This window comes from Raphanus sativus, unplaced genomic scaffold (assembly GCF_000801105.2).
Source record: "Raphanus sativus cultivar WK10039 unplaced genomic scaffold, ASM80110v3 Scaffold0031, whole genome shotgun sequence".
In the NCBI taxonomy this organism is placed as follows: Eukaryota; Viridiplantae; Streptophyta; class Magnoliopsida; order Brassicales; family Brassicaceae; genus Raphanus; species Raphanus sativus.
Window position 1 is genome coordinate 1 of NW_026615355.1, and position 70,469 is coordinate 70,469.

General features: G+C 34.9%; 9 protein-coding genes across 11 annotated transcripts; 5 read left to right on the top strand and 4 right to left on the bottom strand.

Moving 5' to 3' along the window:
- Window positions 1-2,178: 2,178 nt before the first annotated feature.
- On the top strand, window positions 2,179-3,128 carry LOC130500776 (uncharacterized). Its single transcript, XM_056995732.1, has 3 exons — window positions 2,179-2,423; window positions 2,624-2,753; window positions 2,851-3,128. Exons 1-3 carry the CDS (start codon window positions 2,304-2,306, stop codon window positions 2,889-2,891), a joined length of 291 nt encoding a protein of 96 aa, XP_056851712.1. The 5' UTR covers window positions 2,179-2,303; the 3' UTR covers window positions 2,892-3,128.
- Window positions 3,129-3,733: 605 nt separating this feature from the next.
- On the top strand, window positions 3,734-7,376 carry LOC108849779 (cyclic nucleotide-gated ion channel 17). Of its 2 annotated transcripts, none has more exons than XM_018623382.2 (6): window positions 3,734-4,009; window positions 4,161-4,908; window positions 5,074-5,372; window positions 5,443-5,554; window positions 5,638-5,874; window positions 6,447-7,376. In XM_018623382.2, exons 1-6 carry the CDS (start codon window positions 3,981-3,983, stop codon window positions 7,155-7,157), a joined length of 2,136 nt encoding a protein of 711 aa, XP_018478884.1. In that variant the 5' UTR covers window positions 3,734-3,980; the 3' UTR covers window positions 7,158-7,376. The 2 variants fall into 2 exon arrangements, with proteins under 2 accessions (XP_018478884.1, XP_018478885.1); XM_018623383.2 differs by having other exon boundaries at window positions 3,734-3,883.
- Window positions 7,377-21,751: 14,375 nt separating this feature from the next.
- Window positions 21,752-24,887, bottom strand: LOC130494440 (protein SMAX1-LIKE 2-like). Of its 2 annotated transcripts, none has more exons than XM_056995730.1 (3): window positions 23,381-24,887; window positions 23,101-23,299; window positions 21,752-22,990 (listed from the first exon to the last, which is right to left on the bottom strand). In XM_056995730.1, the coding sequence occupies exons 1-3, from the start codon at window positions 24,490-24,492 to the stop codon at window positions 21,863-21,865; spliced, it is 2,439 nt and encodes an 812-aa protein (XP_056851710.1). In that variant the 5' UTR covers window positions 24,493-24,887; the 3' UTR covers window positions 21,752-21,862. The 2 variants fall into 2 exon arrangements, with proteins under 2 accessions (XP_056851710.1, XP_056851709.1); XM_056995729.1 differs by having other exon boundaries at window positions 23,083-23,299; window positions 23,381-24,886.
- Window positions 24,888-35,269: 10,382 nt separating this feature from the next.
- On the bottom strand, window positions 35,270-36,006 carry LOC108853150 (pathogenesis-related protein PR-1). The gene has a single exon (XM_018626601.2). The coding sequence runs from the start codon at window positions 35,982-35,984 to the stop codon at window positions 35,481-35,483; it is 504 nt and encodes a 167-aa protein (XP_018482103.1). The 5' UTR covers window positions 35,985-36,006; the 3' UTR covers window positions 35,270-35,480.
- A 444-nt stretch (window positions 36,007-36,450) lies between these two features.
- Window positions 36,451-39,510, bottom strand: LOC108854922 (uncharacterized). Its single transcript, XM_056995724.1, has 13 exons — window positions 39,354-39,510; window positions 39,072-39,151; window positions 38,695-38,991; window positions 38,534-38,616; window positions 38,278-38,465; window positions 38,133-38,194; window positions 37,936-38,044; window positions 37,738-37,857; window positions 37,544-37,663; window positions 37,172-37,452; window positions 37,009-37,081; window positions 36,811-36,938; window positions 36,451-36,720 (listed from the first exon to the last, which is right to left on the bottom strand). Exons 1-13 carry the CDS (start codon window positions 39,436-39,438, stop codon window positions 36,598-36,600), a joined length of 1,749 nt encoding a protein of 582 aa, XP_056851704.1. The 5' UTR covers window positions 39,439-39,510; the 3' UTR covers window positions 36,451-36,597.
- A 5,807-nt stretch (window positions 39,511-45,317) lies between these two features.
- On the top strand, window positions 45,318-46,831 carry LOC108854923 (probable xyloglucan endotransglucosylase/hydrolase protein 18). Its single transcript, XM_018628601.2, has 3 exons — window positions 45,318-45,736; window positions 45,829-46,022; window positions 46,276-46,831. Exons 1-3 carry the CDS (start codon window positions 45,455-45,457, stop codon window positions 46,649-46,651), a joined length of 852 nt encoding a protein of 283 aa, XP_018484103.1. The 5' UTR covers window positions 45,318-45,454; the 3' UTR covers window positions 46,652-46,831.
- Window positions 46,832-48,802: 1,971 nt separating this feature from the next.
- LOC108848732 (probable xyloglucan endotransglucosylase/hydrolase protein 18) lies at window positions 48,803-50,175 on the top strand. The gene is made up of 3 exons (XM_018622163.2): window positions 48,803-49,142; window positions 49,245-49,438; window positions 49,645-50,175. Exons 1-3 carry the CDS (start codon window positions 48,861-48,863, stop codon window positions 50,015-50,017), a joined length of 849 nt encoding a protein of 282 aa, XP_018477665.1. The 5' UTR covers window positions 48,803-48,860; the 3' UTR covers window positions 50,018-50,175.
- Window positions 50,176-59,688: 9,513 nt separating this feature from the next.
- LOC130500774 (xyloglucan endotransglucosylase/hydrolase protein 24) lies at window positions 59,689-61,115 on the top strand. Its single transcript, XM_056995727.1, has 3 exons — window positions 59,689-60,028; window positions 60,203-60,396; window positions 60,516-61,115. The coding sequence occupies exons 1-3, from the start codon at window positions 59,765-59,767 to the stop codon at window positions 60,895-60,897; spliced, it is 840 nt and encodes a 279-aa protein (XP_056851707.1). The 5' UTR covers window positions 59,689-59,764; the 3' UTR covers window positions 60,898-61,115.
- Window positions 61,116-68,200: 7,085 nt separating this feature from the next.
- LOC130500773 (uncharacterized) lies at window positions 68,201-69,197 on the bottom strand. The gene has a single exon (XM_056995726.1). It carries the CDS (start codon window positions 69,140-69,142, stop codon window positions 68,333-68,335), a length of 810 nt encoding a protein of 269 aa, XP_056851706.1. The 5' UTR covers window positions 69,143-69,197; the 3' UTR covers window positions 68,201-68,332.
- Between the last annotated feature and the right edge of the window lie 1,272 nt (window positions 69,198-70,469).

Consider the following 70,469-nt stretch of genomic DNA (forward strand, 5'->3'; position numbering starts at 1 on the left):
CCTTATGAAATTTAAATAAATTATTTATTAAACAAAACTCTAAGTAGTAATATTTGTTTTTGCATTTTTATAAATATAGATGTTAGACACTAAAAGTTCTGGTTCTCAATGTTTCTGCGATAGTCTTAAAAGTTATAGTTAGGAAAGTCCACTCGCTTTTGACTTCTCATTACATATCCTTAACCTTCAAAACTCTACCTAATTATTTAAATATTTCAAAATCTTTTATAAAAGTAAGAAACTGATCAGGAGACCAATAATAATAATAAGTTGATGTAATAGTATAGAGTTAAAACTTTCTATTGTTTTATTGATGAAATATACATTTTGCTGCCTCTATATTTTGGTTTTATATGTTTTCTTTCGAGGTCACCTGCTCCTATTGATCAATAGAACAAGGTTACTGACATAACAACTACATGAAGTGTTAAAAATTATTTACATGACAAATTTAAATTTTAGCCAAACATGATACTTACCCATTCGGCTCTTCCTTGTGTTACACGTTCCTACTTTAAAAACTTATAATACATCATAACTAAAAATATATATATGTAAACTAAAACCAAATTTACATAGATTTATTTTGTAGAACCACAAAGAAGTAACTGTTTTGAAAACATTGATAAAAATCATGGTATTAGACAAACATACAAGTTATCGGAGTGGCCCTTTTTCTTAATAAGCTGGTTTGCACAATCCAACACGTTGACATTACTTACTTTTGTAAAAAAAAAAAATTCTTTCTATTAAATTAATTAATAATTATAATTCGATGAATGATGCAAATCCTCAATTGAAAAAGCAGCAGAGTATTATTTTTATTTTTGACCAAAGAGTATTGCTTTTTCTTTATTTTATTTCTCACGTTGTTTTATAAAAAAGCTGACTAGGTGGAACTTGAACCCGAAAGATGGACTGTAGTAACAGGATTGCTAACACCGTATTGCATATGCTAAAGATGTCAAAATCGTAATGTTAGCATGTGGAAGAAAGCTTGGACACTTTTAAACATGTATATTAATACTCTAGTAATACTCCAAAAGAAAGCGATTAAGCTCATCTACATGAAACAGGTTGAATAAATCTATATAAAAATAAAATATTTAATATATGAACAAGTTAAATCATATAATATATGTATAGAATTTGTGAGTAACGAGCAACGACGAGGTAATAACTAATAACTCATGAGCCACAACATAATAAAAGTGGTATAATACTGTCATACACAAGAGCATACAAAACACACATATCAGCTCATTGTTTTTAGTCTGAGTGATACTTTTAATGTGAAAATAATGACAAACATCTTAGGGTGGGATCAACGGGACAATGAACTTTTTGGGTTAGATCTCCGACACTCTTGTAACCACTAATTTGTCATTGCATGGTTTTAAATTCTTTAACAATTCCACCTAAATTTGAATTTAAGAGATGAGACAATTGTTGAAAATTTTCTGCATTGGACACCTTCCTCACGAAACAATATTAAAATGCCACTATACACATATACATAGGAGATGCAGTATATTTTAATGAGACATTGAACCTGATAAAGAGGAAAAGAATCCCCATGTGCTATACAGATAACATTTATTGTTTTGCTAATAAATTCCAGACCCTTACTTAACTGTCCATCTAAATAAAAACTATACAATCAAAAAGTTGTAAAATATTATAATGTCTTTTAAGCAAAACCATCCGAAAATGATTCCATTCAAATGAAGCCTTCATATTTTGTTAAGGACTTGAACACTTATTTAGGTCAAATCTCATAAAGAGTTGTTTCCAGTACTACAACTTTACTTAACCGGTTTTATACTTAACTTGTTACTGACCAATTTTCTAGCGTATAAAATATTTTTAAATTAACGCTTTAATCCTTCCATGGAGTTTACCAACAATTGATTGCATAGTCACCTCAGAAGTATACAAAATCTATAAACATACAAATATTCTCTCTACTTTTGTTTCAACTCTACAGTTTGCTGATTTAGATAAACTCATAATAGGCTTGAGATTGCAACTCATAAGCCTTTTAACAAAAGCAAGTGTTTGTTTTCTATTAATCTCGGCCCATCGTTAGCTAAAAGCCCGTTTGTATAGATACCCAAACGCTTTCTACAAACGCCGCGTCCCAGAGACGGTACCTTGCGTTTTATAGACAAACGCGGAAAAACAGAAGTAAACGATTCTGTAAGAGAAACAGACGAAACCTCATATCAAAAGAGTCGGAGACTTGCAGGTTTCGTGTGGAACAAACCCTTCCCTTCCCTCTCTCTCTGTCTCGACTTGATTGAATGAGAAACCCTCCTCCTCCGTCACTGCTCTCCCTCACCGTCAAGGCCGCCGTGTTAAACATCTCACGCATCAACGATCTATCGCACCTTCCTGATCACATCGTCCTTGATCTCTTCGAGGTATGAACAAAAAAAGAAAGACCCTTCATCTCAATTCTCCTTTTTGATCAGTTGTGTGTTCTGGTTTTTTCGAATTCAGTGTAAAGTTTAGAGCTTTGGCTCAGAATACTTTATTTGATGTGTAATTGATTGGTTAGTAATCATCAGGTTTAGCTATCAAACAGTTAGTAGATGGTGTGTTTCTGATTGATTGTTTTTAGGGGATATTGAAAGCTGGGAAATTGAATGAGAGAGTTTTGAGAGTCTTTATGGCATCTGGAAACGAAGATGTTCTTGCTTATATCGACGCACTTAAGATTAAAATCGACCTTACTCCCATTGTTCCTACTCGTAAGTCTCTTTAGTCCTTCCTTTACATGAATGAATGTTAAAAGCTTCGTCATACGTGTTTGTTGAAAGTTTGTTGGGTTTTTTTTAACACTTGTAGGATGTGATGAGGAATTTATAATGAACTGGACTAGACGCTAAGTTGATTTATGATGATGGCGATGACCGGTGTTTGGAAGCTCTTGATCCTATGTGTTAGAAAAGGTCGGTTTCCTAATTGTATATTTCGGATCAACAATCTTAGAGAAGTGAAGATAACATTTACAGATTGAAAGTCTGTTTCTTCTTCTTTTTTCTTATTGTGTGTAAATATTAACAGAAATGTTTTTTTTTTCCCGTTCCCATGAAGTCGTTATGGAATCTTGGAAGCTTATTATTTGCTGCAGGAGTTATGTCATATAAGTTTTTCTAAAAGCCCTCTTATCATGATCCATGTAGCTGTAACCTCTTTGCTCTTCATCCTCATGTCTCTCAGCTTCTCTGTTTGCTTCTTGGCTTATCTACTTTGTAGAGAATCCAATTAGCTCTCACTAGTAAGCAAAAATACCACTTGGCAAAGTTCTCCATCTTTCCTCTGATAAGATTCAGTTGGGGTAGCCACACGAGACTTCAATTGAAATAATGATAAAAGTTTACTTGAGTTGAGACTGTCGTTCCAGTATATCACTTCTGAACATGTTCATGCTTCAGTAGCCATACATGATGAGTTATGTCATCTTCCGAGCGATATCAAAATTGAAATCTAACAACAAGGCTATTAAAGACTTAGATCTAACAACATGGCTATTAATTAAAGTGTTTTATTACGAAAGTACACATCAAAATCATTTACACTACAAATGACTCTCTGATTAGCTAGTTAAATTCACCTGGTCAAACATGTTTGAGTTTCTCGTCTCCTTACATCGATGAGGCAAATATTCCGACAAAAAGAAAACAAATATACTCCCGATTCTCTTTTTTTTTTTTCTTAAAAGGTGAAACACAAAAGAAAACAAAAGAAGATACGCTCTCTGACTCGTCCTCTGACTCAGTTATTCCCTCCTTTCATTCCTCCCAGGACGAATCAACGAGCTTCCTCAGATTTAGAGAGAGAGAGAGAGAGTGAGAGAGAATGGCAAAGAAAGCGTTTTGTAAGAAGAAAATAAAACTTCTCTTTCTTTAACTTCATTTGAATCAAAAAAGCGTTTTGTTTCTCTCGATCTTCAGCTTCTTCTTCTTCTTCTTGTAATGGAGTTGAAGAAGGACAAGCTTCTTATGTAATTTTATTTTTCCCATATATTAAGCTTTCTCTTGTTTTTTTTGTTTTGATAATACATAAAAGTGGAGTTCTTTTTTTATTATACCTAATCACTATTTAGGGTTTAGTCTCCAGATCAAAAACATTTGTTTGATTAATTTTTTTTGCAGGTTCTACTCAGATGGTAAAGGAAGCAACTGGCCAGTGAATGATCAAATGTCCAAATCATACAAACTCTCTTTACCTCCTGATAACCTCTTGTCCGCCAATAGAATCACTAGATACACTGACAACAACAACAACAAGTCCAACAACTCCTCTAAACTCCCATGGTACAAGACCATTCTCGATCCAGGAAGCGAGATCGTCTTGAAATGGAACTGGGTCTTCATCCTCTCGTGCATGCTCGCTCTCTTCATCGACCCTCTATACTTCTTCGTCCCAGCCATCGGCGGAAACAGAGACTACCCTTGCGCAAGAACCGACACCAACCTCAGAATCATCGTCACGTTCTTCAGAACCATCGCCGACCTCTTCTACCTGCTCCACATTTTCGTCAAGTTCAGGACGGGTTTCGTCGCTCCCAACTCGAGCACCAGAGTGTTCGGCAGAGGCGAGCTCGTGATGGATACTAAAGCTATCGCTTGGAGGTATCTCAAGTCTGACTTCGTCGTTGATCTCGTTGCGACGCTGCCGCTTCCTCAGTTGGTTATCTGGTTTGTTATGCCGGCCACGAGGATCTACCGGTTTGATCATAGCAACAACAATCTCGCTCTGATTGTGCTTTTACAGTACATACCTAGATTCTATCTGATCATTCCTTTGAGCTCTCAGATCGTTAAAGCTACTGGTGTGGTTACAAAGACTGCTTGGGCTGGAGCTGCTTATAACCTCTTGCTATACATGCTAGCTAGTCATGTATGTATCCCTTTCCTTCGGCGGGCGCCTAGACCGATTTTTTTGAGCGCCTAAACCGATAATTTTTTAAAAATCGTTTTGTTCGGTCTTAGACCAATTTTTAGAACACTGGTGATTGATTATAATAGGTAAACATAGCTCTAAGCTGGTTTTGTTTTGGTGCAGGTGCTTGGTGCAGCTTGGTATATATTATCATTTGATAGATACACATCATGCTGGAAATCAAGATGCAACAAAGAATCTGATGGAGTCAATTGTTATCTATATTACCTAGATTGTGATTCACTCTATGACGCTAGGCAGCTACAATGGGCTAATGTTACAAACGTGTTTAAACTCTGCGATGCACGGAAGGGGGAGTTCAAGTATGGGATGTTCGAGAATGCAATCACTAAGAAGGTTTTGTCTTCGAACTTTAGCGAGAGGTATTTCTACTGTTTGTGGTGGGGACTGCAACAGCTTAGGTAAAATCATCAAAACTTTACATGTCAAAATTCTGTTACAAGTTTCTGATGTTTTATTATCGTATCTCAGTTCTTATGGACAGAACTTGTCCACGAGCACGTTCATCGGTGAAACCACGTTTGCTGTGCTTATTGCAATCTTTGGACTTGTCCTCTTTGCTCATCTCATTGGGAACATGCAGGTATGGATTCTTGACTTCCACTAGCATGGTTGGTTGAACAAGTCTCTAACTGTTAGTGTTATGTTTCTTGATTTGTTTGTTAGACATATTTGCAATCTTTGACTGTACGGCTTGAGGAATGGAGACTGAAGAAGAGAGACACTGAGGAGTGGATGAGACATCGACAGCTTCCTGAAGATTTGAGAAACCGTGTGAGGAGATATGAGCAGTATAAGTGGCTTGCGACAAAGGGAGTGGACGAAGAGATTCTCCTACAAAGTTTACCCACTGATCTTCGCCGTGACATTCAACGTCACCTATGCTTAGACCTTGTTAGAAGAGTAAGTTTTTTTTTTCATTACAATTGGTTTAACTTTACAGTCCAGAGTTTGGCCTGGTTTTATTTTTGGAAACTAGCTGCAATAGTTGCTCTTAGGCCTGCAGGTTCAGTTAGTTGGGGGTTTTCTCGGATGGTTAGTTCGGAATTCGATTAGTTTGGTTCAGCCAAAATCTCACTGAATTGAACCTAAAAAGTTTGGTTTTTCGATTAGTTCGGTTTCAAAAATCTATACCAAACTTAACCAAAGCTTTTGAATTCAGTTTAAATTGGTTCAAAATCGAAAAATTTCGGTTAAGTTCGGTTATTTCGGTTCAGATTTTGGTTAGTTCGGTTCAGAATTTTTGTTAAAATTGGTATAGTTTGCTTCATTTCTTATTTTTTAGAAAACCGAACTATCAGATTAGCTAACCAAAAACCACTTTTTCTTAAATTGCTGAATCGAAGCAAACCTCCTAACCAACATGAACCGAAAACCCAACATTCCGGTTTCGGTTCGGCAGGCCTAGGTTCTCTCATAAGTGTTATTACTACTTCTAATAACTCCAAAAATGTGTGCGTCTTTGAATCATGCAGGTTCCATTTTTCTCTCAAATGGATGATCAGCTGCTTGATGCAATATGCGAGCGTCTGGTTTCTTCTCTGTGTACAGAAGGGACATACCTTGTACGTGAAGGTGAGTTAATCACAGAGATGCTCTTCATCATCAGAGGAAGACTCGAGAGTTCCACAACCAATGGAGGCAGAACCGGTTTCTTCAACTCAATTATACTAAGACCTGGAGATTTCTGCGGCGAAGAGCTTCTTTCTTGGGCTTTACTTCCAAAATCAACCTTGAACTTACCTTCTTCTACTAGAACAGTTAAGGCCTCGGTTGAAGTAGAAGCATTCGCTCTTCGAGCTGAAGATTTGAAGTTTGTTGCTAATCAGTTTAGGAGGCTACACAGCAAGAAGCTTCAACATACTTTTAGATTCTACTCTCATCATTGGAGGAATTGGGCTGCTTGCTTCATACAAGCTGCTTGGCTCAGGTACAAGAGGAGAGCTATGGAGAGTCATCTCACTGCGGTTGAATCAAATCAAAGTGATGAAGAAAAGGAAGTAGAAGTAGGAGGAGAAGAAGAAGAAGAAGAGTGTGTTGGGTCGAGTCCGAAAACAAAAATGAACATTGGTGTTATGGTTTTGGCTTCACGTTTTGCAGCTAATACAAGACGTGGTATTGCAGCTCAGAGACCTCGGTTTAAGAAACCTGAAGATCCTGATTTCTCTGCTGAGCCTGATGATTGACTGATTTTAATAACCAGACAAGAAGCTGACTTAATTTGTTTTGTGTTAACATCTTTTTTAATCTACACTTGGACAACATAACAATATATAGCTTCACTTGCCTTTGACGGATATTGAATCATATAGCAAATATCTATACCTCTAAAATCATAACGCCAGTATTAGTTACTGTTGTGTCTAGAAACCGTTTGGCAAGAAAAACAGTTATTTTCTTGAGCATGTTTTGCATATTCAAAGCTGCCGGATGTGTTTTAATATATGATTGTTATATCTCTGACGTAGTTTTCAGAACTAACAGTTTCATTTCAAAGTTGACGTCTTAGAATTTCTACGCATAGAAGAGTTGCATATTCTATTTATTTTCCTACAAGAGGAGTAGCATATTGTTATGTCTTGGTTCATTCCGCGTTGAGAAACAAAATGCATGGTACGAAAACGGTTGTTTTCTTAACATGTTTTGCATATTGCTATTGGGGCAAAATTCTTATAAAAAGTATAAAGAAAGGTCTATTGATATTGACATAATCTATAGATATAACACAAATGAAACGTTTGGTCCATGGAAAAAAGTTAGGACGTCTAATTTCGTTTTTTATTGACTGAGATGTCGGATCAAATCACAATCTACACATTACAGGATTAAATTGCATACATATTGGATTTTCTTTACATATTGGCAACAGGACCGGCTCAAGGTAATGATGGATTCTGAGCAGACGATTTAAAAAGTCTTTTAAATATATTACTTGTTAAGCATCTTTCTAGAAATTTCGACTCCCAAATAATACAGTATAAATTAGTGATCTTGTGCACATGCAGTTAATTATATCAGTTATATGCATTAGCTTTAATGATATTGTCGACAGACGTAAAAATGGTTATATATATGGCCTTAAACATTCTTTTCTGAAATGGAGAAAATGCATTCTAGCTGAATAGTTATTCTATTCTTTTTAGTCAGCAATTAAATAGTTATTTTGCAAGTCAATATGATTGTTAATTGTTAAAGATGAGCTACACAATATATATACATCGCATGCATATTTCAAGAGATGCCATGGCAGTTGTACCTAAATGTATAGTTGCTGACTACAAAAGTTAATTTCATGTCCCCTTTCCAAAAAGCTCAAATTCGACATTAGGTTTCAATCATGTAAGGTGGAGATCTGGGATCCCTTTTTGTTATAATACTTAAATACATACTTATATTCGTAAATCATTATCTTCACGTCCTTTTCATAGGATATATTTAAAACAAATAAAGAAAAAGTTAAATATATAAAACATGAAATAGGTCTTTGAGTAAAGTTGCAGCATTTGCTCATTATTTTATTTTCCACTTGAAGATTTTTCAATTACACTATAACATTGCTGTTATTATGGATTTCTTTTTGTCACTTCAATATCAAGTATTGGCATGGTGCATGATGAATCTTTTGTGTGAGATAAACTGAATCTAGTTTAATATTTAAGAGTTTTCTATACTAGAGTGCCTCATGCCTTGTTCTTACTTTCAGCTGATGATATGTTTAACTATGATGTAAATCCACCGAAAAGGTAGAGAGACAATAAGGTCTATTTTATATATCTAAATAATCGGATGATATAAAGGCATGTTTTGGTTTGTCTTCTACTTGTTCTAGTGCTTCTCTTTGGCTAAACTCCTATTCTTTGAAATTAATAGTAAAGTATATCCGCTTAATTATTTGTTGTCAATAATTAGGTTACGAGCTGCTTTATTTCAAACAAATCCATATTTTTATAATATCGTAAAGGTATTGGATATGCTTTTAATCATGTATACACTAAGTACCACAATACTTCAGCCTTATCTCCACTCCTAAATAGTACTAATATATATATATCTAAAAGGCTAAGGAAAAAACACTTTTGAAAGCTTTGTCTTCAAGTGTCTACCAGGGAACCTGAGTTATTTTTGTAAATGCCAAAAACAATTCATGAACATTACAGCAAAATAAAGTTTTTGGAGTAACTCAGAAAATATCATCTTTTTGTGAACTTAGTAAGCGGTCTATCAGAGTTTTAAACCACTAAAGTATCATTACGATTTACGGATATATGCAATCTCGGCAGGAGATTCATTTTCACTAGATGTACTGTTACTACAATACATAAATTGAAAATGGTGTGAAAATTTAATGGAGAAATCCAATAAAATATAAATATAGGCATATTGACCATGTGAAATCACTTGCCCTGCACATTGTTGTTAAGCGGTAGATTTAGCTATAAAAAGTTTTGTACACAAGAATCAACTTATATGAAAGAGATTGTAACAACTGCTTTCATGATAGCTATAAGAAATTAGGTAGGCTTTTAAAAGTTCTTGATTACTTATAATAAGTTTGTGGATATGCCTGATGTAATTTTAAATTCAATATAGCAGTCTAAATTGAACATGGAAAGCCATAGCATCATGTAGTTTAGATCACTAGACCAAGTGTCTTAGTCGTTTAATTGTTATCGTACGTTGGTTAGGTTCAAATTTATGATCGGTGGTTGACCGGTTTGTAGGTTGAAGCTTTGAATAAATGGTCATAAATGATAAAATCAAATTATGACCTCAAGAGCACAAAAGGACCGATCACTACGCGTGGTCAGACCGACCGCTATACATTTTGAGTTTTTGAACACGTTTTCGTCAAAGCTGGTTTGGTAGTGTTCAACTTTGTTTTGAAGTCACAAGTCTCTAAATCGCGTATTGACCGCAAGTGGAACTCAGAGACGGGTTAAATTCCAATGAAATATAAACTCAAAGTCAAGATGTTACTCGAAATCTTAATTTAAACCCTAGGCAATATGAAACATGCAAAGTACTTTTAACATTTGCACCCAAAAAAACATGCAAATTACAAATCCTGTTGTCAATATAGCATTCACTAGTCTTACTAATGAAAGAACGATTGAGAGAATGTAGAGAGAGAAAAAGCTCTCTGGCCTCTTCCCGAGGTCCCCTCTCCGATCTGCTTTTTTAGATTCAAATTTGAATTTTACACTTCTACTTCGACGGCTCCGTCAAGACCTCCTCCGTGAAAGCCGCCCCCTCCATCATCACCCTCTCCATCGTCTCAATCTAGATCTGGAGAGGTTTTTTTTTCAAGCTTAAGTTCTTCCTGGAAAAGTTAAGTCCCAGCTCTTAACAAGGACGGTGCTCTTCACCGGATCTCCGCCGTACTGCTCTAGAATCAATTGGTTCTATTGTCAAAACAAGCAACGTTTATAAGTCGTGGGTGACTAAAACGTTTTGCTTTCTTCCATCTGAACAAGGATTATCAAACCTCTAAGATCTCTTTGTAGTTCCAAATTCTGGTTAATGAGTAACCATGGCGAATCTTTACTCCAAAGAAGAAGAATAATGCAAACAGCTTCACGGGCAAGAGGAAGAAGATGACTTGATTTTCTCAGATTTTGGATTCTTGAAAGCCGATTGGGAGATTTAAAAAATATTATCTCTTGGGTCAAGAATTATTGTTAAGTGCTGGAAAATCTCTATTATTTACCAGGAATCTCTGCTTATCCCTGCTGATTTATGCATAATTCTTGGTGGTGGTGACTGTTTTTCCGGTGGTGATCTCAAGTAAATTGGATTTTTTAAAGAGCTACGGAAAAAGCTACGGCTGAAGCAACGAAGCTTGCAAGTCTTTGCATTTCACTGATAAAGAACATACAAGATCATACGGGTGGTGTCTACTTCAAAAAGCAATTTGTTCTGGCTCATCACATTAGTTTTTTTACCGATGTTGATGTGTCCAGTATACATACAAACCTCTAAAAAAACAAAAGTTTTGTAAAATGAATATTGTAGCATGGAATTGCCGAGGAGTAGGAGCTGATCTAACAAAGGAACATCTTGATGAGTTATATCATTGTTTCCTACCTAAATTTTTATTTTTATCAGAAACAAAAAATAATCGTCATGTTCTCCAAAATTTGCAAGTATCTTATGGTTACGACCAAGTTTGTACCGTGGAGCCTCGTGGACGAAGCGGTGGTCTAGCACTTTTTTATATGGATGATCCTTTGGTTACTATTTTGTATGCGGATACGCACATGATTGATATTGAAACCAGATTTGAAGGACATGCAGTTTTTATGACTTTTGTGTATGGCGACCCTGTTGTTAGACATCGAGACCTAGTTTGGGAACGATTGTCACGCATGAGTACCAACCGCAGTGGGGCGTGGTTTATGATTGGAGATTTCAATGAGATCACTGGTAACCATGAAAAGAGGGGAGGAAGACGTCGTTTAGAGAGCTCTTTCCTCCCTTTCCGTATCATGTTAGAAAATTGTGGGATGCTTGACTTCCCATATAAAGGTAATTCCTTCTCGTGGGTGGGAAGAAGAAGTACCGGAAAAGTTAAATGCAAGCTTGATAGAGCAGTGGCTAATGAAGAATGGCATGCCTTATTTGGCCAGTCAGTTGTAGAATTCCTACGACTATGGGGTTCAGATCACCGGCCGGTCCTAGCACGCATTCAATCTATCTCCCGAAGGACAAGGAAAAATTTCAGATTTGACAAGAGATGGATAGGAAAACCAGGCTTTAAAGAAGCAGTAACCTCGGGGTGGGGACAATTTGATGCAATTCCAGTTCGGAATTTTCACCAAAAAGTTACCTCATGTCGAAATAAAATCAGTTCTTGGAGAAAGAATAATCCTACAAACTCGGCCGTCTCGATTGAAGAATTAAAAAATAAAATAGATCTTGCCGAAGATGATGAAAACTCTACAACAGAAGAATTGGAGGATCTAAGAAGACAACTTATTATGGCCTTTAGAGAAGAGAACTCTTTTTGGGAACAAAAAAGTAGGGACCAATGGCACAAATATGGGGATAGAAACACAAAATTCCACCATGGCATCACCAAGCAAAGGAGAGCCCAAAATCGGATCATCAGTATAAAAGACAAACATGGGAATCTAGTAGAGAGAGAGATCGAGGTGGAGAACGTGGCTGTTCAATACTTTCGAGATCTTTTCTCTACTTCCTCACCATCAGAGATAGATAATTCCTTGCGGTTCATTTCAGTGAAGGTGACCCAGGCTGACAATGGTTTACTCTTAGAGAAACCGTCAGAACAAGAAATTAGAAAAGCCCTTTTTGATATAAACCCGGATAAAGCTCCCGGACCGGATGGCATGACGAGTAGATTGTTCCAGAGATTCTGGCGGGAGATGCGTCAAGATATAGTTAAACTTGTACAAGACTTTTTCGAGACTGGCCTATTCGATCCTGCTTTGAATCAAACGAATATCTGCCTCATTCCAAAAAAGAAGAAACCTCGGGATATGTCTGAATTCCGACCCATTAGCCTCTGTAATGTTAGCTACAAGATTATATCTAAGCTAATTTGCAAGAGACTGAAGAGGGTTATTCCGCGTTTGATCTCAGAGACACAATCTGCCTTTGTAGCCAAACGCTTGATCACAGACAACATCTTAATAGCACAAGAAAATTTTCATGCCTTGAGGACAAACCAGAGATGTAGACAAGACTTTATGGCTATCAAAACAGACATGAGCAAAGCCTACGATAGAGTGGAATGGAATTTCATATCAGCTTTGATGGAGAAGATGGGCTTTGATAAAAGACTAGTTGACCTCATTATGTGTTGTGTCACGTCTGTCTCATATCAAGTCTTAGTCAACGGGCAACCGAGGGGAAAAATCCTACCAAAGAGAGGCTTGAGACAAGGAGATCCTCTCTCCCCTTTTTTGTTTATCTTGTGCACCGAATCACTGATCTCACTCCTAAATGGAGCAGAAATGGAGAAGAAGATTATTGGGCTTCGGGTTGCAAGAGCGAGCCCAAGGGTCTCCCATCTCCTTTTTGCAGATGATAGTCTTTTCTTTTGCAAGGCAGAATTAAGCCAATGCAAAGAGATCATGGACATTCTAGACATATATGGAAAAGCCTCAGGTCAAAGATTAAACACGTCAAAATCTTCCATGTTCTTTGGAAATCGAGTGGAGTCTTCTCGGAAAAAAGATATAAAAGAAGCGTTAGGGTTCTCTTCTGAAGGAGGCATGGGGATGTACCTTGGATTACCTGAACAAATTGGTGGTTCGAAGATGAAAGTGTTCTCTTTTGTACAAGATCGGCTCATTGGGCGAACAAATAATTGGTCATCGAGACTTCTCTCGAAAGGAGGAAAAGAAGTCCAAATTAAATCGGTGGCTCAAGCAGTCCCGACTTATGTTATGTCATGCTACTTGCTCCCACAAGGTATTACTGATAAGCTCAGGAGCACGACTTCGAACTTTTGGTGGAGCTCAAAACAAAACAGCAGAGGTTTACATTGGATAGCGTGGGACGAAGTCTGTACTCCCAAAGATTTGGGAGGACTAGGTTTTCGAGATTTCCACGATTTCAACATAGCGCTTCTTGCAAAACAACTGTGGAGATTAATTCATTACCCAAACTCTTTACTGGCACGAATTCTAAAAGGAAGGTATTATCATCACACCTCTCCTTTAGAAGATCGACGGACATACTCACCATCATATGGATGGCGTAGTATCATGGCAGCAAAACCTCTACTCCTCTCGGGTTTAAGGAAGACAATTGGATCGGGCAACGATACGAAAGTATGGAGTGAGCCTTGGGTTCCAGATTCAAGGGCGCGACCACCGAGACCTGCCGAACATATTGTCTACAGGCTCCCCCAGCTCCTTGTTCAGTCCTTTATTAAGGATGATACCAAGGAGTGGGATATACCACTTTTGAGAGAATTCTTTCATCCTGATGATATACCTTTGATACTTGGGCTAAAACCTTCTCGCTCCCTATTACCAGATGGTTATGCTTGGAACCATACTAAGTCAGGAGTATATTCAGTTAAGACCGGTTATGATCTACTCCAATCAATGAAACGGAGTCTTACACACGATGTGGTTAGTGAACCGAGCTTCACGTGTCTTCTAAGCCATGTTTGGAAGATAAAAGCTCCAAGCAAGATGAAGCATTTCCTGTGGCAAGCTCTCTCGGGCTGTGTGGCAACAGCAGAGAGGCTCACTTATAGACACCTGGGTACCGATAGGAGTTGTCCTAGATGTGCTGCCCCAGTGGAGTCGATTAATCATCTTCTTTTTGAGTGCCCCCCAGCCCTGCAGGTTTGGGCTTTATCGGACTATCCGTCCCTTCCGGGTTACTTCCCGAGTATATCTATATACCAAAACATGAACTTTCTGTTTTGGAAGACAAAAGAGGTGGCTCCCTTGAGACCACAACTCGATACCTTCCCATGGATCTGTTGGTACATCTGGAAGGCGAGGAACGACAAACTCTTCAATGGGAAAGTCGTATCCCCGATGGATACTCTTCAACATGCGACACTCGAGGTCGAATGTTGGAGGACGGCTAACGAAAAAGAGGACGAAGAGGGAGAACATGACGGTACCCATTCTTCAGAAGTGGAGACAGTGCCCCCTTGGATACCCCGAATCCCTACCTGCCGAATTGATGCTTCATGGATTGATAATGGCAGCGTTAGTGGCTTAGGGTGGAATTTCAAGGACCAAATGGGCTCTGTATCCTTTGGACAAAGGGCATGTAGCAGGAGCCTCTCAGCACTTCACGCTGAGATGGAAGGTTTACTCTGGGCAGCTTCATGTATGAGGAACATGAGGATCACCACGATAAGCTTCGAGACGGACTGCACGGATCTGGTGGACATGATTACGAATCCGGGGGAGTGGCCAGCATTTGCGACAGAGATCGGGATTTTCCAGGGCCTCCATGAATATTTTGAGGATGTGAGACTATCTCATATTCCTCGAAACATGAATGGACGGGCCGATGCTCTAGCTAAAGAAGCAAGAAAGAGAGGATACATTTTTTCCCATATAGATCAGACCCGGTCAGATGGAGAGACTCCACGGAGACTTGGCTCGTCGGACCACCACTTGATCTAGATAAGATGGGCAGCTGACAAAAAAAAAAAAAAAAAAAAAAAAATATAGCATTCACTAGAAAAACTTTTGTACATGTTATTTGAGTTTAGTATCAACTATCAAGTAAAAAACACTATCAATCTTCCTAGGATTAATATGATTGATCACTAAAACCGGTTCTTAAAAAATGTACTCTCATTTATCACTACTTTGTTTTAGCCCAAAAGCTTATTTCGAAAGATAAGTTTCCAATAAAATAGATATATACTCCCTCCGCTCCTGAAAGTAGGATTTTTTAGATTTTATTTTTGTTCCACAAAGATAGATTTTCTATATTTTAAGGTACTTTTGTATAGATCATTAATTGTGAATATTTGAACTGATTAAATTTTATTGGTAGATAGTTGTTGGAAATTGTATAAAAAGATAAATAATAAACTAAAATTACCAATATTTATTATAGTCTTAATAAACATGAAAACTCTAGAAAATCTTACTTTCAGAAATGGAGGGAGTAGTTATTATAAATGCATAAAAGAATATGAGTTGCGTTTTTAATAAATATTTGGTCCATGAGAGTGGTTGGATTTGCTGCTTTCATTCTAAAAAGGTGAAATAAAGACAAACCACATACTAGCCGAACCCACCTAATATTTAAAAAGTACAACTTTCTACTGAAATCAATGTCCTCTGTATTTACAAAATACTATAATACAGTATAATTCTTTTAAATTCGATATGCTAAGAGACTATAATATATTCCACTAAACTCCAAGAAGAAACATACGAAAGAAAAATCAAATTTACCCTTGAATGAATAAATTAAAATCCACTATATCCCCTATAAGATCTATATTTATTTAACTAATATCTTTATTTGATTGTTTTGTGTGGAAATGTCGATTTTTATATAAGGCTATAAAAGCCTCTCAATTATTATCAGCCGTTGATTCTAGATAATATAAACATTAACCTTTTTCATAACCTCTTTTTTACTGTTTAATATATTACCGAACTTTTTCCCTCCCCGCCAAAAACGGTTTGGAGATAATAGTATTTACAACTTTTCCCCTTACCAACTCTTATAATTACGAATTTACCCCTTACTGGGACAAAAAAAGGAAAACTTAAACGACCACCGTTGTTACACTACTCGGAAGATAACCTCCGGAGAGTCGACCACTCATATCATCTTCTAGCTCAATCCTAACCACAAAATCTTCCAAAGAATACACTCGAGACTTAACACTATTCAAGCTCGAACCCATTGCTTCATCAAGCCATTCCTCTAAGCTAATCTTGCTGAGCCAAATCGCTGTAGACAGAGGAGACATGGTTAAGAAGCTTTGGAAATCAAAAGAGATGGTAACTTCAGAAACGTGTTCTGTTTCTGAAGTGGAGAAGAAGAATGAGACAATGGGCTTGAGAGAGAAGCTGGAAATTGATGAGAGTCCAAAAGCTGAAACAAGCTTCACTAAACACGGAATGGGCCTGCAAGAAACTGAAGTAAAGCCCATTCAGAAACAAACGGCAACGGCTCTCTCCACTGCAAAACGTGAAAACAAAAACAGAGAAAAGGACAAGACTTGTGGTCCTGCAGAGTACGGAAAAGGAGAAGAGATTGAGCTAAGGAACAGGTTTCAACAGCTGGAATCCAAGGGAGAGGAGTTGCCCTAATTGACAGCAAGGCATTAGTCTAGGGTTTCCTCTCTTTAGTATAAATAGAACTCTTTCTGTGTAAAAACGTTCAAGCTTGAAATCAATGAAAAAGTTCAACTTTTATATCTCTCTGTTTTGAGTTACAAATAGATCTCCCTCTGCTTTCATGGTATCAGAGCACAGTGAGCTTTCCTGAGCCATGGATAACGCTTTAGATCTTTATTCTCATCCTCAGCTGGACATAGCCAACTGTGTTACTCTCAAGCTTACTGAAAGAAACTACATCCACTGGAAAAGGCAATTTGAATCTTTTTTGTCTGGTGTGGATCTGCTCGGCTTTGTCACTGGAACTTCTCCTGCTCCGGTTCCTCTGATTCATGTTCCTAATATCAACGGTGGCTATCGAGATGTACCCAACCCAGATTATCAGTTGTGGGTCAGATCTGACCAGATAGTCCAAGCTTGGCTTGTGGGCTCTCTCTCGGAAGACATTCTCAGTGTTGCCCTTGGGGCCAACACAGCTCAAGAGATTTGGATCTCTCTTGGTAACCACTTCAACAGAGTATCTTCGTCACGTTTGTTTGAGCTTCAACGTCGACTTCAAACTGTTACCAAGTCCAACAAGACCATGGTTGACTATCTTAAAGAGATAAAAGGGTTGTGTGACCAGTTGAACTCTGTTGGCTCCCCTGTTTCTGAGAAGATGAAAGTCTTTGCAGCTTTGCAAGGGTTAGGAAAGGAGTACGAGCCTATCAAGACCAGCATAGAAGGTACCATGGATTCTCCTCTGCCTCCTTCCTTCGAAGACATTACTCCTCGCCTCACTGGGTTTGAAGATAGACTTAAGTCTTATGAAACCACTCAAAGCTCTGTGTCCCCACACTTGGCGTTTCATGTATCTTCAGGAGACCCTAACTTTCCTCAAAATAATCCCTATGCTCAACAAGCGCCTCACTTTACTCAGTATCGTGGTCGAGGGGGTAACAGTGGTCGTTATGGTTACAGTCGAGGCAGAGGCTACTCTACTAGAGGTCGAGGCTTTCATCAACAAGTCTCCTCTTCAAACTCATCTACGCCTGGAGATGCAAACTCAAACAGACCTACTTGCCAGATTTGTGGTCGTTTTGGACACAATGCTCTGAAGTGCTACAGACGCTTTGACATATCCTTTCAGCACTCTGAACCGCCCACCGCAATGGCTGCTTTACACGTCTCTAATGATCTTCCAGCACCTGACCAAAATTACAACGGCACTGAGTGGTATCCTGATACTGCAGCTACTGCTCATGTGACGAACTCTCATCAGAATCTTCAGTACTCTCAGCAGTACTCTGGAAATGACTCGGTTATGGTGGCTGATGGTAACTTTCTGCCTATCACTCATGTAGGGTCAGTTCCATTACAGACTGCTTCTGGCTCTTCAGGTATATTGTCTCTCAAGGATGTTCTTGTTTGTCCAAACATATCGAAATCATTGCTTTCTGTATCCAAGATGACTGTTGATTATCCTTGTGAGTTCACCTTTGATTGTGATGGTGTGTATGTTAAGGACAAGCTCACCAAGCAAATCCTGACTCAAGGAAGCAGGCTTAAGGATCTCTATCTCCTGGAAAACTCATCTTTTACAGCTTTCTACTCTGCTCGACAAGTTGCGGCTAGTGCTGAAATATGGCATAGAAGATTGGGTCATCCAAGTGCTGAGATACTGCAACTTTTATCCAGAAGTCAAGTTATTAGCATCAATAAAAGCATGTCCAAGATCTGTGACTCTTGTCAACTTGGCAAAAGTGCTAAACTTCCTTTCTCTAGTTCTGTTTATGAGGCTTCTAGACCACTTGAGAGGGTTCATTGTGACCTCTGGGGTCCCTCTCCTGTGTGTTCTGTACAAGGCTTTAAATATTATGTTGTGTTTGTGGACAATTTCTCTAGGTATTGTTGGTTTTATCCTCTGCGACTGAAGTCTGATTTTGTTCATATATTTATAATGTGGCAATCTCTGGTAGAGAAACAATTAAATCAGAAGATCTTAATGTTTCAAAGTGATGGAGGAGGTGAGTTTATAAGCTCCAAATTTGTAACTCATCTCTCCAACTGTGGCGTCAAACATCTGATTTCCTGTCCTCACACTCCCCAACAAAATGGGATAGCAGAGAGAAAGCACAGGCACATTACTGAACTTGGGCTTTCGATGATGTTTGATGGTAAAGTTCCTCAAATATACTGGGTGGAGGCTTTCTTTACTGCTAGTTTTCTCGGGAATCTTCTGCCTTCCTCATCTTTACCAGATCACAAGAGTCCATACGAGGTTCTGTTCAACAGAAAACCGGAGTACTCTGCCCTTCGCGTGTTCGGTAGCGCCTGCTATCCTTCACTTCGTCCATACGCTGCAAATAAGTTGGATCCAAAGTCATTACAGTGTGTTTTTCTTGGATACAATGAAAAATATAAGGGTTATAGATGTCTTCATCCACCAACTGGGAGAGTCTATATAAATAGACATGTCTTGTTTGATGAACAGAGCATTCCTTTTGCCTCTACTTATTCCCATCTTCATCAACAATCCTCCTCTAAGCTGCTTTCTGCTTGGCAACAAAGCTATCTATCCACCTTTGGAGCAGGAAATTTACCTACTGGAAACGCTTCGAGTAATACTTTCTCTCAATCCTCTGTTTCTCGAAAGGCTGCAGGGTTTCAAACTGGAACTTCGTGTATACAGCCGGTGCCGCCAACAAAAGTGTTGATGACTCCTGCAGTTCCTTCAGTGCCTACTAATACCAGTTCTGATGATCACTCTGTTGATCAACCAACTGGTCACTTCAGTTCTTCTGGTTCTTCTGTTTCAAATTCAGCTCAAAGATTATCTGTTCAGTTTGGCTCTCTGCCATCTGTCTCTCTTGGAAACTCCTCTGAGTCTGGAAATTTGGATTCTCTTAATGTTGATCCCAAATCTCACGTGGATCATCAACTGAGGTCTACAGCTCTAGAGAAATCAACCAGTTCTTCTCGTCATGATGATACAACGCAACAGGCAAATGAAGTTCCTCACCAATCTGTTCATCCTATGATCACACGTTCTAAGGTGGGGATTACTAAACCAAACCCACGTTATGTTCTCTTTACAGTAACCTCTACACCTCAAGAACCAAGAACTGTTAAAGAAGCCCTCAAGCATCCTGGTTGGAACGCTGCGATGACTGAGGAAATGGTCTCCTTTGATGAAACTGATACTTTCACTCTGGTTCCTTATCATCCTGAGATGCATATTCTTGGTTGTCGATGGATTAATCGGGTGAAACTGAATGCTGATGGAACTGTCAAATGCCTACGATCTAGACTAGTAGTAAAAGGATATGATCAAGAAGAGGGGATAGACTACATGGATACCTACAGCCCTGTGGTGAAGTCTCCTACAATCAGAGCTGTTCTACATCTAGCAACAGTTTATAAATGGGATATTCGGCAACTAGATGTAAAGCATGCTTTTCTTTATGGAGACTTGACTGAAACAGTATATATGCATCAACCACCGGGGTTTATTAATCCTGAGAAACCAGCTCATGTTTGCAAACTAAACAAAGCAATATATGGATTGAAACAAGCGCCCAGAGCTTGGTTCAATAAATTCAGTGATTTTCTGTTGGCCTTTGGATTTATTTGCAGCATCAGAGATCCTTCTCTCTTTATATATCACCACAATGGTGATATTATTCTTCTTTTGCTTTATGTGGATGACATAGCTTTGACAGGAAGCAACAAAGTTCTTATTGATACTCTGCTCGAAGCTCTTAATAAAGAGTTCAAGATGAAAGATTTGGGTCTGTTTCATTATTTTCTGGGTCTTCAAGCAACTTTTACTTCGAATGGGATGTTCTTGAATCAAGAAAAATATGCAGAAGATCTCCTGCATATCTCTGGAATGTCTGGTTGTACTCCTGTGACAACTCCACTGCCGCTTCAGCTCAACAGAGTTCCGGACACATCTGCGTTGTTTCCTCAGCCAACATATTTCAGAAGTTTGGCTGGGAAGCTTCAATATTTGACCTTAACAAGACCGGATATGCAGTTTGCTGTGAATTATATATGTCAAAAGATGCATGCTCCAACTGAGAATGACTTTCTTCTTCTCAAACGAGTTCTGCGATATCTTCGTGGAACATCTAACTATGGCATTACGTTTCAGTCTCAGACAGATTCAAAGGTCAGGGCATACAGCGACAGTGATTGGGGAGGTTGTCCCGATACTAGAAGATCTACTGGCGGGTTTTGTACCTTCCTGGGATCTAACATCATCTCTTGGTCTGCTCAAAAACAGGAATCTGTCTCTCGAAGCTCCACGGAAGCAGAGTATAGAACTCTATCTGATACGGCTGCGGAAGTTGTTTGGCTCACAAATCTGTTAAGTGAAATTGGAGTTCCTTCTTCATCTCCTCCGGAACTGTTCTGTGATAATTTATCGGCGGTTTATCTTTCTGCAACTCCAGCAATGCACAAGAAATCAAAACATTTTGAAGTTAATTTTCATTTCGTGCGTGAGAAGGTAGCTATGGGGAAGCTTATCGTACATCATATTCCTGGATTACTTCAATTGGCAGATATTTTTACAAAGTCCTTGGCTTCACAAACCTATCAAGAACTCAGGTTCAAACTTGGTGTGGTCAATTCACCCACACAAAGTTTGAGGGGGTATGTAGACAGAGGAGACATGGTTAAGAAGCTTTGGAAATCAAAAGAGATGGTAACTTCAGAAACGTGTTCTGTTTCTGAAGTGGAGAAGAAGAATGAGACAATGGGCTTGAGAGAGAAGCTGGAAATTGATGAGAGTCCAAAAGCTGAAACAAGCTTCACTAAACACGGAATGGGCCTGCAAGAAACTGAAGTAAAGCCCATTCAGAAACAAACGGCAACGGCTCTCTCCACTGCAAAACGTGAAAACAAAAACAGAGAAAAGGACAAGACTTGTGGTCCTGCAGAGTACGGAAAAGGAGAAGAGATTGAGCTAAGGAACAGGTTTCAACAGCTGGAATCCAAGGGAGAGGAGTTGCCCTAATTGACAGCAAGGCATTAGTCTAGGGTTTCCTCTCTTTAGTATAAATAGAACTCTTTCTGTGTAAAAACGTTCAAGCTTGAAATCAATGAAAAAGTTCAACTTTTATATCTCTCTGTTTTGAGTTACAAATAGATCTCCCTCTGCTTTCAATCGCACCGGCTATTCTCTCCAAAGCATCGTCTTCAATCTCCACCGTTATTCCATCCCCATTAGAGAGACGTTTCTTCAAAGACTCTGCGGTCTTGTTCTTGATCAAACCAAAATCAACAGGTCTAAAGACAATAGCATCGTCAGCTAAAGCCACTAGCGTGTGCACAAAGCTACTACTATCTTCTTGATCATGCTCCACCGTTACATCACTAGACGAATCAAACTCAGCCGCTTCGTTCAGATCAAAACATATTTCCTTCCTCTGCTTCGCCTGGTCACTACAAAGCCAGTTCGGTTTTCGTTTCCGGGTTCTGCAAACAGACAGCCTCAGCTTCCATCCTCTGCTCACAACAAGACTCTCTAGTCTTGCTTCGTCGATGGGAGCAACGTTTTCAGCTAAACCTAGCGATGAGTTCGCGGTGAGGATGATAATAACGTTACCAAGACTAACCTCTCGCCCATACGAATCGAATATCCTCCCACGTTCCATCGCTAGCTTCACGTTGTTACGCAGCAACACATCAGCTTCGTCGATGTCTTCCATTACAATAACCGCAAACGGGTTTCTCCTAACCGTTTCCGCTAATCTATCCAACGCCGTTTTACCACGAAGGCTTAAACCGTCATCAGTCCTTGAACCAGAACCGAGGCTAATAGTTATGGGTTCGGTTCCCGAGACAAGATCTGATAAGGCCGACGCCATTTTGGTCTTCCCGGTTCGGTCTGGACCAGTGAACATCAACCAAATATCTCCCTTTGACTTCCCGTTTCCGTGTTTGTGTTCTGCAATGGCTGATGCTACTGAAGAAGCTGCGTCGTGCTGCCACCAAACGCTTTTAGCTAAGCCCTTTAGTAGCTTCTTGAATAAATCGATATCGAACGAATCTCCAGTCTTCTTGTCTGGTGAGGATACAACTCTGTTGGACCGTCCAAGAACCAAATCTGTGCCGACCGGACTCCCTGGTGGAGTTATGTCCGATCTTGAGTTTGGTTTTGGATGTAAACGCAAACACAAGTCGTTCCATTTCTTCTGTAACTCCACAATCTCTTGATCTTTCGTCTACAAGAAAAAAATATATATATTAAAAAATTCAATTTTCACATTCTTGTTTCTTACTTGTGATGAAAGCAACTTTATCAATAAAAACTTACAAGTTTCTTGTAACCTACGTCATCGCCTTTAGCGTTCTGCAGCCACTGTGGCAAGACCGACCGGTTATTTCCGGTTAAGGAATTTTCCAATTTCGCCACGTCGTTCTCATAACTCCGCAAACACCGAGAGCAGCAGCTCATTTTTCCTGTCGGAATCTGAATGCTTCTTGTCGGAGATATTATTAATTCCTTTGAGATGATATTACTGCTCGCAAGCCTGGACAAAACAAAAAACTAAAAATTGAAACTTTGGTCTAATTTATGAGCTCAACTGAAAAAAAAAAAAAAAAAGACAAACCTTTGGAACATGGTCGGAAGAGGCGATTTAGCAGCGATCGGAATCGCTTGAAGATCGCAATCATTCTCCATCGAAGGGTAATAAACTTGACAACGTAGATAAGTCTCACAAGTGGCCGTACCAATGAAACACAACCTTCCTTTGTATCTCTCCAAAAGCTTCCTCATCTCCGCAACAGCTCCTCCTCCGCCACCATTCCCCGCTAACCACTTCAAATCGCCGAGATCGAGAACAACACCACCGGTTAATTCCGAGTTACCTAACCGGGTCTCCACTAAACCGGAGATTTCACCAAACCTAGATAACTCCTTCTCTAACCGGATCACCTGGAAGTTGCGAAGCAACTCGCCGCTCTCGATCTTCCCGAGAATCTCTTCCACGAGAACTCGAGGCTCCGAATCGCCGACGAGAACCGGGTTTCTCTTCCGGGTCCGGGTCATCACCTCCGCGACACGTTTAGCTTCGTCTGTGCTCTGCTGACCTGAGCGGTTGTTTTGCTGAAACCGGGGATTGAGGTATGGATTCCGGTTAACCGGTACCGGTACCGGTCGATAACCGAACCCAATTCCAGATTGGTTAACGGTTCCGGCTTTTCTCGAGTTACCAAAAAGCGACTGCTCGATCGCGGATTTAACAGCGGGGCTAGAGAAGCTAGCCTCGCGCATGACCCGGCTCACGCTCGGGTCATCAAGAATCGAGATGATGAGCTGCTCGAGCTCGACTTTAACCGCCAAAAGCGGTTGCTGCTGCTGCTCGGGGCAACCGCGACGCTGATGAGCCTGAGCGCGTTTTAAAGCCGCGGTCAGAGCGTTTGAGAGCAGCGGCGTCTCCTGCGTTTGCGACGGAGAAGAAGTGGTAGTAGGGAGGCGTTCGAGTGCGACGCTGAAACAGAGCTCGAGAGCTCGGCACTGGAGTGGGTGAGAGGAGTTTGGGTGGGATTTGATGCAAGCCTGTCGGAGGAAGCCAGAGGAGGATGACAAGAGCGTGGCCGCCACGTGGAGAGGCGTCGTGTGGCCGTGGTTGCGACGTGTCGCCTCTGCGATGGACTGGTTGAGAACAGACGCTGCTTCCGGCGTCAGCGTTTGCTGTATTGTAATCAAATCTGCTCTCATCTCAATAAACTAGAAAAAATAACTCTCAACAAACACACGAGAACAAGAAAGTCTTCTTTGTTGTGTTTCTTTCTATTTTTCTCGCCTTTGTTTTTTTCTTTATTTAGAAGAAACCTTTGCATAAGGAGTTTCTTGGACCGACCAATAAGAAAAGAAGAGGAAGAAAATAATGCAGAAAGGATCAACACAAAAGATGGCTTTTTAATTACAGATAAATAAAAGCGATCAACAGAAAGGCAAAAAAAAAGAAATGGAAGACTTTTTTAGTTCTGTCTACGTCTATCTCTTCTTGAGTTACTGTGGATTTGCAGAGTATCTGCTTCTGTGTGAAAGAAGAAAATTGGTGAAGAAAAGGAAAGATCGGATCATCTGCTTCACAAGAACTTCTCAGAGCTCATCAATGCCCTATAATATATTTGAAATTATTGGACGCCAAATGTTGTAGTTGAAGTTACGGTGGTACCCTTTGTGTCTGCAACTATAATGGGACAAAGACCTCAAAGTCATATTAACTTGGTTTGAATATTGAGTTTCTTCCTTTTTTAAGACCATAATAAACATCCAACAATATTTGTAATCTGTATGCCTAAAATATTTGTTTTGACAGAGAAAAAGAAACTCAGACTAGGTGCTAAAAAGTAGAGTACCAAATTTTTCAGTGTCATCTTTTAAACACTTCAATGAAAAACTTCTTTCACCAAATAAACAAGGGAATCAAAGTAATCTTTTGTGTTACTATAATTAACAGATTTGAAGAATTTATTAATAAATTTTTATAATTGTGTCTGCGAGTTCATCTGGAAGGTAGACATTTTTATGTTTGTAATTTGCTATACGGTTAAGAACTAACTTTTCAATGAAAATATTAGGCACTGATATTTGATGTAACTAATTAAACATTATGGCAAAAACAAATAGTTGTTACTTTCAGATGAGTGTGGACAAAACTAAAAAGAAAGGTACCAACTAATAAAGGAGTTTCTGATGACGCAAGAAAAAGTTGAATCTAGTCAGAGAAATGAGACCAAAATATTCACGCGTTTAAAGTAGTGCGTGTATCACTTATGTGCTTTCGTGGTTGATGATCGGGTAAAGGCAGTGCAACTGACGCGCAAGAAAAAACGTGTGAATGAAAAAAAGAAAAAGTTTCATTTATTCCTTTTTATGGATTTTACCTTTTAAAACGAAATATCTGTTTTTCACACGCAATCCCTGCAAAAGGAATCGCCTTAAAAAGCTTTCACCTTTTTCACATTTTGCCTTTTTATCTCCTTTTCGCCGATTTAAAAGCTCTCTTCTTTTTACTTTTTTTTGTTTAATTAATTCAATTATTAGAATTATTAGAGATTTGCAATTACTATAGAGATCATGCACACAAATTCAAAACACCAAATTGTACTTATTTATTAAGAGTGAAATACGAAAAAGATAATCGTAAGTCTCTTTGTATATATTTTTTTTTTTTGAACTGAAGTCTCTTTGTATATTTAAACAAGTGTTTCTTGGAATTTTGATTTAATTCCCAGTTTGATAGGTTTAACAAAAGTGAACATTTTAAATAATAAATATTGCGTTGATACTGTACAATAATACTTCTTTTAAAAGAGGAAATATCCCTGCAAGGTAGTGTAGAAAAGAGTCAAATAAATAAATAATACATTGTGATGTTATAAAAGAACGATGTTATAAAAAATACATCAAATGTTTCACGGCTCCGTTAAATTGATAGATGATTCGAAACTTAAAGTTTTACATTTGATTACTTATTAATTTATTGTATACAGATCTTTTCTTTAAAACGTGCAATGAAATTCAGTTAAAATTCTTGCAGTGAACGATGATGAACAAAACGAACATATGACTTAACTTTGAAGAAAAACAAAGAAATAATGATGAAACATTCACGGATGATTTATGAATTTATATTTTGACTTGAATATCATAATGATGATTTAATGTCTTCTACACAATATATTGTGTTATACATTTGAAGAAGATAGAATTATACTACAAGTTTTTTTTGTCAATCATGCTTCAACTATTATAGCTTCTGTTTTTAACCTACCATGTGCCAGTCTCAATTTTATGTCAATAATCGTTTTGAAAAGAGCATAAGTATAACTTTTATGTCAATAGAACGAGAAAAAAATGAGAAGAACCGTCAAACAAGTTGTTACAATTAACCTTTTTTAAAAAAAAAAGTTGTTACAATTAACCTTCCCAAATGTAGCTCGTGTTTCTCAAAAAAAAAAATGTGTCTCGGGTTTACGGCATTACTTATAGGTTAAAAACTATGATTTTCATTTGGGGAAAGGTATTGCATTTTTGATGGAAATTATAAGAATTTTCAGCTTATATATCTAAGTTGAATTTTGAAATATATATATACATATATATATATATATGTATATTGTTATTTATAAAATAAAACATTACCAACTGATAAATGGAAGTACCCTCTAAACTAGTTTGATATAAATTTAAAATTATACGAATTATAATAAATACTAATAAAGGACAGCTTGAAATCCTTTTGGAACAAGGAAAAAATTATTTGCTCTCCTTCTGTTTTTTAAAGAGTATTATTTTAGATTCTTTACACAAAATATTGTTTTTCGATTTCTAATATGATTTATACTTATTGAGTTATTATTTTGTTTAATATTAATTAAAAATACATTGATTTTATAAATGAAATTATCTGTCTCAAATATTATTATTTGTCTCAGATATTATTGATTAAATGAATATAATTAATGAAGTATAAATGAATTTCAGTCATATACTCTTTATGTTTCATCCTTATGTTTCATAGTAAATATCATTCTAAATTTTTTTTTGTTACACAAAAATGTCACCTTACAATTTCAATACAAATTATAATTATTTTCAGCTGAAAATAAATTGCAAACTGCATTGGTTTTATAAATAATTTTATTTTCTCAAATATTATTAATTAAAGAGGTATAATTAATAACAAATTACATATATTTTCATCACCTTCTTAATATTATAAAAAATATTAAAATAACAGTTATTCCAAAATTGAGAGAGTTACTACTCTTTTCGTTTCGAATTACTTGTCGTTTTAGAGTAAAATTTTCGTTTCAAAATAAGTGTTGTTTTCGGTTTTCAATGCAAAATTTATTAATTTATTCTTTATTCTATTTTTTATTGGTTGATATATAGTTAGGTGTATTGGTAATAGTATTTTTATTTTGAAAATATGTAAAATAAAATGTTTTTTTAATCTATGTGTATAAATCTAAAATGACAAATAATATGAAATGGAGGGAATACTAAAAATGTTTAACCGAGACTTGTTACCAACTCAACTCAACTCAACAATCACCTTTTTCATTATTTGGATAAAGAATATTAAATGCAGAGACAAGAATGGTAAGGTCATCACATGTATCTGCGAGCCGATCCAGAAAATTCAGAGACCATTTAATACACGATCTATTTAGTGCAAAAAGACTTTTTTGATACGTAAAAAGACTCTTAAATTCATTTGTCACCTCTCATCATTGCAATATGCCTACGTAGCTTAATAGTCTAACATTCATGTAACAGTGTAAGATTAAATAGTCTGTAAGATTTAATAGTCAGAAATCAGAACCAATTATGCATTAGACCACAGTTCATACGAATGATAATTAAATACTGACTTATCATTGACAAAAAAAAATACTGACTTATAATGATATTCATATATTCATCTAGTTAAAGATGAATAAATTAATTGTCAGCAACTTCAAACAAGGGCTAGAAAAACCTGAATTATTTTATTTTTTTTTGGTAAAAAATTATTTTATTCGTTGTGAATGATTCCAATACCTTTAGTTTTCCGGAAAAAAAAAATGATTCCAATACCTTTTAAGAACGCCGTAATAATTGTTCTCCTCTCGCACTATCAATTTTTTATAGATAGAAGAGAAAGTAGAAAAGATTAAAAATAATTAGGGTAAGAGTAACGCACGCTTTGCCTTTAGGGCTACGCGTTTATCGAGTTCACTCACTTTTTAACCAACATCTCCTTTGCAGCCTTTTTTTTTTTGTAAAAAAAAAAAAAAAAAAAAAAAAAAAAAAAAAAAAAAAAAAAAAAAAGGCTGCAAAGGAGATGTTGGTTAAAAAGTGAGTGAACTCGATAAACGCGTCCTTTGCAGCCTTTTTACACCAAACTTTTCTCTGTTATACTCTTCTCTTGTCCAATTCTTTAAGTTTTAGAATATAGTTGGGGAATCTCTAACCCTTTCCACTCTAAAATAAAATTTAGAGTAAAAGTATTTTAATAATAATCTATTTTAACTATATAATAAAATAAAAAATAAGTTTACTCTATATATAGAATAAATTATTTTTGTTCATTATTCTTTTTTCTACCTTAAAATATACTACCGTTGAATTATATCGTAATTCTATTATAGTATTATCTATTTTACAGTAAAAATAGGATAAATCTTTAGAGATGGTATTAACCAATTTCTCTCACCCATATTTTATGATTAGTGCTAAATATTATAATAAATATATATATCCCATGTTGGCAAAAAAATTTAACTAGGTAAGTCATCTACAATATGTATCTAGTAGATGTTTTTTAATTATTATTTTTCTAAAATACAAGTATATTAGATGTTTTCGTGTCGTATATTTTAGATGTTACATCCTTTAGTATATGTTATCGTATCATATACTACTTAACAGTGTTTTTTGGCTAAATTACTTAACAGTGTTAATAAGTTCGAAATTACAGATTGGTGTTGTATCATCCCCTAGTACCATAAACGCCCTTACAGTGAAGTCTTGAAACATATATATAAGTTCAAATATATATATTTCATAAATCAAATCACTATTCTTCTTTTAATCAGAAAATCAAATATATGCACACATATATATAAGTTCAAATATACCATATCGCTAGAACCTAATAGATACAAAAATGAGTTTGAGATCTAAAAGTAAAGTGTTAATAAAGATTTAAACTATATATCGTCGGATATCATACTGTTCCGGTTTATATTACAACAGGACCGACCCTGAAATTTCGGAGGCCTAAAATCATCTCTATGTAAACAAATTTTTTTACAAATTTGAGAGCTTAAAAATATATTTTGGGGACTTAAGTCTATGTAAATTTTTTCAAAAAATTTGGAGGCCTGTAGCAAATGTTTTATTAGGCATTGCTTAGGGTCGGTCCTGTATTACAGAAACGAATTATATATACATGTCTAAGATCGGGTATTTGGATTATCAGAAGTTCTGTTTATCGGATCCAAAATAATGGTCTCGGATAAAATGGAAATTGTCGTGTAGCGATGAAAAAAAAGCTGACGCAAACAAGAGAATAGTTGCAAACACCGATAAACAAAAAAGTGCGAGTTTGAAAAGGAGCTAAGAGTTTCAGCTTTCTGCATTTATTACAACTTCACGTACTACTCTTGTGTCCACCTACTGTTTTCCTTTCATTTACAGTTTTGCCCTTACCTCAGAGAATTTAGTAAAAAGTGGCAAACGAAAATTAAAAACGTGGTAAATTTATGATTTACAGATTCAACTTTTTACTGAACTTTTTCCATATAAAAAAGAATCCTGATTAACCTTCACAAACTTTTTAATTTTTTTTTTGGTAAACATGTTAAGAGAACTTTGGTAAACTTTGTAATTACTTACTTACTTAGTTGAAATCTATTGATTTTTTTTCATTTTTTCTAGATTTTACCTTTGTGCAAAAATTCAGATTAATTTGATTATACCACAATACTGTAAACCAATAAAAATGCTACCGATTTTTGATAAAAATGCTACCGACTAATGCAATCAATACATTCATCATCACAAAGTTGAATTCTCTTTGACGCGTCAGGGACTCCCAAAAAGGTCCACTTTTAATTTTTTTTTGGTCAACAGTCCACTTTTCATTTTAAAGTAGCAACAATTAACTTTTAAATAGATTTCTTTTTTTCTTTTCATAAGTATTTATTAGGACTGGACAAAATATCTATAAATATTGATTTAATTCATTATTTGTCTCGATTCGAACCGAAAAATCAGAATATTTGTAACTTTACAAAACAAAACATTAACTAATATGTAATATCCATAAGAAAAAAATATAAATCACAAATACTAATATTTTTTTTTAAAAGATGTCTGATCTGAGACATATATTTAAGGAGTTATATATATATAAGTTAATAAATATTATATATATATTACAATAATTTTCATTTACTAAATTTATTATATTAGTTATTAAAATTTTTAAAAGTAAATAATTTTTTTGTAACAAAATATTATTTTATATATATTTTATTTTAAATTTTTTTTACTGTTCGAGTCAGATATTCAAACAAAAATCTATAAAAAATAGTTTTCTAGAACACCGAATAGTTGGATAGTTACGGATCAAATCAGAATAGATAATTAATTATTCATACGAAATTAATCAGATCACAAATACCTCGAAAAATCCATATATTCTATATCCTATTTGTGTCTACCCTTGATATCCTGATCATGGACCGATGGAAAAACCTTCTTGAAAGGGTCATATTAAATTTTTTTTTATAACGCTGGGTTTGAAAAACATCAAAAGGGAATGTATGGTGGGACACTCACAACATCAAAGAGGTCCCAACCAGAAACAAAAAAGATAGGCCAAAGTAAAGACCAGCTAATAAGAACATAAAGCAAGGGGGTCACAATGATATCAGTAGATACCTTATGAGCCCAGAACTTACTAAAGAAAAAGACAACTTAAAACCATAACACAGCACCAAAGCCTTCCAAACCAACTTCACCTCTGAGCACGAGCTTCTTTTTCAATCACAGGCCATAACCATCTTGGCCCACCCGATGCAACATAAGAATGAAGTCTCTCCTCTCTAGTTACGCTTAATGTTATCGCCTCTGCCACCGCGTTTCTCTGACACATTAGAAGACACATTTTAATTTATTTTTCTTGAGAAAAGTTTATGACTTATAATTTCGCCAATTTTTTCAAACATTAGAATACTGATGAGTAGAACGTTGAATAGCATTACAATATTAATCAACATATATAACATTTTTGTTTTGTTTCTATTAAGAATTTTGTATTGGAATAACGTTTATTTTGTTGAGAAACGTAATTACACATTTTCACATGTATATTTAAGACAATTCAAATGTTCTACCTAGATCACCATCATTATGGTACAACTAGAAAACACTGATCATCCTACTTAAATTAATCCAATGGTAGCTTTTGTTTTGTGTTAATAATGTATGCACTATTAAAATGGTTATATTGATCTTGATAAGATTAATAACAAATATTTTATAGATCCTTGAAAAATATATTCATAATTTTGTGTATGATTTTATAGACGAAGATACATCTAAATAAAATTTGACTTAGATTATAGTTTGGGTAGATGAACACAGCTTCTTGTTAGTTTTTGTTTCATGCGAGTTTAATCATTTAGTGTGAACTTTCAATTAGAATTATCGAGCAAGGAAACATTTATCTCAAGGAATCTTTTTTGTTCAGCTATTCTAGACACTTGCGAGAAGTTACCACGTTTACATAGTTAAAGAATCTATCACTGTTTAAGTTCAAAAAGAATCTATCACTGCTTCAAACCCCATTATTATTCCACGATGGTGGCAAAACAAAAACCTTTAATTCCTCCGACAAGACATATTTGTTCAAAAAGCATAAAATAAATAAATATGAAATGATGATCGCAGTTCTCTTTGTTATGTTTTAATTTTAGCAAACTATATCATATATTCCACTATCACCAAGCAAAATTATATTACATATTATTTTTAATCCAAATTTTTTAAAAGACATTAGAGTTGTTTATTAATATAATATTATGAAAATAAACTTATTAGTGAACAAAAAAAAACTTATTTCTCGAATGATCCAAATAATTCATTACACTGCGATCAACAATACGATGATGATCGTATCTCATATACAACTTAAAAGGCTTCTCTCGTAGAAAAATATTTTTTTGAGTAGAAAATTATTCGATGCTCCAATGATCATAGACAAATCAAAATTTGTAATGAGGGATTTAAAAAAGAAAATAAATTAACCTGTCACTAACATATTAAAGACCATTTTAAATCTCAAGTAAAACCCATTAATTAGATCGAGTTCTCACATGATTTTCAATGATGGCTCACTTTTCTTTCTTATACTAGTAAATACAAAATTTTAGGTGTACTTTCAGTGATTCAAATGACACATGATGCCGCACTTATTTGTTTAGAAACATCCTTAGCTTCAATATTATATTTTTTATGAGAAGGAATATTTTGATGATAATTAGACTATCTCAGAGATTTCATAAATTTCAACAACATATTCAAAACTTGGATATAGATATGTTTGCATAATGGAATATTAGTTTCATGTGAGTTCACTCTTCATCCTATGACACTTCTAAACAGGGTGTCCCAACTCCCAACCCCAGCTGATTTAAACTACCACACAAAAATCATTTAAAATTCGGTCTGGATTAATATATCCTTCCATCTGGTTCATCCTCAAGTTCAACTATATAATAATTACTCCCTCTGTTTCATTATAAGTGTCGTTTTAGACTTGTGCACACGGATTAAGAAAGCATTTAATTTTGCATATTTTCAATATAAAAACATCATTACCGATACAATTCAACCAATAGAAAAATAGAATGGAGAATAAAGTTAATAAATTTTGTATTGAAACTCTAAAACGACACTTATTTTGCAACAAAAAAATTCTCTAAAACGACACTTAATATGAAACGGAGGGAGTATGTTTTAAGAAATTATTATTCGGATCAAATTATATTCCGACTTCGGTATTTTTCAGTCTCGTCTTTAGTCCATTTTTCATTTTTCGTTAGAGTTGAACTTGACTGCCGAATGATGATGGCTATAAGCAGGTTTGACCACCGCTCACCTAAGAGTTTTGAGCCAAATCTGGCTTCCATAACTTCACAAATTTTCTAAACAAAATATTTAAAACCAAAGGCTAAATCTTAAAACTCTCCACCTTTTAATTAGGCAACCGAAAAGTTAATATTGAGCTAAAGCTTCGAACCAACCTGCTTCGAACCTACCTTACCCTTATTTGGATTTATATCCTATGCCGACCAATTATGTATCGGTACTTCCAAATCAGTGAAATAACGAATCACATGGGTGGGTTATATATGCATGATGTTTTATTTCCCCTTATTTTTAGAAAAAGAAATCGGTAAATATTTCATTCGAATATGGCGAACCAAACAAGTTAAACTGTAAAATTTTGTATATTTTTCGTTGACTCGTAAATTATTATTTTGGACGCGGTTTCAAGACTTTGACATTATGAAAATTGTGAATATGTACAATGTACATGATTATATGTCTACTTTTCTCTCTTTCACGACGACCGTCCACAACATTTTGGTCTTCCAGTTTCCATTTTTACCACTAAATGCTTCTTTTCTTTTCCCTACCTATTATATCACTTTTTGGTTAGAAACCATTAACATCACTATATGCTAATCTACAAATCTTATGTACTTTTCACTAAAGATCCAAACTAAGATTAATTAGAAAGCTACCAAATTTTATTTATGGTGAGAAAATGATGCCTAACCAAATAACAAGAATGACTTTATTTTTTTTTATCAAAAAAGGAATGAACTTAATAAGCACATTGATTTATTAAATTATGGGCAATTATCTCAAATAGCTCTTCTTGAGTTTTTGTCACAAAAATAGCACTTGAAAAAAAAAATCCAAAATAGTCTTTTTTTATTTTAAAATTGTTATTTAAAAAAATTAGAATCTCATTCCAAAACTCCACCTCCTAACTCCAAACTCTAAATTTAGATTAGTTAACACTTAGAATATAAATGCATATTTACTTTTTAATAACATATCTTTTGATCTTTTTTTATTAAAATTTATTTTTTGTAAAAATAAACTAAAAAAATTATTCTAGAGAATTTATCTTAGATTATTGAGAACAATTATTTTGGTGCAAGATACGAAACTAAAATTACTAGTTGTAAAACCACCATCATATATAACTGAAGTATAGAAAAGTTCGATTTGTATTTTGTGTTTATGTATGCATGGTTCTACATTTTGGATTTAGAAAATTTTCTGACTACAATTTATGTTTATGGATATTAAGTTTAGGGGGTTTCCATAATACTACAAGTCTAGTTATTTGTCTTGGTCTTAAGTATTGCAGAGTATTATCTATGAAATTGTATGTAGAATACCCGTCGTAAATTTGTATATTGCGGAAGAGCTGTGTAGTAAAATTGTTATTCAAAAAATTATGTAGACAAATAGTCAAATTTGATCAATTATACAGAATTAGAATATAATATAGTAAAATAAAAAAATTTATGAGAATATGGGTGAGTTTAGGGCCTCTTCATCACTAGTGGACTATAAAACCATATACCCATATGCTATTGTGGGCTCTAGAAAGATGTGGTAATTATCACATGGATCCAAAATCCACCGTGTGTTTCCATCAATGTAATTTTTATTAACATTTTTTATGTTAAGATATTTCAAGACTGAAAAAAACTAATCTGTTTAGGTCACCTTAACTATTATATTATATTTTACATTAAGATAATGTAATATTAATTAAAAGATCTTAGGGGGATGCTATTTTTTACAATTTTTCTTGTTTTCTTTTGCTCACTTAGGTTCAAATATTGAGGATTTTGATAAATTTTTAATATCATCAGTTAATTTTTTTTTTGTCAACCTCATCAGTTAATTCTTATCAACCAAAAGAAATGTCCCTCACAGAAACATACATAAGAAAACGTCGGAAAACAAACGTTATGTGGTTTTCCCGATCGCACGTTAAAACTTTAACCAATAAAAAAATAACATTTGTAATACAAAAAGGAAAAGAGTTAAAAACGCAAGAACAACCTCTTTTGGTGTGACTTCTTTAAAGATATACAAATGGATCATACTCAATAAGGTCTCCTACCAAGAAAGTTCCCCGGTGGATCATAACTGCACGCCAAGAACACGCCACCTCCACCATTACAGATCACATGAGCGCAGCCAATCCTCTGCGTGCTCTTCCACACAATCTGCGTGTAATGACCACACATCTCGGACTTACACGAGTTAGAGTAATAGTTATAGCTCCTTGCTTCCGACAACCATCCATTGGCGGCTTGAGCCGGGCTCCAGCTATTTCCTGAGCCCCAGAATAGATTCTCACCGTATGGTCCATTCGAATGGATCAAGGCGCAGTCACCCCGTCTCTGGTTGGCCCACCATTGCGCGTAACGGGCTAGTTTGGCGTCCCACACTAGCGGTCTGAGCCTCAAGTGAGCCCTTGCTGCGTTTTGTGGAGCCATGAATTGTTGTTGATCGTTTGCATCAACGCAATGACAACATGCTACAAGTAGTAGTATGAGAGCCGCGATTGCAACCGAAACACCATTCATGGGTTTAGGAGGAGCCATCGCGGGTGAAGCTTGAACTAATGTTGTTTGCTTGGTTTTATATAAGCATTCAAATCGTGAAAAGAATAATGTTTTATGGTTTTTAGTGATATTTATTTATTTTATATGGTAAAATAAGGTTTTATGGAGGAAAGTGTCAACTCTATGATTAGTGGTGTACATGTTCGATTATGATAACCACATTTGAATTTTATTCTGAACTCTTAGATTTTGTGAACTATTAAGCATGTATTACAGTAGTTTATGTATGCTTTAATTAATATTTTATGCATAGTAGGTATATATTAATATTATAGACCGGCCACCCCCAAAAAAGTCTTGGAGGCAAGAAGATTTGTGGAGTACAGTAAAGAACTTTCGTTAAAGTATAATATAGTTTAGAATAAATAGATGATAACTATTCCCTTTTTGACTAAGTCAGACCAAAACAAATAGACTGTCATACATTTTTGTTACACTTCACACCTTGATACTATATTTTATTAATTATTGATTAGTAAGATGTAGAGAAAAGAGTAGATGAATTGTACAAATACCAAATTTAATAAATTTGTATAAATAGCAAAGAAAGATGAATTGGATACAGATTATGTTTGATTGATTAGGACAGACACTAGGACAGAGCTTGGGAGATGATGGAACGGTGAGACAATTGCTGTTCGTACAGATCACGGAAGATGCGGTATTTTGCATCGTGATACTTCTTAACCTTAGGGTCTGATGATGGATGAACCACCTGCAATGCCATCACAAGTGACGCATAAACAACATGAATCAACTGCATGAACTTGAGTACTTAATGAAGTTAAGATAAGCATATGTATACTTGTCCAGCTGCGTTCAAAGCCTTCATAGCATCATGGAGACTAGGATAGCTCTTGGCAGCAACTGCTCCCAGAATGGCTGCTCCTAGAAGAACAGACTCGCTTTCTCGTGGTAGAATAATCGGACAACCTAGTCAAATAGATTACATTTTATCATAGAAGAAGTTATAGCAAAGAGTGTGGTTAGTACTACTATATACCAACGATGTCAGCATGTTCTTGGATGAACAATGGATTCTTTGAAAGGCCGCCACAAGCAAGCAGTGTGTTAATCTAATTACATCAAAAAATGCAAAGAACTATTGAGGCCAGTGGAAGTGAATTGTCTATAGAATAGAACGGGTTGTGAAGAAAAAAACTTACTTTGTGACCATGAGCATTGCAATGCTCTACAATATGACGTGTGCCATAAGCAATCCCCTGTACTGTGGCTAAGTATAGAAGAGCCAACTGCTTCTCTGATGTGTCAAGAGTCATTCCAAAGACCACTCCTTTCGAATTTGGATCTGCAACCGGAGACCTGTTTCCGTGAAAGTCGGGAAGGATATGCATCTCTGAGGTAAGAGCAGCTACAAACGGAGAACTTGTATCTTCTTGCGCCATTGATTTTAAAATGTTGTTCAGAAGTTCGAACACAGAAACTTCTGCAAGAGACCAAGACAATAACTAGCAGTCAAACCAAATGTTTTCTCAAGAGAAGGGAGGACAAAAAAGTGGGGAAGGTTTGATGATAACTCTGGGAAGCAGCTTGATTTGCAAGACGAGGAGAAGCAACGTGGTTTTCGATTATGTGATCAAGTAAAGCCCCAGTGGCACTCTGTCCTCCTTCTGTTAGCCAATACTCCGGAACCATAGCTACAGAGAATAAACCAGAGTGAGACTTCATCTATCAAATGGAAAGAGAGGATTGAGAGAGAGACTAAATATACCTGACCAGAAAGGTCCCCACACGCCAGGAATAAACAGCTTTTCACGTGAAACAGCCATATGGCAAGTTGATGTGCCACATACTAAAACCATACGAGTGCATAAGGTATCTACATCCGAATCTGAAAAAAATAACAATTCTTAGAGACTAATTATACCTTTCTTCATAAGGTATTTAGACTATAATAGCAAAAGAGTACCTTTCTTCAGTGAGTCTGAATCTGATTTGCTTTCCATGACCCCAACACCACCGGCATGTGCATCAATGAGTGAAGTCCCTACAGGAGTTCCAGCCAACAGACCCAGCTCCTGAAAATGAAAAAAAAGGATTGAAAACAAAAATTGTAACTGAATGAAAATATAAAACCAAAGATGCAAGTGGTTGCTTAGTACTTGCCTTAGCAGCTGTTGCGGTTAGACCATTACCTAGTGGATGCCCCGGAAAAGCCACACTTCTCCCTGTATAAAGTAAAAGCTAAGGTTGTAGGTTTTCACAGTTCCTCTTAGAGCATTTCTAACAAAAAAGAAAAAAATATGCATACCGATCTTAGAATGGTGACCATCTACAAGATCGCCTAAGCCAATCTCTTCCCAGAACTCATCATCCCACCCACAAGCTTCCATATCACGAGAACCCTTCTCAGTCATCTGCTGCTGCATATGCGCATGACCAAGATACGTCCACTTGCATACCGTAGTGCACAAGCTACGAGTATCATCTCCAGTAGCTCTAAGAGGAAACAAAAAAGGAATCAGAGACAAGATGAGCAAAAAAGGTTAAGAAGAGCATATCAGCACCTGTAGGAAAGCCAATCACTCAAGTCCATCCACTTATACACCATTGACCAAGACTCCTGGAGATTCTCTTTCACCCATAGTAACTGCAAAAAGCAGAGAGATATAATCGTCATCATACTCAAACAAGCAGAAAACAAAAAAAAAAAACATCTTCCACCTACTTTAGGTGGCTCCATCTCTGGAGAAACACCGCCGCCACAGTACTGCAACACCGGAGAGTTAAACGAGTTGATTCTCTCCGCCTGCTTCACAGCTCTATGGTCCATCCAAACAATAATGTTTCTTCTCGAATCACCACTCCAAGAAACAGTAACAGGAGACCCCTCAGAATCAACTGCCACTAGAGAGCAGGTGGCAGCAAAGCCTATCCCTTTGACTTCAACATCAGAAACATTAGCAAGAGAGCAAGCAGACTTCACAGCTGCACAAACCGCGTGCCAGATATCCGTTGAAGATTGCTGTTTTCCACAAAACCACCAACTTAATAAGAGTTCAATGACTCAAAAACACAACTCAAAATCCAAAGCTCTTTACCTACCTCAACACAGTCTCCATCTTTCCAAATCTGTATAGGACTACTAGAAGAGCCTAAAAGCTTCCCACTTTCATCAAACAAACCTATAATAAAGTATACAGCTTTGAAACGTTACATAGCTTCAAGTGACTAGTTTCGATACAGCAGAGGTCGAATTACAAAACCCATTAAAGGATTATACAGAAAGGATCCATCTTTTTTTTATAGATTCTGATCGCTGCTGAACTAAGACGATTCTCTTAGAATTGATGATTAAAAGGTGGGGAGGGAGGGAGAAGGGTAAACCGGCTCGGGCGCTTCCGGTTCCAACGTCTACACCGAGGAAGACGGAGCGAGACGGGAATGGATTTAACTCAACGTTGGTGGTCATCTCAGTGGCGACGGCGAGCGACGGAGGATGGTTGTGACTCACTTTATCTCATCTGATAACAGAGTAAAGTGCTCAGATACTCTTAATGAGGGAAAAAGTGATCTATCATACTCTTACGTGATCTGTCATACTCTTATCTGTTTTGATACTCTTCACTTCGATGGTCAATGTCTAAATTACCCTTTGTATCTAAACCAATCAAAATCATTCTCTCTCTTACTCTATCTTCTTCCTTTCTCTCTCCACTGTAAATCTCAAACCCAGATTTAATTATTTCATTCAAACTCTATTTAATTTGGCATTCATCTTCTCCATTAATTCATTCATGAAGAATTTTAATTTCAAATTCGTTTTCATAATTAACTGATTAAGAACAATGATCTCGATCTATTTGGATATTCAAAAACACTGATATAATTATAAATATGAGTCTGTTTTTTTATGACAAAAAAAATATAAAAATATATATCAAATTATTATTTTGATAAAAATTAGAAAACGTAGTAAAACTTGGTATAACTATAACTGTACAACTTGGTAAAATCATAATGTACAACTAAGTAAAATTGTGTAACTCGGTAAAGTGGTACTAACTAAATTGTATAACTTAATATAACTATAATGGTAAAACTATATAATTTGGTAACATTTTATGGTTAAACCGTGCAAGTTCATCTAACTTGTTGTTAATCATTTTTATTTTTACATGAGACGACGAGTTCTTTCACAAACATACACTTTGATTATTAAAAATATTATTATAAAGCCGGAGATGGTCATGAATGAAATCCAAACGAAGGTAAAGGTAGTTTGTATGCTAGTGGACAAGATATGCAGAAAAATGACCATAAATCCATATACAAATAGATAAAATTTGAGTTATATGGTAATAAAATCTTTGATACCATTGAAAAAACATAACAACATCTTAAGGTGACTGAGCCAGTGGAAGATGTTGTTATTCGAGATAGAGACAATATAGGTATTGATTTGGATAACGTAGAGAGCATGTAAGAGATCTAGTTAATTGAGCATCACATCATAACTGTTTTGAAATTACTATTTTGAACTGTGAGCTTCGAATATTAAGAACTCTAATTTGTTTCGATTAAAAAAGTGCATACTTGTTCTCGTAAATATTTAAGTTCGGGAACCCAGAAGAAAATGCACACCACGATTAGTTGTATCTATTATTCAAAATGATTGTTCAATACGATAGAAAAACTAAATAAAACTTAGTAAAACTGATAAAATATAAAAAATTGAAGATAAACAATTTTTAATTTGTTTTGTTACTTATAAGTATTATGCTTATTATTTGTTAGTATTTTCTGATTTAAATTTACAATAATTATAGTTAATTTTTTATCACATAGTTGTGTACTATATAATAGAGGAAATACCTTGTTCTTTTATGCTTTTTATCTTAGTGTTGTCCTTGTGACATCAAAAAAATTATATATGCAACAAAATTAATTATGTCACAACATGATTTGATGGAAAATGATTGTAGGAAACTAAATAAAAGTGGTATAACTATAATATAAATTTTTTGAGTACAGTAAAACTAAAAAAAATGCAAAAAATAGAAAAGTAAAACTTTGAAGCTTTTTGTAAAACTACAAACTTGGTAAAACATCGACCCAAAAATGCTGTAAAAAAATTTCCCGCTCAAATTTCAGAATTTTCCCTCCAAAAATTTTCTTTTTTTCCAGACCCCAAAAACGAAGTTGGCAACTATAATTGCTTTAATTTTTAGGGTTTTCTCATTTCTATCATCTTTTCAATCCTCTCACCTCATTTTCTCTCATCTCATTTCTTCTTTTTCATCTTTCTTCACATAATCTGCAATTTTTAGATTTTTTTCCAGAAAATAGTGATTAATCAAGAGACAAAACTCTGAAGCTACAGGGGCGGGTGTATCATCCAGAAGTTCTCCAAATCTGATTCAAACCCTTATTTGCAATACTATTGATGTCTCCTTGTGGTTTCTCAAATGACCATGTGGATTAAGGATCCAATAATGGAAGACAAATATTGATAGTTGTATATTGTCTTATTGTTACTGTCATGGTATTTCTGAGATTTTGGTTGTACAGTTAATCATAAATTCTATCAAACTAGTTCAGTGATGAGTTTTTTAAGTTTTGAAATTTGACAAATGAAAAATGAAAATTCTGACAAAGTTTACCGAAATGTACAAACAGAAAAAATATTAAGTTATACAAAGTTTGACGTACGAAAATGAAAATTTTTGAAATTTTTTACCTAATTACACAAACATGAAAAAAAGTAATACTAAATTTTACGAAGTTTGACAAACAAAAATGATGTACTTAACCAAAATTATTTTAAGTTACATCAAATTTTACAAACATAAATAACAAACCAAGTAACATAAACACAAATTATAGCATCTAAATTGTTACGTTTTTCTTAGTTTCAAAATTTTAGACAATATATATTACTTAGTTTCACTTAGTTTCACTTACTTATACATAGTAATAAATCTTAATAAATTAAAGTTATACAAAGTTCCAAATTCAAGAGATGCGACTGTTGCAGTGAGAAGGCGTGTGAGAGAAGTCGTGCTTCCTCAGGGAGTCAATCAAATTACCCTTAAATGGACATGCCACTGCTTGAATCATTAATTACATGATTTTTCTCAAACTAAATATTATCATTTTCATTTATTATCTCCAATACTGCTGGTTGCTGTCGGTAAATATATACATTACGTTTTGGATACTAATCATTTCTTGCAAAATACAACAATAGACTATATAAATTTCGTTAAGTTTTACATAGTTTTAAATATTTATACAATCTTAATTGTTACGTTTTTCTTAGTTTCATAAATTTAGACAATCTAAATCACTTAATTTTAATTACTTATACATAGTTATATATCTTAATAAGTTAAATCCAAGAGATGCGACAGTCGAGGAGTCTATCAAATCACCTATAAATGGACACGTTTCTGCTTAAATTTGGATGAGTGGTTCATTAAATTTCAAGGGTTTATCACTTATACAAGTAACAAATAATTTACGAGATTTCTCTCACACAATAACCATTTTATTTTGTCAAAGTTAGACGAACTTGGCTTCTCTCCCTCCTTCAATGATTCATAAGATTCTCTACAACGTAGCAACGACCAGTATCCAAGACTTTGGTTGTGCACGGATTGTTTTTTTCGGGTTAAACAAAATTGGAAGATATGATTACTTCTACAGATCGGCAAGTCTCATTTACATGAATGACTGGCTAGACAAGGTCAATGATGTTTGAATGTTCAGAATTAGTTGCTACCGTGTGAGTAATCCAGAGGCCATACTTGAGAGGTATGTATGAGTTCTTCATCCTCCATTTAGTTGGTAAGAAAAAAATATATCTTGCTGCTGAGAGAGGATGCTTGTTGGCCCTATTTGTATATGGTATGATGAACTTAGCCTTTAGTGTTGATGATGGAGGATTGGTTCACAACTACCATGCTTTTACTCGTCAACATGTTGATCAGATGTTTCAAATCATCAATAGTTGGGAACTCACAGGCCATTGAGATTATGAAAAACCTGCCATGTTTCTATCTATGGCTGAAATGATAGATCCTAATGTGACATATGATTGCTGGTGCTCCAGAATCATAAAATTAGTGTTTGTAGTCTCCCTAAATGGATCAAAATCACGGTGGAAATGCGATCTTTGTTTCTGGAATTGTGCAGCTTGTGATATACACTTGACTGCTCGTGCATTGCCAATTGAAAATTAATTTTATCTACTTTTAATAAATTTCTGTAAATGACTCTTTACATTTTGTAATTTTTCTAGTTATATCTATAAACTAATGTTTTTAAAAAAAATCAATAAATATATCAATAACATCAACTGTGTCCAAAAATTAATATAATAAAACATTACAATCTAAAAGTATGCATTAGTTCAATTTAAATAACTTGTATTAGATACAATGTATATTCATACAATAATATAAGTAGGAATTAATTTCTGTACAGTTACACCAAGTTTACAATTACACTAGGTTTTACAAAGTTTTCGGAAGTTATGGAGAAAGAGATCCGAATTTTGTGGATCGGGTCTGGATAGTCCGCGAAATAGCCATGGTTGGGTTGTAATTATGCAAGTTTCTGTTGGTTTCATGGTCTTTTAATAATTTTTCTGATTTAAATAAAGATATATTTAATTTCAAATCCGGTCAGTTTCGGGCAGGAGTATCTCAGCTCTTTTTTTTTCGGACAGGAGTACCTGAGCGTTTGATTCCTGATAACATTACTCACACTCTGTTTTCTCATCATTTGTTTTTTTATCAATTTTTTTTTTTTTGTAATCCAGGTCACCAGCAAAATTGCCACGTAATTTTAGTTCTGTTCTTAAAATTTAAATTAGAGAAGATAAGTTTTTTCTTTTATTTAGGAACTCTTTATTTAGCCTTGTTGGATTTTTGGAGGAGATGAGACTTGTTTGTTATGGGCATATGGCAGTGTGAAGAAACTATAGAGGGTATGGGTCGGGTCACAAAGCAAGATTAAGGAATGGAGTTGTTATAATAATGTGGACCGAGCTCTTTAGTGTGTCCGAGACATAATCTCCCCGGTCTTTGCAATGCTACTTCCGATTGTGTTCTTGGTCATCCAGATTACTTCATTGACAAAAAGTAATAGGATTTTTGTTTGGTGTGAAGAACTTATTAGAAGATGGCACCTATCTCCAGTTGGGTTCAGTCGAGAGCTATAGGAGTAGCTTGGTCCTTGGCCATCTCATTTTTAGCTAATTTAACGTGAGAGCGGGTTTTGTCTTTGTTGTGATCTTTTATTGCTGTTTGTAACTTGTGCTGATGTTCTGTTGTTGTTTGTGTTTTCCGCTACTAGTCGCAAACACTGAAATAAGATAAACTTTTAACATTTTTAACCAAAAGAAGTACTTCCTCCGTTTCATTTTCATATTACTTGTAGTTTTAAATTTATGCACACAGATTAAGAAAATATTTAATTTTATATATTTCCAAAATAAAAAACACTATTACCAATATACCTAACCATATATCAACCAATAGAAAAATATAGTAGAGAATATTGTCAATAAATTTTGTATTGAAAACGACACTTATTTTGAAACAAAAATTTTATTCTAGAATGACAAATAATTTGAAACGGATGGAGTACTAAAAGATGGAAGTTATATTTGTGTTAACGTGTATGTCATTATTGGATATGATGGATTTGAGAAACCAAATGCGGTACAAAAACATCAGTCATTGTGCAACAAAACTTCAAGTATATAGGGTTCGATTACTCACTACTAGTCTACATGTATCCTCCACCTTAGGCAACAAAACTTCAAGTATATTGATACGTTTTAGTTTGGGCCCATTAGAGATGACTTTGTTTTCTCATGAAGAATCAGTTTCGGTTTCAATTTCGAACAAGTTTAATCTGATCCAATCATTAACCCATGGACCAGGTTTATATAATTATAAGTATACTCCGTCTTCAAAGCAAATGTTTGTGTTATTGGGCCTGAAATTCTGGTTTGGTCACGTTCCTCTTTCCCCCCAATCACGTTCTTTGTTTCATGTTTCAATGTGTATGTCTTGCTGTTACGCCCTAGGTGGGCTCGGTCTGAAACTACAAACAGAAAACACTGACGAATTTCTCTATGGGCGGTGCTCGAAAGTCGAAGACGTGTTGACATACCAAAACATTGGGACCAGTCAATCTGCTACATATGTCCAAAAATCATTTCGGTTTGCAAAGCTAAAGAAATAACAAAACTAATATTCTAATTTGATTCGCTTTGCAAACAGCAAACAAAGGATCAAATAATACATTTAATATTTATAAAGCTGTGACCCAACGAGACGAAAGCACATGCACCTCTATCATCAACCCATGAAACTTCAATCTCTTTATCTCTCCCCGTTTCATTTTCTATATAAACTAGCGTCACTTACCTCATTTTCCATCAACAATAAACATCAGAGATCTAAAACTTAAAAATGAAGTCTTCTTGTGGTACAATGTTTGCGTTCTTGGTTCTCTTTCTCTTTGCGGTACAATCAGTATGCGTCTATGCCGGTAGCTTCCACAAAGATGTGAAGATACACTGGGGTGATGGTCGTGGAAAGATTCACGACAATGAAGGAAAACTTCTTTCTCTTTCTCTTGACAAATCCTCTGGATCCGGTTTTCAGTCCAACGATGAGTTTCTTTATGGCAAAGCTGAGGTTCAAATGAAGCTTGTCCCTGGTAACTCTGCTGGAACAGTCACAACTTTCTATGTAAGTAACATAATGTTTCTAAGCATTCTAGTCATCTTTTGCTATAGATTAATACATATAGTTACTGAGTGTGTTTGTGATGATTTGTGTAGCTTAAATCACCGGGTACTACGTGGGATGAGATTGACTTCGAGTTCTTGGGAAACATTAGTGGTCATCCATATACTCTTCATACTAATGTTTACACAAAAGGATCAGGAGACAAAGAGCAGCAGTTTCATTTATGGTTTGATCCAACCCTTGACTTTCACACTTACTGCATCACATGGAACCCCGAAAGGATTATGTAAGTAAATCTTTTGATCCCTTGTATATATATTATATAGCATAGTCTCACATGTTTTGAACCGAACCATTTTATCATGTGTAAAGTGAAACGGTTGAATGATCCTATTTCTTAAAAAAAAGAAAAGAATCATTGGTTTTAAAAATTATGTTAATATTTTTTTGAACAGTGTTTATAAATAATTTGAGACTGAACCTATTTTGAAGCTACGTGTTCATAAGTTAATATTCTCTATTTTTTTCTTCTTTTTCAGCTTTACAGTTGATGGCATTCCCATCAGAGAATTCAAGAACTCCGAGTCGATTGGAATCCCTTTCCCAAAGATCCAACCAATGAGGCTCTACGCGAGCCTTTGGGAAGCTGAGCATTGGGCTACAAGGGGAGGATTAGAGAAGACAGATTGGTCAAAAGCTCCTTTTACTGCTTTCTACAGAAACTATAATGTGGAAGGATGTGTCTGGGCTAATGGTAAATCATCTTGCCCGGCTAATAACTCCCCATGGTTCACTCAGAAACTTGACCAGAGAGGCATGAACAGAGTGAAATGGGCGCAGCGTAAATACATGGTCTACAACTATTGTAACGATAAGAAGAGGTTTCCTAATGGTGTTCCTGCAGTGTGCACTTAAGCTATTGATTCTTTGATTCATGAATAAGTTACTTGGCGTTGTCTTAATTTGTAACTCAATGAGTTTTATTTATTCTCTTTAATTCATTTGTTGCTCATGTGTGTTTGTGGTGTATGAGTAAGATATTTATAATAATAATGAATAATAATTTATATGAAACAAGAGTTCTCGTTACTTAAATTAATTGGCTCCACTTGATTTGTAAAATTTATAAATTATCGAGAGCACTGAGAAAATTAATACTTCTTGGGAAGCACATAAATAAATAACAATTTTGAACAAAATAAAATAAATAACAAAAAGTTTTCTAGATAGACGAGCCGGCGAGACTGTCCAAGTTTCAACCTACATGTCTGGCTGTCTGCTTCCTTTGAGAAAATACTTCTAGATGTAACATGTGGTCCAATGTGATTTTATTTCAGTGGACACTTATTTCATGAGATAAGTTTAGTATAAGATTCGTTACGCAAAATGGAGTAGAAACAAAAAAAAATGTTGCAATAAATCATGTGCCTCTTAAGTCTTAACGTGTGGCCGTGTGGGCAAGGTGATGGTTTTATAAAGACAACGTCAAAAACGGGTCATGACTTATGAGCTATAATCGTATTGTTTATATTGGCCAGGCTACAACGCGTGTGCATGATTATCGTTGGGAAAGGACCAATACCTACTCTAAGCATGTGCAGATGATGCAGTTGCATAGGGTCCAATTTTTTTCTACATGTTTTTCTACATAAGGTCCACTTAAAATAGGGTGTAAATAGTTTAACACTAATGAAAATACATGTAGTCTTCAATTGGTGACCATGTTGAAGGAAAAAAATTATAGTAAATTCTCCATTCTTCAAAATTTATACTTTGAATTTTTTGTCAAATTGGTTATAAATAGGTCTCACTTTTTTCTCCTAAATTTTTATGGAAGAATGAATTTATAAAGAAAAATTATCTCTGCAATTTTAATGAAAAACAAAATGAACAAAAATTCCTTTTTTTTCACTTTCTCAAATTAAATTTTATTTTTATTTTGTTCATTTTTCCATTCATTTAATTGTCACCAATGGACGCCGTAATGTCAGGGTTCGTTTTAATACTCCCTCTGTCCCATTTTATGTGATGTTTTAGGTTATTACACATAGATTAAGAAAACACATATTTTTATGTAGTTTATCTTGGTAACATAAAAATACATTAAATAAAACTAGTTTAACCAATAATAAAAAAATACAATATTTTATAATTAGTCAGAAAATTCAAATCATATTAAATTCTACCTAGATTAGTGAGAACATCATTTAAAATGGAACAAAATAAAAATCCTAAAACACTGGGACGGAGGGAGTAGTATCTGAATAGGGTCCATTAAAACTTAAAGCTGGCCCTGGAAAGGACCATGATCTTGAAAAAGGATCACCGTTGGTTTATCAATCTCATGAATTAGTTAATTGTTTATTATGGTAGTCTAGCTAGGGATTTAGTTTGTCAAACTAAATCTCAAATATACTAACTTACTCGTTGTCCAAGTTTATGTTATAAAATTCAGCTAGTTAAATTAGATTACACGTAACGTTACCAAATCGTCCAATCTTGTGTTATTATTTAATTTTTACCCGAACAAAATGAATTTCTTATTGTTATTTAGTCTGGCTAGTGGTATGGTATCATTAAGAGAGTGAGATATCATTTCATATGGATCAAAATATTTTTTTATGAAATATTATAAATGTGGAATATTCCACATTTTCATAATCATGATGAAATTATAATGTGGGCCGAACAAATGATGGAAAGAATATAGAAGTAGATATTATTAAAATGCAGATATTTATATATCCGGACCCTCTCTGCGGCGGGGAGGGTTTATGCTCATGTCAAAAGTCGAAGCCGTGTTGACAAAATGGCCCCATTACTTTCTAAACGCGGGACCAGCATCCGATATACAAATTGTCCACATACTTTATTTTCTCTGTTTTCTAACAATAAACGAGTCATGAAATCATATTCTATTGGATTCTTTTGTAACGACCAACAAGAGGTCGAATGAGCCAACTAGAATACAGCACATACACGATCGATAATCAAACCTATGAAACTTCCGTCTCTTTTTCCTTTCCCATTTTCCAGCAGCTATATAAACTCATGTCACTTAACTCAATCTCCATCAACAAACACATCTGAGATATCAAATATTATTCGAGAAATCTATTAGAAAATGAAGCTTTCTTGCGGTACAAGATTCACATTCTTGGTTCTCTTTCTATTTGCAGCACAATCTGTTGCTGTCTATGCTGGTAGCTTCCATAAAGACGTTCAGATACATTGGGGTGATGGCCGAGGAAAGGTTCGTGACAGAGATGGAAAGCTTCTTTCTCTCTCGCTTGACAAATCCTCTGGTTCGGGCTTTCAGTCCCATCAGGAGTTTCTATATGGTAAAGCTGAGGTTCAAATGAAACTTGTACCTGGAAACTCTGCTGGTACAGTCACAACATTCTATGTAAGTAACAAATTCTCTCTAACCAGTCTTGTCATCTTTTGATGTACGCTTGATTACATATAGTTATTGAGTGCGTTGGTGTTTTATGATGACTTTGTGTAGCTTAAATCGCCCGGAACTACATGGGATGAGATCGATTTCGAGTTTTTGGGAAACATAAGCGGTCATCCGTATACTCTTCATACTAATGTTTACACACGAGGCTCTGGAGACAAAGAACAGCAGTTTCATCTATGGTTCGACCCAACAAAGAACTTTCACACTTACTGTATCACATGGAATCCCCAAAGGATTATGTAAGTACATCATACATTAATCCTATATGTTTTAGGATATATATAAATGAACTTAATACTTTTTTTAATTTTCCAACCGTTAACTTCCAATTCAGACCGATGGATAATTAGTAGATTGTAACATGTCTCTTAGATGTTTTTCTAGGTCTTAGTACATTTTTGTATGTATGATTCCTAATAATTATCCTTTGTTGTCTCTCTTTCAGTTTTACAGTTGATGGCATTCCTATTAGAGAGTTCAAGAACTCTGAGTCAATGGGAGTTCCATTCCCGAAGAACCAGCCAATGAGGCTCTACGCAAGCCTTTGGGAAGCCGAGCATTGGGCCACAAGGGGAGGATTGGAGAAAACAGATTGGTCAAAAGCTCCTTTCACTGCCTTTTACAGAAACTACAATGTGGAAGGATGTGTTTGGGCTAACGGAAAATCATTTTGCCCCGGGAATGCCCCATGGTTCACTCAAAAAGTTGACCCGGAAGGCCAGAAAAAAATGAAATGGGCACAGAGTAAGTACATGATCTACAACTATTGCACCGATAAAAGAAGGTTTCCTCAAGGTGTTCCTGCAGTGTGCACTTAAATTATTGGTTCTTGAAATAAGTTACTTGGCCATTGTCTTTGTAACTTGAATGAGTTTTATCTATTATTTTCATTCATTTGTTGCTCATATTATGTTTACGTGGTGTCTGTGTAATATTTTTTTCAAGTAATAACAAATAATAAAAGAGAGTTTAATTTCGTTACTAGTACTTAATTGATTATACAAGAGTTGTAAAGATTTTAAACATTGAGAGAGGTTCATTAGTAAATCAACAAGAAATGGTTAAAGAGAATACAATCTCTCACAGAAACAAGTGAATAACTATGATGATCAACTATCCTGCATGTACGATACTTTCGACTCAAATGCTTTCTCTGCAGCAGACGACCACAATAAATGATTTTATCTACAATACTTTGGAATCTCGGGTAAACTTCACATGATATAATTTGTAAGAAATTGCATAGTTTGAGATTTGAATATGTAAAAGATAAATCTTAATTAGTTACAAAAAAAAAAGATAAATCTTAATTAGTAGGCTAAGGTGTTTTCACACTGAACAGCAGTTTGGGACGAGATTATTGTAGGGCTTCAGGAGTTCATAAAGGTCTCCAAAAACAAATGTGTCATTTGGGCTATCTTAGCAAACTGGGCCTGTGGACTGGTACGATTTTATTTCTTATGTAAACTTTAATAAGAAACGTATTATCATATCACATGATTCACATATACGAGGAGTACACTAAAATTGGGAAAGTTTTTGACTTTTGATTTTACTTCTACAATAATGTGCTACTCATCAACATGTACTTTTTTTCAATTTCACGTGTCATATTGAAATGATCGATATTAATCTTTTATATGAAAATTTACATTAAAATTGAAATGAGATGTTTATTGGATCGCTAATTGACTGTCCACACATATGATCTGATAGTAAATAATGTAGAAAAATCTCTTACAAAACTTAAGAAGATACCAAAGCATACTTATTGCAGTATTGGCTATCTGAGAATAAGAATGCATTAGTTGCTAAACCTATAGTCCTATGCCCCTATTTGGCATCACTTGATGTCTTCGCTATACAGTTCACCGATAAAATAGTTAAAACGGCCTAAAGTGATCAAGTGATGCTATGGATTGATAAGTCGTTCGTGTTTGAAGTCGCTTTAGTTGATTATCTACTGAAATTGTTACAGAAACTAGGGGATAAAAACAATGTTTTTGTTATTATATTATTGAGGATTAGAGTTTAGAAAAGTGATCATTGTAACATTGCTAATATATTAATATTGGCCATAACCAAGTATGATATGACTTAGAGACCTGAACGACAAAGAAAATAATTGATGTCGATTACTAATTACGCTTATCCATTGAGATCAGCTGGTTTATGATAATGACATTCAGCCAAATTGTTTTAGGAAGAAAACATATGAAGATATTTGGTTAGGCACAATGTGTTAACAGATGTATATTAATAATTATTTTGGCTCTAAATAATTGTGTGGTTGTGTGGCGTGACGACAACTCTCGCGCTCTCTCCCTCTCTTTATTAATTTTGCATGCATTGACGAATCCATCGTCATCACTCATCAGTCTTCATCTGTGAGTCTGTGACACTTGACCAATAAAGAAATGTTACAAAAAATATTATGATTGCAAGGTTTCAGAATTTACTAGAAGTTGTAACTTCCAAATATCAAACTGTTTTAGAGTATCTCTCAACAATCGTTTAAACATACAGTGGTGGTGAACTGGTGATAGACCCCCGTCTATATTGTTTGCTTAAACTCAAAATCTCTCGAAATATATCCACAAAAGTTTGTTTTTGCCTTTTCGGATGACAGAAAAAGGTTATACATCCACCAAATAAATCATTCTGTTACAAATTACAACTCTCACCTTTTTAAAAAGTTCAATTAATAATTTAGGTTTGATTTTCAATTGGTAATAACATCCACTTTCAAAAAACTAAAAACAAACCCGAACGGTATTGTTACCCATAAAAAAATGAAATATATCTATAACTTTTCTAAAATTTATATGAACTTTTTACCAAAAAAGTTTAATACGAACTTGCAATATTTACTGAATCTGGTAGGTTAGTGGTTAAGCGTACGCGTTGTATTGTTGTGTTCTTAATTCAAAACCCGATGAAAAATGTTTTACGCAGCATTATCGGTATTAGTAAAATCGGGTTCCATAGTCCATACCAAAAGAGAAATTAGAATCTACGATTCAAACTCTTCCATAACAAAAGAAAAACGAAAAAAGAAAAAGGAAAATTTACAATATTAAAGGAGCCCGAAATTGACAAGACCATACATAGTTGTGTGAGATATGGGTTCGTTAAAACGAAATATATATGGTGAGTTTAGGCCCCTGATTAAGAGTTATGATAAGCCATTACACAGAAACTAATCACATAATGGCATAGCTGTCAAGCTTAGTGGCACCAAGTTGACGTTTAAGTTAGGCGGTCCGAATCAAAACTTCCGTGTCAAAGAAAATTCATCCAATGAATCATGTTCGTATGTATATGACTTCCTGTAATAGTAATCGTTTTAATTACGTAGCTATCCTATCTTAATTCATCTCCATCAACACTATTACTTGCTCAAAAATCAAACTACTTTTTAAAACCAACCGATCTTTTGTACTTACCCCAAATCATGTCAGTGTAGTAATGAAACTAAATTGTGTTTGACAATTGTTAACTTTATAGTATTGGAGTTCATACATCGATTCATGATATCTACTTTATATTTTTCAAGTGGTGGTTCTTTTTTTGTTTGTCAACAAGTGGTAGTTCTATTTTATGAACATTTGACATTCAATTAATCTGTTGGCTTATGTACCATGCCCGAAGAAAAAGGTCAAAATGATAAAAAAAAAACAAATACACGAGTTTTGATTAGTACTCCTTCTGTTTTTTAAAGATAGATGTTTTAGAAAAATAAATTGTTTCACAAAGATGTATTTTTTATGTTTCCTATACAAAAATTGCAAATTTCAATAAAATTGATTGAATTTATTGAAAGACTATTGGTTAAAATGCATTGGAATTTGATAATTTCTAAAAATGATGTATAGTTAATGTGTTTTCTTAATATGTGTGAAAACACCAAAACATACATCTTTAAAAAACAGAGGGAGTATATAATAGTCCCTTTTAAAAAAACTATACTATTATTTCTAAGAGTTGGATACGCCTTGTCTGCCTACGTTTAACTAATTATTCAAAAGCTAGTAGTACAATTACATTTGTCGATAATCTATAATTTTATGATATTATATGACAACGATGTGAAAACTCTATACACTTTGGGAAAATAATTTGACCATTTATTAGACTTCTTGGCGTGAAAACAGAAGACAAAATTAGCAAAAAGTTGGATATATCAAACGTTGCTTGTTCCTTTAAACAAACAAAGAAGGATATGAAAATAGCTTTGGTGCTTGAAGAAATAGTAGCCATTGAGTTTGGACCACCCTCGTACTCATAAGTCATTCCCAATAAATAGCAGTACTTGTCCTCGTAGACAACATTCAATTTCTTTTTTTGTTGTTTCCTAGATTTAATTCTAGATGCACAATGGACTAATAATAGCTGTTTTAGATTATTTTTTGGTTGAAAATGAGCTGTTTTAGTTTGTCAAATATGCATACCAATCAAACTACATTTTCTGAGTTTGATCAACAAAAGAGAGCCGCTATAACCAAAACTACTCAATAATGATAATCTATATCCCGATATCCGTCACACCACTAGTGGTTGCATTGCAAATAAATTAATTTACGGTTCTTAGTTTCAATTATTTTTTACCATCCTGGTTTTTAAGACTCAACAGTAAACCTACGTACTCTACATGAATTAGGTCCCATTTTAGTGATAAGCATACATATGTTTTTTTTTTGTAAACTAGCATACATATGTTACGTATATAATTCAAATTTATTTATATAGTTCAGTTTCTTATCCAAAGTTTACATCAATAATGAGAGCATTATATACAATTAGTCGGCATGGTTGCATATATCGATTTATAGCTTTTTATTTTGCAACAAAACATCTTTATTAAGAGCCCCTTCATTAATTAGTGACCAACCAAAAGAAATTGACATCCCCTATATATTATTTTAGAAGCATTCATAAAAAATAACCTTTGCTTGATGTGTTATTTACACATTGTCATTTCCTATGTGGCACTCTCACATTCACTCTCACCCCTGTTTTGATAAAATCCTTAATTTACTAGAATTATTACTTAGTGTGCCATTGATATATCTCAACTTATTTCTGATATTGACCTACTAATTAATTATACGAAATCAAAAGAAATATATTATTCATCTGTATTAATTGAAAGACGTGATTGTCTCTGATATGGAAAGTATGTTTTCAAAATCGTTATATGTTTCAATTAGTACCAAATCCCATTTACATACTATATTTAACTGCGTATTAATCATTCAATTTTTTTTAAGCAAACGCAAATATGATAATTAATATCAAAGTAATATCAATATTGAAGTAAGAAGTCATCGATCAAATATGTAAATTTATTATTTGACGATTATTTAGTTTCAGTTTAAAATATATCTTCTAAGCTAATGATGTATGTTATATTGTGACCTCTGCGACTACAATAATGACCTTTTATAAATAATATTGTATATACAATAAACATATCTTATATTTCACATACATCTTAAAAAATGTATGTTCATAAACTATGATATAGACAACAAAATATATAGATTAAGATAAATTGCTTTCAAAATAATTTCATGTTTAATGCTCAATTAAATATAGAATGTACATTCTATATTAGTGTCAAATCCCATGTAGACGATATACACCTTCTATTCATCGTTATAAGTCTTATATATTCACCTTAGTTTTGTAACATTTAATATATACATTAGTGTGTACGCCATTCATTGCAGTGATTGATATTTTAAATACTATAATTTCCTTAATCCTCTTATTTGACGATCCCTTTTGTTGTAAGAAAGGAAACAAGCCGAGTCAGCCATATTGAAGATTTAAATCTTCCTTACAAATAAGTGCAAATATTACGCTTGATTGAATACGTTTATTTGATTGTGTTTTGATTGGAGCATTAGACTTAATCAGCTTTCATATATAAATACGACATCCTCATTGCAACAATTCCACACACTTTTCTCCTTCTCGATACTGCTATAATACTTGGATCATAACACTCATCGGTGTTATTCATAGTTACTATGTTGTTATATATGTTTACCTATTTACCTATGAAATTATCTACCAAGTTAATTTTATTGTATGTATATATACAATCTCGTGTATATTATTATAGTAATGAATTTCCACGATATAGGAGCATATGTTTATCTCATGTTACAACAATATATTATTCTACTACAATCATTAGGTTATCTCACGTTATATAACACAAGTCTAAGTGATAACCCGATCAAAATATCATCAGATTATCTCACGTTATTCTACTACAACAGGTCTATGATATTCGAGCTATCACGTATATTATATCAATCTTTTTTTTAAATATCACTTGACATAGATTAAAATGTCATTATACTTAAATTATAAGACCTTATAATGTAATTGTGTAAGTAAATCATACTTATATTATATCACATACAAACTTTGCTCATTTTCTATTTAAAATTTATAGTTTATATATTGGTATACAATATTTTCATTGTATTATTAAATTATTAGACCTTATATAATATAGTAGTACATTGTTATTTTTTGTATCATTGGCGAGCAAGTAATATATAAACTTCATTACTATATAAACTTCAAAAAATCATTATTCATTACTACAATGCCTATTAATTGCAGTTAATCATATATACGAACCAATCACAATAAAATGATTGCATTATTGGTGTAGCCATTTTTTTTAGGAACTATATGGTCAACTGATTGTTTGATTGGTGTCATAATTGAGTCATTGTGATCTTTTAGTATCATTGGTGGTCTTTAAGTATCATCATGTAGTTATGTAAGTAATTTATCCCCCTTTTTAATATCATCACATACAAACTTTGCTTATTTTCTATTTAAAATTTATAGTTTATATATTGGTATACAATATTTTCATTGTATTATTAAATTATAAGACCTTAAATAATATAGTAGTACATTGTTATTTTTTTTGTATCATTAGACATATACACAATTTATCACTGACTAATAACATTATACATAAACTGATGTACTAAACAAAATTTTATGTTTCCTAACGAAGGAAATTAAATCAGCCACTTTAAATGCCACATTAAAACCTTACGTTTTACTTTTCCTAAAATACTCTACGGTTATTATTAGGCGTGAGAGACTATTTGAGGTTGTCGAAAAAGAGAATGCTAACATATAGTAGGAAAAAATACAAACTTTGTATTTTGTTTTAATTTTACATATGTTCCACATACAATTACATATCATATAGTAAAACATGGTTTTATTTTTGTATCATTGGCGAAATCCTAAATCTATATAATGCATTACTATTAAAAAATAAAAATATCATGCATTAAATTATTACTATGGAAGCCATATAAATAAATCTTTGAAAAAATAAAATTACGCAATCAAGGTCATTGATACCGTGATTGGTGAAACATCTATTTTTCTTAAATTTAAGATATTTTATGAGTTGTGATTTTGGTAACTCATATCACCATCTAAAAGAATAATAATATACATCTACAACCATTCATTATCGAGGAGTCAATTATGGTTAGTTGTCTTTGAATGAGAGTTAAATTGTTTTATACAAGGAATTTAGATTGTGTATTCAATATTTTCGAATCATATTGTTTTAGGCTGCACTCCATTTCAAATGGACAATATAATCGTATAAAAAGGAAGGTGTTAGATCACATTCACCGAATTAAGGTTAGTCTTAATGTTCACCTTCTAGCCCAAGTTATTCCAATCTTTTCGAATCATATTGTTTTAGGCTGCACTCCATTTTATGGTTACATTATAGGAGTGATTGACGATCTATTAATATATAACGTAAGCACCAAAAAATTATTTGTCTAACAAAATTCTTTAACGTAAAATGAAATTCTGAAATATTAAATTAAAAACGAAGTTCTTTAACATAAGCACCAATAATTTTAGTTTCAAAATTAACATTAATAGTAATAGGAGTTAATTTAGTTAATATATAAAACTCAAATCCGGTTAAGTTATAGTTAAATAAAAAGTAAACATGGTCACATTTATGATGATTCTAAAATCAACATTAATAGTGATAAAAAACTTTTAAATCAACATTATAGTCAAATATAATTTTTAATGTTATAACATACATTTTATTTCCTTACATTTAATACTTTTTAAAAAATTTAATAATAGATCTAACAATAAGAGACTTTTTGGATTGATTCTCGGATTGAATTGAGGTGGTCTAAACCCTAACAACTTCTAGGTACGGTATCACAACTGAAAACAGAAACATAAAATGAGTGCCATGAATTTCATCTCTAACTTGAAGCCAAAAAATATGTGTCATAATAATGGCTCTCATATTTTTACCTGTAAGTCATGATCTGTCCACTTAATTTGGCAACTATTATTATTAATCAGATTACATTTATTCTTTTTATTTTATTTTTAAGGATTCGGCGAAACAATATAAAATTGTGAAAAAACTATAACATATTAGTTTATTAGGAAGATTGTTACTCTTGATTATTTTATTTTCGTTTAATCCTGATAGAATAGTATATTAGAAAGTCCAAACTGTTTGTTTTTAATCTATCTCTATATCAAAAATTACATCATTGAATCATATAACATGTATTATTTGTTACTATAACTTTTTACCTTTTTAATACTTATAATTTGATAATTATATCTTTTTAATTTGTTCACCCTGCGCAAAGCGCAGGTTATCACCTAGTTTTATGATTAACAAGGGAGAGAGAAAGAAAGAAAGAAAGCGTGGATCTGCTACTTCTCTTACTTGCACCTCTAACTAGGGGTATATATTTTATCTGTTAAATTTGATTCGATTTGTTATTCGTTCTGATTTGATCTGAAAATTTCGGATATCCGTAAGTTTCTGAAGTAGAATAAATACTAAAAATTAGTATCAGTTAAAAACGAAATAAATCACAAATACTAAAAAAATAGAGACGAATGTCCAATCTACTCCGACTTATATACAAATAGATGTATGTCTATAACTTAATATAAAGTTTTTAATGTATAATCTTATATAATTATTATTTTAACATATAATTATTAATTTTATTTATAATTTTACTTATAAGATATAAATATTTATAGAAAATTACAACTTTTCTAAAAATATTTGTTTTATAAGAAAAATTTACTAATTTTAAAAGTTCATAAACACATAGTTTCATTAATTTTTAGTTTATCTTTTATATTATGTCTTTAAAAAAAATAAAACAAGTATGTATTATGTTTTTGTAGATTTATTCGTATTGAACAAAATGGATAAAATATCTTTAAATATCCGTGAATATTCGCAAATATTCACAAATTTTCTGGATATATCCATATTTTTCTGAACGAGAGTAAACGGAAAATCAGATATCTCTGAAATTAAAAGTAAATCGCATATACTAGAAATATAGTACTATTCTGTCAGTGCCCAGACCTAACGCAATCAAATCTTTAACCCATACAACTAAGCTCATACTTTTCTTCGTTGCTTCTATGTCCAATACACACAATAACAATATCCTTTTTAATCACATCACATCATGATGGCATTTCCGAAAAAAATATGTAAAGCTTATAAAGCTTTATGTTAAATGCCTGTTGAAAAAAGTTCGAAACGAGTCAACTCAAGATGTTATATTTCAGAAGCATGGGTCCAGTTATTTACGACCTAGTTATTGGATACATATCAAACTCTGAGAAAACAAAACTCAAAACATTTCAAGGAAATAGATATGAAATATACATATTCTCCTAAGATTTCAACTAAATTCCAGAATTTGAAGTCGAGCCATTCTACACGGCACACGTAATGTCCCTCTAGACCTCTTATCTTATTTCATCCATCTAAGCGTCTTCGTAGAGACAGGAGAGATGTATAAACAAATCTGGATTTCATCCCTATATTTTTTTTATTTCATCCGTATATAAAAATATAAAGCATGCAACCAATTATATAGTAAACGATTATTTAATTTCTTTAACCTAAAACTTAGAGTTGACAACAACAATAACAAAATATGAAAGAAAGTACAGTAAACAAGTATTAACCAAAGGGAAAGTTTTAGACTAGCATCTATTAGAAGAACTAAAAAAGCATATATAAATTTATATTTTATATATTTCTCAAAATACTCTATAGTTTTAAGATTGATTTCTTTGATTTACATCGTTTCTTTTATCCGCATCAATTTTAGTATTGTAGACAGTTTTCAGTATCAATTTCAAACCTTCAAAAAATTCTTAAATACAAAAGAACTGAAACAACAAATTTCTAACACTACGCCTATGTATATGAATTAATATAACTCACATTTCTAATTAAGGTTTCCAAATTTATCTGTTTACCAAATGATGGAAGTACTTGACACTCCAGCTGTAAACATCTTGCATGCAATGTCTTAACATTAGCTTCCTTTTGTTCACCCACTCTCTCGTCTCGTTTATTTATTTCATTAATCTCTTCTCCTCCTTCCACTATATATAGCTCTCTTCCTTCTTCTCTCTTCCTCACATTCCTCACCAAACTCAATAACACACACCCACACGTACACACAACAATGTCTCCTTTCAAAATATTCCTCTTCACAGCCTTTCTCGTGGCGGCCTTTTCATTCTCCGCCGCTGATTTCAACAGCGACGTCAACGTAGCTTGGGGAAACGGCCGTGGGAAGATACTCAACAATGGGCAGCTTCTTACTCTCTCCTTAGATAAGTCCTCTGGTTCTGGTTTTCAATCCAAAACAGAGTACTTGTTTGGAAAGATCGATATGCAGATTAAGCTTGTTCCTGGTAACTCAGCAGGAACCGTCACAACTTTCTACGTAAGTTACTCAACATGGACTTTTCATGACATATGGTTCGATAATTATTACATTTTTTCGTTAAATCCATCCATTTTAATTATTAGATTATAAAAGAACAGTCAAACAGTTAAACATGCTATTACAAAAGTTAATTATCTTGATAGCTAAAGTGTGTTTTCTTTATATTTGCAGCTGAAATCTGAAGGATCGACTTGGGATGAGATTGATTTTGAGTTCTTGGGTAATATGAGTGGAGATCCTTATACTTTACACACTAATGTTTACACTCAAGGTAAAGGTGACAAAGAGCAACAGTTCTATCTCTGGTTCGACCCAACAGCGAACTTCCACACTTACTCAATCCTCTGGAACCCTCAAAGAATCATGTAAAGTCAAAAATTTCACATTTCTTGCTTCACAAGTAAAGTCAATTAAAAACCCTAATTAGGGTTTAAACCTCTTTAATGATCCCTAATCTGTTTTGTCTTTTTTTTCTTTTGCTCAGATTGACAGTCGATGATACACCAATTAGAGAGTTTAAAAACTCAGAGTCAATCGGTGTTTTGTTTCCAAAGAGCAAGCCGATGAGGATGTACGCGAGTCTATGGAACGCAGACGACTGGGCAACAAGAGGTGGTCTGGTTAAAACGGATTGGTCCAAAGCTCCGTTCATGGCTTCTTACAGGAACATTAAGATCGACGGGTGTGTTCACATCAACGGAAGATCGTCTTGTAGCCCAAGCTCTAGTTGGTACACTCAACAAATGGATGCAACTAGCCAAGCTAGACTCAGATGGGTTCAGAAGAATTACATGATCTACAACTATTGTACGGACCGTAAGAGGTTCCCACAGGGAATCCCTCGTGAATGTGCAACAAGCGCATAGAATATTTTATTTATGAAGTATATAATGCATACTTCTGTGTGTGGTAAATGCTCTATGTTTCTTCTTTAGCTGCTTGGGTTTGATTCTTTCGAGTGTATATCTATGTCCAATAACGGAAAAGGTGTGTATATATATAAATCTATATATATGTAAGAGAGTCTTAAAGATGTCTTTGTCTGTAAAATAACATGTTTATGAAAATGATACTACTTTCAATTTGTTTCCGTATGAAAAAATGATAGTTTATTAGTTCACTCATATTGTAAGAAATATGAGAAACCTGTTAAATGCCCTCTTATTTAAATGCAACTACTGGAAAATGTAAGTATAAAAGTTTATTGTAATCTGTCAATTAAAAAATCTTTCCAGTATTAGTCTTGCCATCAAAGGCTTATCAACTTATAATCACACCATTACTTCGAAATTAGATCTAAAACAGACGGTCTGAGTCTGACGTTAAGTTTAAAGACTACTTTAACGATGATAAGTCATTTATACCTTGCCACTTCCTTAAAATTCCCATTTATAGTTAAACGTAAACCAAACACATAATTAACTAGACGACACATAAATTAACTAAACGACGTCGTTGTATGCAGGACTGTACGATGTCGTTTCTTGTGAGTGCACTTATATCAATTCTTCTCCGGTGGGAAAGCCTAACGCCGGAACCGAAACAGAGAATGATGTCTCACAACGAGACAACGTCGCTTTACACATCATCTCAGTCGGACATCGACGAGATAGAGAACATGATCAACAACGACGGAACCGTCTCTTTCTTGGTTTGCTTCTCTTAAGAGTTAAGAAGGTTCTGATCCAAAGCTTTCTCCTTTTGGAACTTCTAATGGATGCATGAATCAGAAAGATCTTAGCTTTGGTGTAATGTGAGTTCCTCCTCTATAGTGGTGCTTATTGTGGTGTTGCTCTTAGCTTTGATATCTTAGGCTCAGGCGTCAGCAGACTAGACACTGATGTGAGTTTTTGATTTAACTCGTAGTATTGATTTCGTGAGCAACAAGCAACGTATATATATGGTGATGTCTTACTTGTAATTTTGAGTTTAGTTGCTTTCCCTTTGTCTTGCCTTAGCATCAGTTTATGCCACCAAACAAGGCTGTTTTTTTGTTCTTTTTTTTTGTTTGTTGTGTTTGAATACACTTTGATATATGCACGATATACAGTTTGTTCTGTCTCTGCTCGCTTTTGGCATTGTCTGAAGGTTAATTAACACTTAAACCATATGGATATAAGCCACATCCGATAGAATAAAGAATCGTTCTCTGTTAATTGCAATTGCTTTTGTTCTCAATATTCTTTCCCTCTGTAATTTTCTAGTCCGAAATGTTAGGAATTTATCGATCTTTTGATTGCTTAACTAAATAACGACACAAGATTTTTAACCCAGTTCCCTTGCGGTACCTTTGGGGTAGGAACCGTCTCCCACAACATCCACTATCAATCAAAGGGTTTACACAAACGCTCTAAGCGCTCAATAAGAAAGACAACAAAGAATATGAGAGATCAAAGAAACTCTATCCCGGAGCGACATGATTCGAACAATGTCTCCTAAGTTTCTTCTACCCGATCTCTCTCCCGACTCCCTCTTTGTTCAACTTCTTGTGTTTCGGATAATTTTAAAGCTTTGACTACTTGTCTATTTATAACTCCAGCCACCGTCTTTGGCTTTCCTTTTACTAATTGTGTTAACAATTTAGTTAACCGACTTCATAAGGAGAAAAGGAAACTAACGTGCTTTCTCTTTCTATATGCAGGATTTGTTTATGGGCTAGAAGTGAATTAGGCTAAGAATTTGGGCCTAATACCCACAAACTCCACCTGGCCCAAATTCCGATTTCTCTACCTTTCTCCTTCCTCGTTGATACGATACGACGTCTTCGTCTTCCTCACCTGCAGTGACAGCAACCTCCACAAGCTTAACGATTTGAGTGACCTGAGCTCCAGTCTCCATATTAGGTAGCTCTGGCTAGACAAACGATTCCATCTTCAGGCTAGGGAAATTCATGACTCTCCCTCACGCCTCAATCGCTTCTCACATGAGATTTCGGCCAGTTACAATACTTCCGGTGTCTCGATGAATCTCTGTTCTTAAGCCTGCAAATATGACGAGTTTTCCTTTGATGTCAGTCTCCATAGCAAGTGACTCCACCTTGGGCTTATGAGCTTGAGAGAGTTCGCGACTCTCCCTCATGCTTATTTTCCTGATGGTGAAAAACACAACCTGTTTGCTGATCATTAGCATCCTCCGGAGATACGGACACCACAGTCGCCATTTTACCGTCACAACAATTCTTGGCGAGATAACCAACCTAGCCGCAATTCCGATCAATATGTCTTCACTTTCCGGTGAGACTTTCGTGGCTAATTAATTTTAAGAACTCTGGAGTTCTCGGCTTCGTCAAGCTGTCCATCCCAAACATCCTTTGATTCTTTCCCTTGATAGTGAAGTTTTGATGCAACCTTGCATCCTCTGGCATACTCCTCCGATGCCAACCCTTTGTAATCTCAGGTACCCACTTGCTCTTAGTCAATCCCTTATCCCGATGACTGTAGCTCTTACTTTTTGAGATTATAAACTCCTTGAACCTCTGCATCAATCCTTGATGCTAGCCTTATGTGAATCTCATTTAATCTCGAACTCTCTTTCGAAATTCTTTCACAGCTGCTTCCACGATGCTCTGCGTCTCCTTCTCTGCACTTAAGTTTCATGTTTTATCTCACAGCATCTCCTAAGAAACTCTTAGCCACTTTTCGTGTGAGCTCCACCTGAAGACAATAACTTATTTGGCTTCAGATTCTCAGGTAAACCACTTATCCTTTTAATTTCTCTGACTTGAAACAGATTCCCTTCTCATCACATGAAACATGAATTAATCGGTTTCTTTTTATTTACTTCTGAAACATTATTGTTTCATCTCCCTGCAGTGTCTGCAACGACTCACTACTCTGCTACACTGATAATCCAGGTAAACCCTTTTTCCTGACCTGCATCTTCTTATGCCTTGTCTCTTCCAATCTTTGAGACTCTTATGAAACTCTATCTCGGTTTCTTTTGATTTCCTGCAGCTACTCCATCTGAAGCTAATATCTCTCCACCCTAGCTTCATAATTTTGCAGGTAACCTTCTCACTCACCATACTTCTGAGCTTTTGATTTTTTTCTTATCAAACCTTGCAACTTGATTCCCTTTGATATCCTTTTGATTCATATCATGTGCACTTGATCTTAGAATCAAATTCTTCCCTGAATCTGTTGCATTGAAACAATACCGTACATGCTTTAAATATTAAAGCAATCTCTGTTTCAAAACCCTTGTGTATTAAAACAACACAGTCTTGGACGCCCCTTTGTGCCGCCGTTATCCCGAACAGAACACGCCATCAAGCTAACCCGCTAGACAGACTTTCGACACAAACTCCCAGTCCAAACTTCTTGTTTAACCTGATCCCTTTTCTAACAGTCTTGAGCCTCACTGCTAGTTTTTTTTCTTCTTTAGCTTTACTTGAGCTTCCCTGTGTTCGTATCCTTCTTACGGCAACACTGATTTCTAGATGTCAGTTACCATCATCAAGCACCCGCTCTCTCGTGAAAGCTTTCTCTTTAATCTTGTTGCAACATCATCATGCTTGAACCTGTAGACATCTTTACATCTTCTTGGACCTATGTCTTCTTCACACGCCTTCTCCCTTTGAATCATACTCAAGCAGTTACTGTTCTCTTCTTAAACTCACGCCTAATGAGCTGATAAACCTTCTACTCAGATTATGTCTTTGCACTTTAAGACAACCGAGACACCCCCTAACTTTGTAGCTCCACCTGGAATCACAATTCTATCTTGAACCTGTATTACAGCCTTGTAATATTAATAACTCCACCTGGAACTTGGATCCTTCAAAGTTACTTATGTCTTTTCTGAATTTTTTTTTTTTTTCACTGCTTCTCTTGATTCATAACCTTGTGAACCATGGCATTATATTTAACATTTGTGTCAGGCTTTAGACACATGTTATCACCTTCTTGTAGCTACATATACCATCTTTTAATGCCAGTAGACGTCCAAGAACCTTTCCACTTCTCTAGAATCTGCTTCACATACGAACAGCCCATCAGTCTTGTGACAACCGTACTGTGACGTAACAGAACTCCTTTTCTCTTGTCTTGAATTCTCCTCCTCCAGCAAACATAACATGTGCCCATCTTGCGCCGCTATTTAAACTCAAATAGGACACGCCGTCTAACTCCTGTGTTAGAAAGACTATCGACACAAGACCCATGTCACATATTTGCGAGTTAACTTTGAGAACGAAAGCACTCTCCTACACCTTAACTTCTTTTAGCCCTTCATCATGGCTCTTTCGTCGACTTCTTCCGACGTTCACGAACGATCACGAAACACTATTGTCTTTCATCAAACCATAACTGAAGCTCTAACATCATCTCCACCTTGATCTAAAACCCCTTGAAACATAGACAGTAACAACTTCCTGTTTCCATAGATCAACCTTGAACACACTTTGTACCGCCATGAGTAATGGAACCCGCCGCCTAACTTCCAATCTTGTTAGGAAGACTTTCGATACCGACCTTGTTCAACTCCTTTGAGATGAATGTTACTGCTTCGACGCCTTGTGCTATTACCCTTTGATCTTTCAACCTTGAATCTTTGGAGACGATGGATCGCAGATTCCTCGAAGAATAGATAGGTCCCATTGTCTTTTCTTCTTTGCGATTTCTGTTCAGACTCCTTGATTTCTTTAATACCCGCAATCAAAACCTGAATTGCTCTGATACCACTTGTTAGGAATTTATCGATCTTTTGATTGCTTAACTAAATAACGACACAAGATTTTTAACCCAGTTCCCTTGCGGTACCTTTGGGGTAGGAACCGTCTCCCACAACATCCACTATCAATCAAAGGGTTTACACAAACGCTCTAAGCGCTCAATAAGAAAGACAACAAAGAATATGAGAGATCAAAGAAACTCTATCCCGGAGCGACATGATTCGAACAATGTCTCCTAAGTTTCTTCTACCCGATCTCTCTCCCGACTCCCTCTTTGTTCAACTTCTTGTGTTTCGGATAATTTTAAAGCTTTGACTACTTGTCTATTTATAACTCCAGCCACCGTCTTTGGCTTTCCTTTTACTAATTGTGTTAACAATTTAGTTAACCGACTTCATAAGGAGAAAAGGAAACTAACGTGCTTTCTCTTTCTATATGCAGGATTTGTTTATGGGCTAGAAGTGAATTAGGCTAAGAATTTGGGCCTAATACCCACACGAAATATTTGCCGAGGCATTTGCACTACTTGCAGCTGGGGCAGTGATCCTCACACACTAAATGTGCTGCTCCTGGTAAGCTCACATTTGATTCATATATTAGTAAAAGCCACTTACCTTTTCGCACTTTGGGTGTCTTGAACAATATGAAAATTTTATAGGGAGGACATATAATCTTCTTCCAAAGCCTACTAAGCCTTTTGGGCTACTGTCTATTCCCACTGGACGTTGGAGCTGTGGTCTGCATGTTGAAGGACAATGTGATACTCAAAATGATAGTTGTGAGTGTGACTCTTGCCTTGAGCTCTTGGCCCGCTTATCCTTTCATGAGTGCTGCCCGTGAACCCGAGGAGGAAAGCTCTCGCACTTTACCCTGTCTTCCTCATGCATGTCTCTGTTGGTTTCTTGATCATTGCCATTGATTGATTCAGTCTGAAATTTTGACAATCAGAGATATGTTATTTGATTTAGTGAGTAGATAGAGAATTCTTCACAGCGAGATCTGAGTTCCAATGAGATCATATGTATACTATGTTCCTTAGCACTTGTTTAGTTAAAATCTGGTCGACTTTACTTTATATATGTAAGACCTTGATGACAGAATCAGTTGTAAGTAACCTATCAATATTGACAGTAAAGGTCACATGATTAAACCTTCAACGAAAGGACAATCAAATTCAAAGAGAAAGTGCTCTCAGTAAGAATAGAGAGTTTGCTTGTACAATACGTTATCTCTATCTTGTAACAGTTCTCTCAAACACACCAATTGTAATAACTAAATCATTTTCTTGTATTGGCTAAATGAAAATTAACCCAAAGGCAGAGATCATCATCATTCATTTATTTGTTTTTAAAATAAGGAAAATAAAAGAAAATAGATGAATTAATAGCGAAGTGAATGATTCTTTTATTTTTGAAAAGTCAAATAGACAACTGCCAGTGAGAGTCAGTTTCAGAAGGTACCATCATAACAAACCCTACTCTCGGAACGATGGGGATGCATAAATAGAAGATCCTGCAAGGCTGCAATGTTATTATCAGCTTAGAAAATGTAAAAAAAAAACGAAAGGATTGAGTTGGGCTTATGGGATTAATTTAGCAGCTGAGTATTCAGTGTTGTGGGGAGCTGTGGAACAGCCAAAAACTTGTCTGTCTTTCTTATATAAAAGTGTGACTCTTGAAGACCATGCTGGAAGCGAGCAGAGGACTACTAGAAATGCATTTCTCATCGCATAAAGCGCTATCAAAATCAAATTCAATCAACTTTATGTGGCTAGCCTATATGTTTGAGGATGAAAGAGTGCGAGAGCTTTCCACCTTGGAGTTTGCAGGCTATGGATTTTTCTTGTATATGATTTGTATAGTTGAAGTATGTTTGTAAGTTCATAACAAGGTTCTAACTCGCTTCTCTTTACTAAAATTTCATGATGAAAAAAGATCTTAAATTAGCTGTGTATCATATAGCTCTAGACACAAGAATATAGTGAAAGAGATTTGTAAAGAAAAAAAAGCCAACAACAATGATTTAATTCTATAAGTATCTGGACGAAAATAAGGTGGATGTCACAGTCTCTAAGATGGAATTTCTATTATCATACCATTTATCAACCATAGATTTAAGCCCAAATAAATGCAATTTTATTCTTATATAATTTCTGTCTAAATTCTAGATCACAATACTCGACTACTACCAAAGAAAAAAGTGAGGTAATAAATTTGTTCATGTCCTTCTCGTGCCTCTTCTGATCATCATCATCATTCATTCCTCCCACCACCTAACCAATTAAAACTTCTAAAAGTAATAATAAATGATTCTCAAAATATATTTTCAAATACTCAAGTAAATGAGTTGAAATACAAAGAAAACAAATACAAAGAAAACAAATATAAATAGCATACAATAAAAAAAAAAAAAAAAGAAATACAAAGAAAACAAATATAAATAGCATACAATAAAAAGGTATGAGTCCAAACTATTATCGATACTGTTTCACCAAAATAAATAACAATATCGACATTCTTTCACACCCCCAAAAAGACATTTACAATATGAGAATTACAATATCGATATTTCTTTTATGAAATGACAATTCTCTCCTTCTCAATCAACAGCAAAGCAAGCAACCATCAACACTAATTCCTAGGGATAAAACAGTATTTTACGCATGGGGAAATCCAAAGCGGTGCCGTGGCAGCAACGCTTGTGGGCTCCTTGCAACTTAAGGCGTTGAGAAACCTCCAAGAAGGAGACGGTGACGTTCGAGATCTCTGGTCAGGATGAGACGGAAACATAACCGGTGGAACATTCCGGCGAGTCTTGCGACTCTTTATGTTCCTCAGCTCGATCTCCGGTGGGAACTTAACTATACCAAACATGATCACATACCATCTTGGTCTTACACTCTTTCCACTTCCAGACGACAACACTTCAGGCTTCGCCATACCTTTTGTCGAAGAAACCTTTTCCGGTGGAGTGGTTAAACGACGCGTGAGCTTACGATCATCTAAAGAACGGCTTGTCCTCATGGGTCCGACATTGTCACGTGCTAGGGGAGGGTTTAACTTATTGCCTTGTATAGCAGACAAGGACTCGGATCTTGTCCGAACTCGTGGGCTAATGTGTTCAGGAGGCGAGAAGAGGGCACTTTGGTAATTTAAAGGGATGATTCTGCCACGGTAGATTATGTTTTCTGCCGGAGAAACGTCGTAGGAAGTTGAGGTCAAGAACTCAAAAGGTTCCGGCGACGGTTCACCGTGATATTCAATGGTGGATGTGGTGGCGGTGGAACTAGGTTTGTTGCTGTCGTTGAGCAGGGGAAGGTCTCGGAGAGAGAGGGTTTCTTCTTTATCTTCTTCTTCTTCTTCTTGTTCTACTTCTAGGAGATGATGTAATGGTTTTGTGAGTTTAGTGTTTTGGAGATTGAGATTTTGTGAAGCTTCCATGTCTTTTTAGGAAATAGAGAGAGGTCGAATGAAGATTTTGAAGGCATCAAGTTTTTGTCACCACATATTAATATACATGGCCTCCTAGAAGGCTGGGTGGTCAAATAAACTTACAATGACTTTTTTAAGTGACAAGGTTATTTTACGGGTTATATAATTCTTTAGGTGTTTTTATATACATAATGTTTGTCGTTTTTTGACTCGTTCATTTTTCTGTGGTTATAAAAATTTTTAAGAGCTTAATTATTTGTGAAATTTCAAATTGCTATTTTGATACACAATTAGGAGTAATTGTTTATCTCGACTAATTGCTATACCCTCGTTGTATCATTTGATTTTTTTTTTATAAGTACCTTTGTCTCCTTTTTCCTAGTCTGTTGGCTAAATATGCCTTACAACTTTATACTCCCTCTGTTCCACATTATGTGATGTTTTAGGTTATTACACATAGATTAAGAAAACACATATTTTTATGTAGTTTGTCTTGGTAACATAAAAATATATTAAATAAAACTAGTTTAACCAATAATAAAAAAGTACAGTATTTTATAATTGGTCATAAAATTCAAATCATATTAAATTCTACCTAGATTAGTGAGAACATCACTTAAAATGGGACAAAACAAAAATCCTAAAACACCACTTAAAGTGGGACAGAGGGAGTATCAAATAAACATACTACTACTACTGTTTTAATTGTTTTTAACGTTCCTAGCCTGTTTACATTCGAATCCCACTCAAGAATCAGAATTGCAAGTACCAACACCACCATTGATCCAAAGCATCTTTTTATATTCGGAAATCCGTTTCCGTACATCTATTATTTTTCTATGTAAAAAATCACCATATGTATATATCATCCCAAGTGTTACAAAAAGAAGTATGTATATCATCGCGAACGCATACTAAATTTACATATTTTTAGAAACATATAACTTGTAAATGTTTATAGCTAGTTTCTATTCTGGACTACATTAAATCTCCAAATTCATCAGTTAACTTGTACTCACCGATTATTGTCAGCAAACTACAAGATTTTTTGTTTTTTTTTCCTTAAAAGTACCATTTATTCATTTCCAAAACCTTCGAAGAAGGCAAAATATTACAAGTTTTAGAACCTGAATAAAGGAAACAACAGGCAGCGAAACATAAGAAAGAGACAAATGTGAAGCAAGAAGTAACTTGACTGGGAGGGAGCGGCCGATTTTGAAAATTTCAACTACTACGGAGGATGAAAACACCTGAACCAAGCGTGAATATATGATTCTTGCGATGAAGAGAGGCTCATTCTACTGGATGACCGCAGGATCCGATCCAAGCCATAGAG

Bases quoted from the DNA above. Each gene is read 5' to 3' on its own strand.
- LOC130500776 (XM_056995732.1), top strand. From the start codon at position 2,304: ATGAGAAACCCTCCTCCTCCGTCACTGCTCTCCCTCACCGTCAAGGCC. The intron at 2,424-2,623 runs GTATGAACAAAA...GATTGTTTTTAG, and splicing joins TCGTCCTTGATCTCTTCGAG to GGGATATTGAAAGCTGGGAA. The intron at 2,754-2,850 runs GTAAGTCTCTTT...TAACACTTGTAG, and splicing joins TACTCCCATTGTTCCTACTC to GATGTGATGAGGAATTTATA.
- LOC108849779 (XM_018623382.2), top strand. From the start codon at position 3,981: ATGGAGTTGAAGAAGGACAAGCTTCTTAT. The intron at 4,909-5,073 runs GTATGTATCCCT...GTTTTGGTGCAG, and splicing joins TATACATGCTAGCTAGTCAT to GTGCTTGGTGCAGCTTGGTA. The intron at 5,373-5,442 runs GTAAAATCATCA...ATCGTATCTCAG, and splicing joins TGGGGACTGCAACAGCTTAG to TTCTTATGGACAGAACTTGT.
- LOC130494440 (XM_056995729.1), bottom strand. From the start codon at position 24,492: ATGAGAGCAGATTTGATTACAATACAGCAAACGCTGACGCCGGAAGCA. The intron at 23,300-23,380 runs GTTTGTCTTTTT...TGTTTTGTCCAG, and splicing joins CTTCCGACCATGTTCCAAAG to GCTTGCGAGCAGTAATATCA. The intron at 22,991-23,082 runs GTAAGTTTTTAT...TTTTTCTTGTAG, and splicing joins ACGTAGGTTACAAGAAACTT to ACGAAAGATCAAGAGATTGT.
- LOC108853150 (XM_018626601.2), bottom strand. From the start codon at position 35,984: ATGGCTCCTCCTAAACCCATGAATGGTGTTTCGGTTGCAATCGCGGCT.
- LOC108854922 (XM_056995724.1), bottom strand. From the start codon at position 39,438: ATGACCACCAACGTTGAGTTAAATCCATTCCCGTCTCGCTCCGTCTTC. The intron at 38,992-39,071 runs GTAGGTAAAGAG...TGTGGAAAACAG, and splicing joins AAGATGGAGACTGTGTTGAG to CAATCTTCAACGGATATCTG. The intron at 37,664-37,737 runs GTATATTTAGTC...TATTCTCTGTAG, and splicing joins GTGGGGACCTTTCTGGTCAG to CTATGGTTCCGGAGTATTGG.
- LOC108854923 (XM_018628601.2), top strand. From the start codon at position 45,455: ATGAAGTCTTCTTGTGGTACAATGTTTGCGTTCTTGGTTCTCTTTCTC. The intron at 45,737-45,828 runs GTAAGTAACATA...TGATTTGTGTAG, and splicing joins GAACAGTCACAACTTTCTAT to CTTAAATCACCGGGTACTAC. The intron at 46,023-46,275 runs GTAAGTAAATCT...CTTCTTTTTCAG, and splicing joins TGGAACCCCGAAAGGATTAT to CTTTACAGTTGATGGCATTC.
- LOC108848732 (XM_018622163.2), top strand. From the start codon at position 48,861: ATGAAGCTTTCTTGCGGTACAAGATTCACATTCTTGGTTCTCTTTCTA. The intron at 49,143-49,244 runs GTAAGTAACAAA...GACTTTGTGTAG, and splicing joins GTACAGTCACAACATTCTAT to CTTAAATCGCCCGGAACTAC. The intron at 49,439-49,644 runs GTAAGTACATCA...TCTCTCTTTCAG, and splicing joins TGGAATCCCCAAAGGATTAT to TTTTACAGTTGATGGCATTC.
- LOC130500774 (XM_056995727.1), top strand. From the start codon at position 59,765: ATGTCTCCTTTCAAAATATTCCTCTTCACAGCCTTTCTCGTGGCGGCC. The intron at 60,029-60,202 runs GTAAGTTACTCA...TTATATTTGCAG, and splicing joins GAACCGTCACAACTTTCTAC to CTGAAATCTGAAGGATCGAC. The intron at 60,397-60,515 runs GTAAAGTCAAAA...TCTTTTGCTCAG, and splicing joins TGGAACCCTCAAAGAATCAT to ATTGACAGTCGATGATACAC.
- LOC130500773 (XM_056995726.1), bottom strand. From the start codon at position 69,142: ATGGAAGCTTCACAAAATCTCAATCTCCAAAACACTAAACTCACAAAA.